Source organism: Miniopterus schreibersii (genome assembly GCF_964146895.1).
Source record: "Miniopterus schreibersii genome assembly, chromosome: 12".
NCBI classification, from domain to species: Eukaryota; Metazoa; Chordata; class Mammalia; order Chiroptera; family Miniopteridae; genus Miniopterus; species Miniopterus schreibersii.
In genome coordinates, this window is record NC_138112.1 from 6,630,536 (window position 1) to 6,681,300 (window position 50,765).

General features: G+C 41.1%; 1 protein-coding gene across 1 annotated transcript; it reads right to left on the reverse strand.

Moving 5' to 3' along the window:
* Nucleotides 1–7,239: 7,239 nt before the first annotated feature.
* REXO2 (RNA exonuclease 2) lies at nt 7,240–17,805 on the reverse strand. The gene is made up of 7 exons (XM_081154596.1): nt 17,533–17,805; nt 16,573–16,656; nt 13,443–13,520; nt 12,757–12,868; nt 11,147–11,255; nt 9,746–9,799; nt 7,240–7,649 (listed from the first exon to the last, which is right to left on the reverse strand). Exons 1-7 carry the CDS (start codon nt 17,677–17,679, stop codon nt 7,520–7,522), a joined length of 714 nt encoding a protein of 237 aa, XP_081010722.1. The 5' UTR covers nt 17,680–17,805; the 3' UTR covers nt 7,240–7,519.
* Between the last annotated feature and the right edge of the window lie 32,960 nt (nt 17,806–50,765).

Here is a 50,765-nt window from a genome sequence, read left to right on the forward strand (position 1 = left end):
AGGTCCTCCAACTACTGGTGACACAACCTCTCCATGGTCAGGTCCTGCAGAGGGGTCTACTGACTGCACCCCAGGGACCTTTGAGGTGCTTTCTCTGGAGAAATATGGTGGAGACTCAGTGATTGAACTGTGTAGCTTTGGAAGGGGACAATTCTTCCCACCTTCAGTGCACCGCTGGCGGTGACCCCCAAGTTATATCACCTGGCCTTCCCTTCCACTCCCTGTGGCCCCACCCTGCTGAGTTCAGGCCCGTGAATAGATCTGAGAGCTGCTTGGAGCTGGGATCTTTAGTGCGTGTCTCTTGTCCAGGAAGAGGAAGAAGTGCCCACCTCCCTCCTACAGGCTTACTGACACCACCCCCAACAGGAGACTGTCTGGATCTGTCCGTCCAAGTCCTGTTGGCCCCACCCTGCTGAGCTCAGCTCTGCCCCGGGAAGGGAGTGCTGCTCAGAGCTGGGACATTTGGAGTGTGTCTCCCTCAGAGGAGACAAAACAAAAGATACATACAAAACAGAAACTATGTCAAAAAAAGCGAGAAAGGAAGCCTTGTGAAACCAAACCAGTGAGCTGAAAGTACACATAAATCCTGTCCTATTCTAAACAGACAGAAAGCCTGGAGAGCACGTGTAACATTGGTTCTCTTCATCGTGGAGCAGGTATTTCAGCCAGCATCAACTTGACCCACACAGAATATTCCTCAAGACTTTCTCGATGGTACTTAAATTCACACAGTGGGCTTCTGATTACAAATGCATTTTCCCAGTGCCCTGATACTGGAAAAAGGATGCCCCATTCGGCACACATTAATGTGGTATTTTGTCATTAAAAAAAGCCTCCAATGGAAACTGATCCGCATCATAATTACACAACAATCCCCTGTGTGCTTGGTGCTTTAGCTCCTCCTTAAGGGATTGGTCTACTGTAGATGAAATAAAATGTCTGAGCCTGTAACGTGGAACCCAAAACGTGGGTGCCCAACTGAGATACCGCTCTCAAGTCTCTGAGTTGACCAGCTGATCGGCATCCCCTGTGATATCAACCTCACTCATTATTGCCTTCTTTTCTTCAATAAGAACTTTTAGTATGCAATAAGGATTTGCCCAAATTAAGGCTGTAAAAAGCTTAAACTCATTCATTAAGCAAAGGCTTACTAGGGCCCTGTTACAGAGCCTCGTGTCCCCTTCTCCCTTAGCTCAAGAAGCTCCATCCAAGGTGATCTCCTGACAGTTCCAAGTACACACTAAGTTCCTCACTGCCTCAAGGCCATAGTTCTCTGTGCCTCCTACAGCCCCCTTCCCATCTTTCTGGACTAGACTACAGTGTTACCTGGTCAAGGGGACCTGCTCTAGTCATTCTATTTAAATAGCCCTTCCTGCCCCGGCCGGTGTGGCTCAGCGATTACAGCATCATCCCCCACACCAAAGGGCTGTGGGTTCAACTCCTGGTCAAGGGTTGCAGGGTCGATCCCTGGCCCCATGCTGGAGGCAACCAATGTGTCTCCCTCACATCTCTCTCTCTCCCTCCCACTCTTCCTAAAAATCATTGGATGAAGGTTAACAAAAAATAAAAAAATAAAGTAGCCCTTCCTGCTCCCCAGCTGCCACCACCATTTGTCTTTCCCATAGCATCTTCTCATTCAACAGTGCAATTAGCTTTTTACTTCTGTATTGTCTGTCTTGCTCAACAGAGCACAAGCTATGTGAGATGCCTAACTCCTTGCTGAATCTCCAAGCTTTAAAACAGTACTCAACACAAATAGGAACCTTCAATAAATATTTTGAAATAGTAAGTGAAAGAATGAATCCTTAATTATATAATTGTTCTTTCCCCCCATCAACTAAATATCAAACTTAATTCTCCAGGTATGGATGTGTGCTATCACACTTAGTAGTTTAAGATGTATTTTTACAGGAGAAATTCCCAAAGAGAGGGTCATTCCACCATATAATTTTAGAACTGTTTTTATCAATGGTCTCTGACACTCCATTCCCAAGGTTCTTCTCAGTAACTCAATGTTTAAAAGTATCTGTCAGGCTTTTCTCAAAAACCAGTATTAACCAAGGAAACATCTATATTCTTCAAGCTTAAACTAGATTTAGGTTTTAATTAAAATAAAATTACTTTAAAATTTTTTCAGGTTGCCTGGCCAGCGCAGCTCAGCATTTGAGCATAAACTTAGGATCCAAGAGCCCGAGGTCCGATTCCCGGTCAGGGTACACGCCTGGGTCTCGGGCTCAGTCCCCAGTGGGGGGCATGCAGGAGGCAGCCGATCAATGATTCTCTCATCGTTGATGTTTCTCTCTCTCTCTCCCTTCCTCTCTCTGAAATCAATAAAGACATAAAAATAAAAATAAATTTTCTTCAGGCTCTACCTGAAACTCTAAAATAATTTCAAAACTCATAACTGTCCTCTCCTCCCACACATTCTCAGAGAGCAAATGTTTGCATATCAATACCTATACAGCTAAAGGTCACATGAAACCAATTTCAGGACGTCAAAACTGTAAACATCAAGGAATTCACAGCATTCCTGGAATCACATGGGAGGGCCATACAAGGTCAACAGTGTGTATAAAATACACGGACAAAGTGCCTTCCCCTGATGCTCTGACCACTAACATACCACACAGTTTATCTCAACTAGATCGAAAGGTCTGTGGATATCTTCCAAGTCTTCTCATTTAGTAACTTGGAGAAAAAAGAGTAAGTGCGTAGTATAAAATACAACTTCTCTCTTCCACTCCTCCAGGAGTGTTCTGGACTGAAGTCCCAGGAATAATACACCAGTAATTCCCAAACTCCGGTCTAGGGACTGATACCAGCCAAGAATGAAGTTGGTATGTTTTTTAATCTAAAGTGCAATGCAAAAAATGAGGACACAACTGGATTTTTCACAAAACTACATGTATTCAATTTAAAGTACCTTCCTTTATTCTGAACTTATGTCCCTTTATGTGTTTGAAAATGTCTCTTCTTTTATTAAACTGAAGTGATAGGAGACGGTATTTTTAACATCCTTACTTGGCAAAATAGAAGTTGGCAACCTCCATGGAGTATCCAAATAATGTAAACATTTTGCTATTTATAAAACCAAATACTGAGTCTGAGGAAGGAACAGGTTTCCTAGCAAGAGTTGGCCCTGGAGCATGCAATGCTAATCCCCACATTCTGGAAGCTTGTATTTTACATAAATAGTTCGAACAGAAGCAACCTTTGCTCCAGTTCCACTCTAGGGAGGGCTAGGACTTAAGTGTCCCTAACATCTGTCCTAGTTTTTAGTTTTCCTAAAATTGCTTCCTGCTGGTTGTTGAATATAAACATAAAATGACTGGGCTATCATGTCGACCTATTTCACAGAAGACTCTAGAGACAAAACAAGGTGGTGGAAGGATATAACAAGGTACTTTAGAACCCCTAGAATGGCAAAGACGGGAGTGTATATAAAAAAATTCATTAATAATTTGAACAAAGAGAGTATAAGCAAGATGAGTGAAAGTATAAAACTGTTAACAATGAATTAAGTCTATTGTTCAGTAAGTTGTGAGCTGGTGAGATGGAATGCAAAACGGGAGTTTTTTCACAGGAACAAAACAGGGCTGGGTTCCCGGGCAGTCTCCACGAGCCTATGCATCTAGCTTATCCAAGAAGTACCCCTAACTCAGAATTCAAAAACATCTCTGCCCCAACTCACATGGCTAAGTTTGGAAACGAGGAGGTTAGATGCTCCCAAAGGATATTAATTTGTTAAAGTTCCTTTGTAAACAAAACCAGCAATTCCTTACACCGCTTTGACGCTGACACAGCAGAGAGCTCGGCCTCAAATGGCCCACTTCCTGCCGGAACATACTGGGAAGTTACTCCTCTCAGGGGCCTAAGCGGGAGCCCCAGGGTTCGGCGCCCCAAGCCGAGTCCCATTACACGTTGGTCCTAAGACCGGATCATTCTGAAAATGGGTCATGGCAAACTACGTATTTTGTGAAAATGTACATAAAACAAAATGTACCATTTCTGACATTCTTAAGTGTACAGTTCAGTAGCATTAAGTACATTCACATGTTGTGCAAACCAAATTATGCAACTTACTCTGGATCCCCAAGGACTCTGAAGGCTGTTCACGGCATGTTTTCTTTGCACAAGAACATAGCTTTGCTTCCCACTCCCCAACCTTCCCGTTTTCTAGGGCGTATTCCTAATGAGAGACTTTTGTTTTCTGTATCACAGAACACCAGTGGTATTATAACCCAGGTGCAAGACTAAACGGATTAAATTATCCTGAAGACCAAGCTAAGTCTCACGTCCTATGCATCCAACTTGACAACTCAGTTATCAAAGCAACTATTACATCTGCCTGCATTCTAGCAGAATGAAGACTTCTAATCCCTTCTCCTTAGCAGTGTTTCAAACATACACGTTAACAACTTTATTGAGATATCTCTGACATACAGAAATATATTTAAGGTGCACAACTTGATATTTTTTATGTAAATGTATACACTGTGAAAAAAAAATCACCGTCAAGATAACTGATCCATCACCTCTACAGTTACCCGAGTGTGTGTGTGTGTGTGTGTGTGTTAAGATTTAAGATCTACCCTCATAGAAAATTCCTCTGTTTAACAGAAAATACTCAGTGAGGGAGGAACTTGTCATTCACATTACCAGCACGGCTATGTCTTATCAGGAGTAAAAAAAAAAAAAGAAGAAAAAACACCCACATACAATTAAAAGCTTTGCTCAAATAACTAAAATTGATTAACTTGCACAACAGAAACACAGTATCAATAGATAGTATAATAGCTTTTGCCTCATCAAGAGATATATAATAGTTTTTATTCTCATCAATCTGCTACAGATGTCTCATCCTAGCAACATCCCATTTTCTACTGTCCTTGCTGCTTATTAATTTTTTAAGATCTTAGGGCACTGGAGTGTACCTAGGACTTTCACGCACTGTCACAAAGCAATCAATGTGTCAAATTTTATTTAATGACAAAATTGAATGTGAACATTTTGACAAGCTCTTCGTTACTTTTCCTTCAAGGCTTGCACATACAGGAACTAGTTCTGCCAAAGGAAACTATCATTTTCCCCATGAATTTGGCAGCTGGTTTAATAATAAAGGAAACACGGTGTCTCGGGCTCCATTTCCATCTCCTATGGCTACGCCGCTGGAAAATGGGGTCTTTCCTGCCCAGTGGCTAGAGGACCACAGCCATCAAGGGGCTCTGACTGGGCGCCCTCGCCACAGGGGCTCCCTCCCCTCATGAGTTAAGGCGGGGACCGTACCTGGATGACCCTAAGAACATAGCTGCAGGGTAATTATGGCGCAGACAGGAGGAGCCACTGAATGAAGCGCCCCAGGGGCGCTGGAGTGGCAAGTTCCGCTAAACACACTGATCATTTTTAAGGCTGCAGTTATCTTTAAAGGAATTTGCAGTGCGTTTTACAGAAATTACTCCAGAGCTCCGGGAATCCCTGTGGAATTACACCAGCACTACAAATTCCTATTTCTTATTTGTAAGCAGACTATTAAATAATGAACTAACCGCTGACCCACCCTGTCTTCACACAGACTTGCATCAGACCCGGCTGGCTCCTCTCACAGGCTGCCAATTATGTCACTAAAAATTAACACCTGCTACATAATGAAGACACAGAACAAAACATGAAGTCAGTAAGCTGGCCATTCCCGTGACGCAAGATTTAAAACAGACACCAGGAGTTAAAACTCCGAAGAAAACTAAAGGGTGGGGCTCGGCTAACCCGGCGCGCGCAGGCCAGCTGTGCGGGGGGATCCTGCAGCTTCGGCAGCACTGTCTGCTCCGGATGGACTTCTTTCGCAAGCCCAGTGTTTTTATCTTTTCTTGCAATAGAATTTGTAACATTCCTGAGAGTCAACTAAGGACAAAGACTATCTTGTGAAATTTTAGTGAGAAGCACGCACCAGTCACGGCCGCACGGTCAGTGTGGCTGTAACAGTCCTCAGCATCCTAGGGTCACGGGCACCAAGTGAACCCTAAGACAGCGTCCCCGCCGCGCTCACCCGTCACGGCACCTTCCCCAGAGGCCGTGACCGAGTCCACCCGCGTCAGGACGCGTGGGCTTCCGCCACCGGTGCTCGCTGCACCGGGCGCTGGGCTCAGAACCGCGCTCCGTGAATGTTGACTTCGGACGGTTCTGAGTCAGGCGCCGTGATTCTCGCTTTGTAGGTGAGAAAAGCGAGGCTTAGAAAAGTGAACCTGGCAGGGAGCTCGGTGTGAACCCAGAGCCTGACTCAGAGCCCCGTTCCTGACGGTCGCACATCCTGTCTCCAGGACACTGAAGCTGGTACCGGGGCGAACGCCACGGCTCTTCCAGTGGCCAGACTTGTTTTCATCAATTCACACACACTCCACTCATGAATTTGAACCTTAAATTACACATTTGGGAAAAGTTATACTAAAGTCTCTCTCCACTCACTAGGCTGCCGTATAAGTAAAACAACTTAGGGAATGAAACTATGAGAAAACTGTGACCTACCTGGTGGTTTCTGTGCCTATAACTCTCACACGTTAGGGTCACACTGCTCTGTTCACACATGGCCACGCTCGAGTTCGGAATGTACCTGGCGGCCACTACAGAAGCCCGTCAGTCCCGTGGCCCTCGAGGAAGGACAGGTTCCTGTGGGCTCTCCCAATTCCCGTTTCTTAAGGAGGCCTGTCAGAACGAGGTGTGTTCCACAGACACGCGATGCTAACGTGCCCTCGGGCTGAGGATCACCTAGGTGCTGTGCTCTAGGCACATACACTTAGGAGTTAAGATGGTCAAACTGAATCCCTTCGCAAATACCTCCTGACCATCGGGCCTGGGGCAGCCACCGAGTCACGTTCCACAAACGCAGCCCAGTGACGGCCTCGCACACAGTATCTACTCAATAAACCTGAGCTATTGCTAGACTCCCTGTCGGGTGGCTGACCTGAATTTCTTGAATACAGTGAAGAGCAGCTATTCCAAGGTTGTTAATTCCATAACTATGACAACGAACCCAAACCTGCTTCTCTGACTCTATCTCAGGTTGTTCTACCCTTGACGTGTAAAGCAAAGCAGAACAAGTTCCCTTCCTGTTTCACGTAAGAAACTTAACCCATCCCCAGTGGCATTATGACAATCTCAACGTTAGCCATACCAATGAGAAAGAAAGGAAAGGCCATCATTCTACAATGATTAAACTACTAAAGAAGAGATGGTACGAAAAGGTTTGCATTTCAATAGAACTAGCTTTATTCTTTTTAAAAAAACAAAAGAAATGGTCTAAAAGCAAATGCAGATTTGTACCAAGGGATGGGCATGACTCGGCACTTACAAAGTTGCTGCTGTGTCATAAATGAAAACAGCGTGTTAGGGGAAAAGTAGTATTTCAGGTGCTGTCTGCTTGAGTAATCTGGAGGTGTGAGGTAACGGAGAGGGGGTGCCTGCCAAGCAATCGGCGTGAACAACACCACCAGAGCTGCTCCCAGAGACCTGAGTGGTGGCACCGGCGTCAGCTCACAGTCTTCCCGTTCTCCCCGTTTTCCATGATTTTCCTCTTCTTCTCGTCTGTTTTCTTCTTGAAGATGTTATTTCGGTAAAACTGAAGTTCTCTGATGCTTTCGCTAATGTCGTCCAGTGCCCTACAAGCAAACATATTGCACTGAACTGAAATGCCCCAGAACAGTGGCAATGACCCCTTTACAGAGCATAACTCGTATAAATAACTTCAGAACAGGCACTGGTGTAAATGCCACTATCTGACATCGAGAACTGGGACACTTCACCCCGGCCGGTGTGGCTCAGTTGGCTGGGCGTCCCCCCATGCACCAGAAGGCTGCCGGTTGGATCCCGGGCCAGGGCACACGCCCAGGTTGCAGGCTCAATTCCCGGTGGGGCTGTGCAGGAGGCAGCCGGCTGACTGATATTTCGCGCTCATATCGATGGTTCTCTCTCCCCCCCTTCCTCCCTCCCTAGGTATCAATAAAAAAATCTTTAAAAAAGAAATTTAAAAAGGGAGAACTGGAACATTTCAGTAAAGCAAATATAAGTGCTTTTTTAAATTGTTTTACCAAAAAAAAAAATTTTTCTAATATATGAGATTTAAAGTTTCCCAAAACAGTTCCATAAGATGGTGAGGTATTCCACAGAAAGAAAGAATTCCAGAGTCAAGGAAGTTTAGGGAAAGCTAGATTAAACATTTCTTTTCATTTCTTTTTTGAAGTCCTTCGCAAAGCATTTAATATACTGATGTGTACTGTGAACTGCCAAGAGGAGGTTGTACTATATACACAGTATTTCTAAAACTTAATGGGCCATATCTGTGGAAAAATTAACAGTTCAAGGAGCAGTCTGGGAAGCACTGAGCAATATTTAGTGACGTCCTTGCACAAAATATCCTGCCATCCTGGAACATAACCCGTGACTCAGCACAGCAAACATCAATTACCAGACACCACCTAACCATGAAAGAGGTCCACCCCCCGCCGTGACGGGCTGTGCTGTAATCAGGGGCGGCTGCCTCGAGCCGCTCCACCAGCTGCTGCTCATGGGCTGTCGTCTCGGATGTCAGGTAACCAAGACGACCAGACGGCGTGCGGGTGAGGCGGTGGGCTCGCAATGGCGGGCCAAGGGCCTCTTCTAGAGGCTGAGCTGCACCGACTTTAGTGTAGGAGTTTTACAACGGGTGCTTCTGTGGTTAAGGTAACATTTTGCTTTCTTCCCAGGTCCTGGATATGTATGGTGGAGCTGAAACTATCAAAAATACCGCCTCTGGCTAAATCAAGGGACACAACATCCTACCCACAATACTGAAATCCAAAAAAGACCTGAAAACCCACAGTACTTTTCTAACCCATAATGTGGTAAAACCTGACCAATACTGAGCTGAGGCAATGCCACTGAGTGTGATTATCTGTACATTTCACTGCAGAAATATCAATGTTTTTTATTATGGGGTGCTTCCTCAGCCCCTGTTATGGGTATTACATAATAATCACTAAAGCCTGAAAAATTCTGAAATCCAAAATACATCAAGCCCCAATTATTTCAGACAAGGTATTCTACCCATGTATTACTGTGCTATAGTCCATGCAAGTCCAATTTTAAAAAACTAATGTCAGACTCTTTAGAGCAGGGATTGGTCTTTTTATGTTTGCCTAAAACTGTCCCCAGCACATAGTGGGAGCACAGTAAATGGATGAACCAAATGCTGCCCTTGGGAGCCAGCTACTAATTCCCCCATCAAGTTTTATTTTCCTTCTGAAAGACAACAAAAATCAAAAAGTAAAAGAGGACGCTAAATACATAAGATCTTTAAATTCCTTGTATACTTGTTCCTAAAGTTGCAAACATAAAAGAAACATTCTGAAAAACTAAAAAGTGTCAGAGTTACATTCACTGTAACACACAATGGTGCACGAAGTGTTCTAATTTTAAATGGCTACGAGTTTATATTCTTGGTTGGAAAAAAATTAATAATGCTCATTACCAGAAAAATTAGTTCTACATACCTACAAACTCATTCATCTAAAAGTTTTAAAACTGCAGTGAAGACATAAAGCCCTACATACCTCAAAGGAACGCTAGAACCCTGACCAGAATTTCTGGCAGTCTTAGCAAGAGAAAGTCCTCTTTGTGCGAGTTGCCCTCTATTGCCCCCCAAGGAAAAGGGTAGGAATCTAGCAGGTCAGGAATCTGGCAGGTCAGACTGCCAAGCACTGGAAGGACCCAAACTCACCTGTGCGAAGCAGCCTTCTTTGGTGCAAATTCATATTCTTCCGGGTACCAGCGTCTATACACAGCAAAAACGGAACTCTCAAAGGCAAGTGTCTCAAATATGCTGAGTAACTTTGTAAGCAACTTATTAACGGAAAAAGGCATTCGGGTTGCGACTATCAAGCTGCCTCCTTGCCTGGGCCTCTCTACCTTCCACCCTCTCCTCTCCCCGGGCTATGTATTCTCTTTGGGCAAGCTCAACCATGCCGAGGATTCCGCAGTCTGTCACTCCAGCCCAGCCCTCTCCTGGGTCTGTCACGGACATCCAACTGACCGCTGGGGACAGCACCTGAAAACCCATCAGACACTTCTAATTCAACTATATAAACCACACCCGCTGTCCTCAACACCTCCCTTCCATCTACCGAATCTCTCTGGCTTTCCTCTTTCCCTCTGAACAGTTCCACCATCCACCTAACTGCCCAAACTAGAAACACTAGAACCCTTCATCTCCCTTCCCTTTCCCTGCTTCCCACCCAAGCATTCAACGCCAGCCCCACGACTTCTCTCAAATACTTTACCCCACACCCTCTACCACCCAGCTGCCATCTCCCCAGCTCACTCCTCTCTCCAAGACGGTGCAGAGTCGCCTTTCCTATCACCCTGCCTCTCTTCCTGCCACCTGCTAATAAGTAGGATCTAATCCTATCACTCCTCTATTTATTTACACTTCTCAAAGGAAGCCCACCCTTTAAGATTCAGCCTCCTCAGCATGGCATACAAGCCCTTCCTAACTGGGCCTCGCCTCCCCCTTTTTCCAACCTCACGCTTTGCACCCCGGCACTAATGAACTATCTGCAATCCCTTGAACTTGTTTTGTGTCTATCTTCCTGCTCCCTCACATCTTTACACCTCTTCCCGTTCTCCAGAATGCTCTCTTCTCACTTACTACGTGGAAAACTTCCACCCTTCTTTAAACCTCAACTTGAAAGTTACTTCCTCCGTGAACTTCTCCCAGTCCCCTCACGCCAGCACTCGGGTGCTCCTTCCCTCGCGCCTTCAGCACTCTGTACGCACATTCCCGTTACAGGGTCATCGACACCTTTCCACCCATTGAAGTCTAAGCTCCTTAAGGGCTTTCCATCTATATGGTCCCAGCACGCAGGCCAACACATGGCCCAGAATGGGTGCTCAGTAAATTTGCTGGGTTAATAAAATTCATATGGAAGATTTTTGACACTGTTCCCCCCAATTCTCACTAGTCCAGAATAAATTACGGCCCTGTCCAAGCAAGTATGTGATGAGGAAGTTATACGCCCACTTTGCGTCCAAATTCTACAGCTCTAGTCAATTGCTTTCCACAAATTCTCAATTAAAGCATGCTAAATGAGACAACTTAATGGTTCCTAAATATAGCCCTTACCTGCACAGTTCCTTAACAGTGCTCACATCAATTATTCTATAATGAAGATGTTTCATGAACTGGGGCATGTATTTGTCAAGAAACTTCTTATCTGCATGAACTGAATTTCCTAGAAAGACACGAAGTACACCGCAGCTATGTATCTCTAGTAGTATACAACAGGATATAAAAATTCTTAAACTACATATGTAACGGAGATAATTTTTTTAATTCAAACAAATCCTAAAAGCACCTCAGATGTGAGTGCGTCTGATTAGGTTACAAGTGCAGATTCTGAGTATATAGCTAGTCTAGTTCACAAATTTGTAAATGGTCTCTTTCTGGACAAAAAGATAAATCTATCATTCTACATACTTAAAACAATGCACAAATCTATCTGTTACTTTTTTATATCAACCAGACATGCAAATTTTCTCCCAATGTCACAAAATCCACACTAACACTAAAAATTTAACTTTTAATGAATCACATAAGTTGAAACCTTTATTTACATTCCAATTTTAACAAACCATATCACTCATGTTCCCGTACAGTAATTTATATTAAAAACACTAAATTTTAAATGAGAACTGCAAAACAGACACCAGCTACATTGGCAAGGGGGAAAATTTATACAATATGTGCTCTAATATTTAATGTCAAAACTTTTTATGAATGTTTAAGAAAAACGTTAGTTACTATATCAATTTACACATACAAATTCAAATACATCTCCATAGAACATTAGCTTCCCTGACAAGGCAGTGCTTTCAAAAACCTAGAACTGGCTTGGTTTCTTTAAAAAGTCAATGTCACGAGGGGAAAAACACAGGTGGACCTTTTAGAATAAGAGACTAGCAACATAATAACCAAGTGAAATGCATGAGCCTTGATTAAACCCTGGTTCAAAAACAATTAAACCTTTAGAATGTGGACCAGATATCAGCTGAAGTTACTAAATTATTTTTAATTATCTTAATGTAATAATGCTATTGTGGTTACATAAGAAAATGTCCTTACTCGTAGGAAACGTCTGATGAAGTACCATGGTGCCTGCAATTTACTTTTGAATGACCAACAAAAAATAGAGAGGTCAAACAAACGTGACTTACGTGAGGTTAACAATCACTAAATCCAACTTTTCTGTACATTTAAAAATTCTCCATAATAAAAATATGGGGGAAATGTTTATTGAGTTAGTCTGAGTACCCCAGACCTCATATCAGGTTTCAGGGCATTTTCCCATTATTCATGTATAAATTATACACAAAAGAAAGATGTATAATCCAAATCAGGGCAAGAGGCCTGGCTGGCGTGGCTCAGTGGTTGAGTGACCTATGAACCAGGAGGTCACAGTTCAATTCCCGCCAGGCACACGCCTGGGTTGTGGGCTCCATACCCCTGGATCCCCAGTAGGGGGCGTGCCGGAGGCAGCCAATCAATGACTCTCATCACTGATGTTTCTCTCTCTCCCCCTCCCCTCCTCTCTCTAAAATCAATAAAACATATTTTTTTTAAAAATCAGGGTGAGTGGAAGACATGATGGTCTTGGCTGATCTTTCTGGAACTGCAGTCTCTAAACCACTAAAACAGATGACTACCTACAAGGCACACATAGGGTTGAATTTTACCTGCAAGTGGACAGAGCCCCGGAGGAGTCTGCTGTCGTACAAAGGACAGAAATTCATATTCTGCCTGCTGCAGTGTCATTGTACTCTCCTTCACTGCTTTGGTTAGACCAGACTGCAAGAGAAAATCCCCAGCACCCACCAGAAACACATGAAGTCAGTTTCCAAAGGCATCAAAAATGAAACTTTACTTCTAAAATGAGCAAATATTTAGGCCATTTACAGAGCCCCAGTTTAAACTGAAACTGCCATCTTTGCACAGATTTTTTTTCTTAAGAATCCAAGTCAAATAAGCTCTGTTCCCGATTGTTAATAGCATTTCCAGTCAAAAGAGGTGGTACTTGAAGTCCAAGGATATAACCTCTGGGGAGAAACAGCTATTAACAGGAGAGCAGCTTTCCCACTTGTCTGAAAGTTGGTGTCTAACCTTATCCAAAAGACTGATCTGAGCAACACTTGACCATCCACAACGCGGGGGCGACAGACTGAATGCAGGAGAGGAAAAAGGAGGCCCTCCAGGAGATGATCTCGAAAGGTCCCAGAGATGAAAAATAAACACAAAAGCAGCTTCCCAGGCTCGCCAAGCAATCTTCCGCTACCCCGTTTTAAAATACCATCCAACAATGGTATAGGATTCAGACGCGGGTACTCATGCCCAGGGCGGGAATCCTGTCATTTGGTAGTGTTACCTTCCCATGATGTTCCTTGCACCAATCTGACATGCTGTCCAGGAGCTCATCCGGCTGTTTTATAATCAGGTTAGGGCCCTGCAGGTGGGAGAAGCCATTAGTCATCCAGAATCAACAGGGATCACCTTGGTTTCTGAGATCAAGTTTAAGCTGCTTTAAGGATTAAATAGACATACCAGAGAAAGTAAGAGGTGAGGGCACTTGATTAACTCAAAAAGTGGTCCTCATTCATTCTAGCACTGTTTCTAACAGCAAAATAGAATAAATGGGCACACACACATACACACACCATTGAAAACTAAAAAGCTTATTAGGAGAAGAAATAGGTATCAAGGGTCGGCAAACTATAGCCCAGCCTGTGGCTTTTTCTGCTTTACTGCCAGCAAGCGAAGAATGTTTACATTGGTACAGAGTTGTAAAACAAACAAATGTACAACAGGTATGCGACACTGCAAGCCTAAAATATTTACTAATTGGTCTTTTTAAGAAAAGTTTGCTGACCCAATTATGAGTTCATTTTGAAGTGTCTATATTGCCAACTGAAAAAATCAAATTGCAGACCAGTACATATATATATTTCACCTACATTTGCTCAAATATACATATGCGCATTAATATATGCATATGAAATACCAAGAAAATATATAAAGTCAGGGGAGCATTATGGGGCAGAAGAACACGGTGAAAAACCAATCGCTTACTACATACATCTTTTGGATAAAATTACACTGTTTAACTGTGTTTTCATATTAAAAAATTAAAAAGGTAATTTGGTGACAACTGAAAAATAAAAGTGGCCTTTGAATTCTCAGCTCCATTTCATAGAACATTCAACTGTGAGTCTCCTGGATGAGTCCCAGCAGTAACAGAAGCCCAGCTCTGTGGCACTACAGCAAGTCACCTTCGGCTCAGTTTCTTCTGTACAATGGATATAAACTGCCCCCTCCCATCAAAAGGACGTTTTATTAACGTCCTATAAGAAATTATAGATATGAAAGTTCTTTGAACTCTCTAAAAGAACAGTACTGTAAATCCCAGGTATTATTACTACTAAGGTGGTAAAAGCATTTTGCAGTCACTGAAACAAATGGCTAAAATTTTACTAAAAGATGCCTAGAACAAAAAAGGAGTTTTAACCTAACAAGAAAACTGGGAATGGCAATCTCCACGAAGCAGCAAAAAATTTGCTGATATATTTTTTAAAAAACCAAACCTCATATTGTAAAATACGGCTCTAACCCTAGCCAGTTTTGCTCAGTGGTCAGATCATCAGCCCGCCGGACTGACGGGTCCCAGGTCCGATTCCGGCCAAGGGCACAAACCTCAGTTGCAGGCTCGATCCCGGGCCCTGATGGGGGCTCATGAGGCAGGCAACCAATCGATGTCTCTTTCACATCAATGATTCTCTCTCCCTCTCCTCCCTTCTCTCTCTCCCCCTTCCGTTCTCTCTGAAAATGGAAAAAATATCCTCAAACAAGGATTAAAGAAAACAAACAAACGGCTCTAGCAAACTGATGAAAAAGTTAACTACTGTCAATCTAAGGCTAACTTAGTCTAGATCCCAGTAAGCCACCCCCACAGAAAAATTTTCGGAGTGTGATGTTTGTTCTCACCAGCATAAAACATTTTCCCTCAAACCCATAGACAAAAATGAAACCTATTTTCCACAGAGCTGACGCTGAAGTGCCCACAGCCCCTAAGCATTCTTTAGCACCCTTACCCTCATCTGACTCAGTCTGTTTACAAATGTCACACATCCACAGCTGGGGAGCAGAGCCAAATTTCCTCCAGGGTACACATCCTAACTGGTCCATTAAAATGTCGCTATTTCCCATGACATCAACAGTCTAAGGAAAAACCTCCTTGTCAGCCAAGGGTAAGCAGGGCTGGTAAACACAGACACTTCTCTTCACTATTCATCTCTAGTAAATTCCAAGTGACAGGATAAAACAGCCAAACCTAAAACTCAGGGCTTTGTTTATTTATTTAAATAAGTCTGTTTATTTAAAGCAGTTGTTTTTTTTAAAGCTAGTTGTTACAATGACAAATACAGTCTACTGATTCTCCTCCAGCTGATCTATCAGGAGGTACTCCAGGACGCATGCCCAGGGCTCCACGACAGAGTAATTCCTCTATAAATGCCTTCTCCCCTCTCTTACCTCCCCAGGAAAGTCAGTCTTAAGTATAGGTTTATGAAATTCATCCAGTGCCAGTAACACATCAATCGTACCCTCTGGGAACTTATTTTAACAAGACTGTCTTTCCCACAAATACACCTACTACGTTCCTACCTTAGTCTCCCACTGCCTCTGACCACAGCTGACGATTTGAACACAGTTCTTCCAGGCCAGGGGTTTCACCCCTACCAATCAGGTGCCGTCACACACTTAATTAAATGTTTCATGAGTGGCCCAAAGACAACAGGTGTGTTTTATTTGTTTTGTTTAATGTTTTAGTTAAAAGCAGCATGTTAAAACTTTAATCATGCCTAGTGTCAACAAGAAAGATTTTCTGATTCTGCATCAACAGATTTTCTAAAATCTTAATACAGATCTAGAAAAATCACATGCTAGTTGAAAAGGCAAAACCTGCATATATGGAGTCAAGTTAAATTTAAGGTTATGATAGAAAGATGTCATCTTTGGCATGAGTCGCCAATCCTGATGGGACTGTACAGCTGGTTGTCTTACTGGTTAGGGGCACTTTACTCAGCCTGCCTGGGTTAAACCCCTGGCTCCTGCAATAACTAGTCAGGCGGCTTTGGGTAAATTACCCAACATCTCTGCGCCCATATGTCCTCCTCTATAAAATGAGTGTAACAGTACCTACCTTATGGCCGTCGTTAGGATTAAGAGTGAATTCATGTAAAGCACTCAGAGCTGTGCCTGGCACACAGTAGGTGCTCAGTAAATGATAACATTTCTGTTTCCGTAATTTGGGGCACAGCTTATTGAAAAATAACTAGGCTGTGAGATGAATTACTTTGGTTCTAGTACCAACCCTACCACACATGACCTAGCACATTACTTTGTACCTTAATCTTATTTTTTAAACAAAGAGATAGGGAAAAACAATCCCTGGACCCCCAATACACTCTCAACAGTACAGGTTATTACAGGGCATCTCGTACTTCAGCCAAAATGTTGAGATCAGAGTCGGTTATCAGACAGGCCATCTCAATAATCTGGTCCTTCTCAATGTCCAATCCTGTCATCTGTAATAAAAAATAAATATATAATACGCACAAAACCATCTTTCTGGCCTATTTTACCCAAGTTTATTTAACAGGAATTCCCTTAAGCAAATTCAATTCCTATCCCACAGTAAAGACAGAAGAGATAATAATGCTCCTTGGGCAAGCCCTCAAAGCATTAAACATTAGTCATTTACTCCATAAACATTCGCCGAGAGCCTGCGGCAGGTCAGGCAGCCTGGCCCTGGGGCAGACGCCGAACGCGCCCGGCGCGGGAGCTCGCGTTTGGGGAGAGATAACTAGTATCGCCGCGTCTCTGCGAGTTCACAAAGTTTTCACGCTGCTGACACCACCTGACCTCCACCGCAATCCAACGCAGAAAGTACCGGCATCACCCCCATTCCAGACACGAGCGAGGGCACTGAGGGGGGGGGGGTCCCCGGCGGGGCGTGGGAACCCGACGGCAGCAGCGGCCCGGCGCGCGGCGCCCCAGCAGCGCGGCCCGAGGAGCGGCGCCCCCGCCTCAGTTTCCTGGTCTGTGGCTCCGAGGGCAAGGCTGAGTCATGTCCGGAGCCGGTGCCGCTCCAGCACCCAGCGTCCTGCCGGCTGGGGTGCCCCCGCACCCCTAACTCAAAGGGACCGGAGAGGCAGGAGGTCCCTATCCGGGCGGCGCTGGGAGGCGGGGGCAGCCATATGGTGGCGCCTCCTTTTTGAAGGGACCCCAGAGTCCAGCGGGGCCCCCAGCACCCGCAGAACCCCTGCCCCAGCCGTGCCCCGCGCCGCCCGCGCCCGGGAGGCGCTCACCGCCACGTCCCGCCGCAGACCCCGCTCCCGGAGGGGCGCACCCCGGCGCCCCACGCACCTCGCCGCCTCCCCTCACCCCACCGACCGACGCACCTCCAGGTCCACCCAGACCATCCGCTGGGCCATGCTCTCCCCGGCCGCCATGGCTGCGCCGCCTTCGAGGACACCCCGCGCCCCGAACTGCCCGCGGCCCCCACCCACACCTCGCAACAGCCCGGCGCGCAGGGAGCCGCCTAGCATCACCCGGCACGAGCCGCGGCCCCGCCGAGCCGGCGCTGGCGCAGGCGCGATGGTCGCTAAACGTCGCAAACCCGCGGGGAGGTGCAGGAGCCCGAACCACAAGTCCCAGCAGGCAGCGCGCCGGCTCGCGCTGGGCAGCCCGGCTTAACTGCCGAATAGGACGACGGGACTTAGAGTCTCGCCGGTGACCGCGACCGGTTGCTCCGCCCCGTTGCTCCGCCCCCGCCACGTGTTTTCGGATGTTATTGGACGCGCTTGTTTTTACGAACTAAGTTTATTCCTTTCAAAGAGTCATTTCCTGAGTTTAGATTAGTTGTATACTGCGTCGTTGTTAAACTACTTCCTTACTTTGTTTGGCCAAAAAAGACCCGGTTACCTATTTTGGAGTTTTTTGTTTGTTTTTTTAACTCTATCTTTGCTTTTCACCGCGGGCGCCGAGCCCCACCCGCCCCGCGGGTCACTACCTGCCGCCCCTCCGCACACTGGCACCGTCCGTCGGTGCGCGCTGGGTGCTGAAGCCCGTCCTCGCGTTGGCAGAGGCTGGTCCTTGGTCCTCGGGGAGGGGTGGCGTCTGTCTCGGTCCAGCTGCTGGGTGTCGGTGGTCAAGCCTCCTACTCCACCCTTAGTTCTCAAAGTTAAATCTAGTCCTTGTATAACGAATCCAGGCGGCAAATTAAATTAAAATGGACTAAAAACAGCTAAATCTGCTCTGTAATCTGCTTTGATTTTGTTTTCTTTCTTAAAAAGAGACAGAGATGGAGGGAGGGAGGGAGAGAAAAACATCATTGCCTTAGGCGCCGGACTGCCAGGGAGCCCGCAGCCTCGGCCTGTTGGGAGGATGCTCTAGACGGCTGAGCTACCAGGGCCGCGGCTGCTTTGGTTTTAATGAAAATGTATTTAACCCATCATTTCCCCAGGTAAAGACGGCCACCAACAGGACCTTTCAAGTCTCTTAAATCTTGGTTATTCAGTAACAAATTTCTTTGCAGAGTGCAACTTGTCACAGCATTGGTTTCACCCTGGAATTAATATGCTCTATATATTTTTCTGAAAGTCTTACTGCCAGTAATTACAGAGCTTGTGATCCGTCGTCTAGTCCTTTCTGCCCGGCGAGCTGGTTTTGTGAGAGAGAAACTTTGTTGCCTCATCAGACTAAGGACGGCGCGCGTTTCACCTTCACCTCCCTTGCTGTGCCCAACCCGCCACCAGCCCCGGCGCAGAGAAACCCTCTCTGAAGGGTCACCGAATTGTGCGCACAGATTGTGTACACACGGTACGGAGACTTTCATTATGCAGGATGTGGATATATTGTAGCCGCATTGCCCGATGAGTCACATTGTTCTGCTGTAGCTTCTTACTCATTTGTAGCCTACTTTATACGAAAAAGGCTACATTTCTGTCTTAGGTTTTTTCTTAGTTTTGAACTTCACCCATAGAAAGTAGATTCAGTTGAAGTATATAACCTTTTATCAATTGGGCTTTTCATCACCCTCCTAAAGTATTACTATTTCTTTAAATTTCCAAAGAACTTTTGTTTTCAAAGTTACTACTGGAACATTGGCCAGTTTTATTACAAATTACAACATGCTATTTACATTTAAGAATTTATATCCTGAAAATTTATTATCAGCCCTGGCCGGTGTGGGTCAGTTGGTCGGAGCTTAGTCCTGTATACCAGAAGGTTGTGGGTTCGATCCCTGATCAGGGCTCATGTGGATTGATGTTTCTCTGTCACATTGATGTTTCTCTCTCTTCTTTCCCCTCTCTCTCTCAAATCAATAAAAGCATATCCTCAAGTGAGGATTTTTAAAAAATTTATTGGGAGCCCAAGTCCTTCTGATCGAGATCCTCCCCCCAAAAATGCATTATCATAATTTTAAAATATTGGATAGTCAAAATTATTTTTATAGTGAAAGTAGATTACTATGAAAACTGAAGTTTCAAAAATGTCCACACATTTTAGGTGAATGGCGGTATAATGTAAGAAGATTTACAGCTTACTGGTTTTTGTATGTAATATCATTAGATCAGTAATCTTAAAGATTAATGTCCTAAAGCAGAACAAGGTTTGCACCAGATTAACAAATCAAAACCATGTAAATAAGAGAGAGGACAGAGTCAAGAAAGTGGAGCCCTAGAATCTGAAAGCAGCTTGTCGCACAGTGGACTCAGTCATTTCTTTCCCTTTTCCTTAACAGTTTATCTCAAAGCTACACCACCCTAAGAAACTTTGTTTTTCTCAAATCTGTTGTGAACCTTTAAAAACTGCTTTTGTTAATTAACATCAAGGGTATAGGACCAAGAATTCTTGCCCTTTAAAATCACAGACAATGAGAAATGTTGACATTTGATGTTCTTTGTGATAATAGAATATCTCTTAAAAAATCTGAGCCATTTAGGTCACTGTGACACAAGAGAAGCTGCCTGTTTCCAACCCGGGGGCAGAGATTCAGATAAAAGGTCTTCAGCCAGCATTCCTCATTTATCTTAACTTTGTATTTTCTAGGGAAACAAGGCCCCGAGTCAGCTTCTTGCACTGCTGGTAGTCAGACTATAATGTTTCTAACAGAATCTATGACAATGTTTCTAACAGGATAGGGCCAAGGCCACACAAACCCTCCCTAATAATAAGAGATAACTAGATCTTTTTTTTTTTTTACATTTTTTTTACTTTCAGTTTTTAATTGTGGCAAAATATACATAATATAAAATTTCCCATTTTAACCATTTTTAAGTGTGCAGTTTAGTGGCATTAAGTACATTCATATTGTTGTGCATCCAGAACCTTATCTTCCCAAACTGAAACCCCATCCCCATTAAATACTAGTTCCCCATTTCACCCAGCTGCTGTCTACCAACATTCTCTCTGTCCCCATTAATTTGACTACACAGGGTACCTCATATAAGTGAAACCATACAGTATTGGTCCTTTTGTGGTCTGGCTTATTTTACTTATCTTAATGTCCTCAAACTCATCCAAGTTGTAGCAGGTGTCAGAATTTCCTTCATTTTCATGGCTAAATAATATTTCATTGTATGTATGCAAATACCAGACCTTGTTTATCCATTCATCAGTGGATGGATACTTGGGTTGCTTCTGCCCTTTGGTTATGGTGAATATTTACACGGATTCTAATTTTATTTTTTTATTGCTGCTTTCTTACCGGGACTTCCCCAGCGCCGCTTTGTTCCTCCCACCCCTTGAAGAAAGATTACTGTGACGATCAATCCAGAGGTGATCTCAGTCCCCTTAATTCTTCCTTAGAATCATCCTAAACCCTATTTCTTCCATTGATTTTTAGAGAGTGTGAAAGGGAGGGAGGGAGGGAGGGAGGGAGGGAGGGAGGGAGGGAGGGAGGGAGGGAGGGAGGGAGGGAGGGAGGGAGGGAGGGAGGGAAACACTGACGTGAGAGAGACACATCGATTGGTTGCCTCCCACAGGAGCCCCAACTGGGGCCAGGGATTGAACCTGCAACCCAGGTACGTGCCCTTGACTGGGAATCGAACCCACGACCCTTCAGGCTAATGCTCTAACCACTGAACCACACCGGCCAGAGCATCCTAAACCCTGTTTTTTTAAAAATCCTTCTCTACTCCTCCTTAGGAGAGGTCTCCGGTGCCTCGTGTTAACTGTCACAGGGCTGGTAAACCTAATATTGTTACCGTTATGTTCCTAACGAGTTGTATCTGATATGCTCTATCACATTCCTACTAAACTCGACTTTAATTTCCAGACTATGTTTATTTTTACACTTTTATCGCACGAGCACAGAGCCATGCGGTAGTGGTAATAGCGCTGGTTGGTAGTCGCCACAGTAATGACACTATCTCACGACCGTAAACTGTCCCACAGGTTATAACGCATTTTCAAGCAGGCAGGAGGAACTCACGGAGATCTACTCGTTGATGATAATGTCTCTTCTTTTCCTCCTGCGTGGAACTTTCTCTTGAGAAATGTTGACATCTGGTTTACTCCAATACCTGATAACTGCTGTTTACATCCTTATAATGCTCTGGGGAGGAGTAAAAGATGACAAATCTCTTGCCTTCACCCTATATCACTAAAAAATGCGAGGTAAAAACATAAACCAAACATAATCTTCCAAATGCACCTTGTTCAAAACAGACATCCTAAAGGTTTTCATGAAATTTGAATGACATTTTATCTCAGTTCAGTTCAATAAACACAGAATACTTAGCTGTATCAAACACCTTGCTAGAATGCCAAAGTGAAAATACCTTTACTAAGCTGATACTACACCACACGCCGTAGGCATTTAAGATATTAATGATTCATTTTGGGTCTAGAGTTGTTTCTTTAGCAGATAAGGCAATAGCTTTAATTTTTCCATCTGTGAAATGGGTTGTAAGATGATTAAATAGAAACATGTAGAACATCTAATTTGTTACATAGTAGGTGCTCATGTACTTCTGTAAGCAAATCAGGGGATAGGTAATTTAATACAAAGAGATGGTGCCAATGCTTTAAAGAATTATAGAGCTCCATGGGAACACAGTGGGAAAGGATTCATTTTGACTAGAGATACAGGAGAACAGAGATTGAGTTAAATCCTGAAAGAAGAGAACTTTGACAACACACATTATGGGTAAGAATATCCCAGATGGAATATCTTGGACCTAAGCAACGGGGATGATTAGGCTTTAACGTAAAAGAGAAATCCAGTGGAGAGAACAAACTGCGGGAAGACCAGGTGAGGGTGGATGAGTTCAGTTTTGAAAAGGTCGAAGTTGTGCGTTAAGAGAGGTGACTCCGTAGAGATGTCCTGCAGGCAGCTAGGAAGAGGGCGGGGCTAGAGACCTTAATTTGGAACTCATACATAGGACAGCTGAAGTTATGGGACAGCGAGCTTGCAAGGTGTCTAAACCATATAGCCACAGGCCCATGACAACCTTGAGAATTTTATTTTTTGCAAATTTTTAAATCTAAGAAGCAGAGAAGATGCTCAGCTTGATTAGTACGTGTTGTCACATACTGAACAAACCGTCAAATGGGTTGTAAAATGATTAAATAAAAACATATAGAAGCCTCCCAGAAGTCTGTTTCTCGGAAGGAGTATCCTGAGTGAGAGCTCAGGAAGCAGCCAGAAGCAAAGAATACAGTCAACACAAAAGCTGACTGAATCGGAGGGAGAACAGGAATGACTCTCACAGCACAGCAACTATCACATAGCTTTGTCTCCTGGTTCAGTCCCTTCTGGACTCATATCTGAGTCCTGTGCAGAACAGAGAGGCTGCAGGTATTCAAAACGAGCCTTTCAATTAAAAGCACATGTGATAATGGTCTCACACAACACTGCTTGAGTTCTCCGCTAGCATAACAAAATTTTAAAAGACAAAACTTGCCCTGGCCGGTGTGGCTCAGTTGGTTGGACGTCGCCCTGTGCACCAAAAGGTCCCTGGTTCGATTCCCAGTCAGGGCACACGCCCAGGTTGAGGGTGCCTCTCCAGTCAGAGTGCATACGAGAGGCAACCGATTGATGTTTCTCTTTCACATCAGTGTTTCTCTCTCTCTCAAATCAATAAAAACATCTTTAAAAAAAAAAGACAAAACTTAAGCAGGGCAATAGCAGGGATGTGGAGCAAAGAGGACTGTTCTCATTGGTGATATTTCCTTCCACATGGAGGAAGCACCACTGGCATAACATCCTGATTTCTTGCACCTGGACCCTTATTTTGCCATAAAAATGTAAAGTAAATTTCAAGATTGGAGGCAATTTAGTCATCGGCAAGACAGCACCAAGACAGTGTTCTGGGGTTGGGATTGTTTAAAATCCCATCAATACTTGGGCAGGGGGTCCTGTGTTATTTAGGTGAAGAGCATTGCAGAGTTAAGTTTGTGTTTTGTCAGTGTGACCTCATTTGCACCCACACTCTGAGACTTAACCACCTGCCTGAACTACCAATTGACCTGGTAATCTCTAGGTGTCTTGATAAGAAGGTTGACTCGATTAGTAATTGTCACTGAAGTAAAATTTGAACAATTCTATAATTATGAATCCTCAAAGTAAATGCCACTGGCAATTATAACATCAAGCTAGATGTCATTAAACCAAAAAAAAAAAAAAAGTGAGCAGGAATATTCAGTGTGGTCCATGTATAATGAAAAAAGCAGTAGGCTTTGGAGACAAAATAGCGTGTCTGCAGTTGTGAATCACCTCTTGCCCCTCCCATTTTTTCCTTCCCTTGATTTTAAAAAAGGCTGAACTTTGGCTTGGTTAAAATGGAGTTGAGGAACCTCTAAAACCCCCATCACCTGGATTGGGCAACTTCTCAATCAATAAAGCTTTCCTTACTCCAAACTCTGATGTTTTGAATATTACCTTTTGAAGAATTAAGCACATAAACTTTGGACCAGTAACAAAAGTGACACTGCTCCACGAGCCAGAGCAGCGGTGACCCAGCCCCTCACAGGACAACCACTTGCTCCACCCTCCTGACTTCTGGTGGCCCCACCCTGCCTAGCTTGCACTCTGCAATATGATCAGCTGGCTCTGTCCAACCTGGTCCCACAGTGAAGAATTTTTTGGAAGATGCTCAAGGAAGTTCAGGTAGACTCTGGGAAAGACAGTTGTAGAGCTCTTGGAAGGGGGACCTTTTTTACCTCGCACACCCAACCAAGTCCACTGTTTCTGTGTAGAGCCCTCCCTTCACACAACCAAATATGAGTCTGTTTGGGCTTGATAAACACTGCTGGCCTCACCCTGACAACTCCCTGAGACCCCCACCCCACCACAAAGATCTACGGGCTCCCAGCAGATGGTGGGTGGTGGTGACTTTATTGTACCCTGAGACTGTTGCTTAGTGGCCTCAGAACCACCACTGGTGCTGATTTTGAATCTATATCAATCTAGTGAGCACCATTTGTCCCCTACCTAGTGACTCACTGAGAACCTACCTCACCCAACTTGCATACCACCAGAGGCTCTTTCACTGAATGAGCCTAACAGATAGCTAGCAAGCGGAGGTATATCTCCAGGAGCCTTGGGCCTTTGGCTGACCTTCCACCAGACTTGGTAGTAGTGGAAACCAGCCTTGGTGCACAGCTTGGCCCCTTCCATGCACATGCAGGCCCATGAGAGGAAGCCACAAACTGTGCATTGCTTTGTGGCTCCAAACAGGTAGCCCAGGGCCAATCACATGCAGGACCTAACAGTGACCTGCACTGGGGTCCCTCCTAAGAGAACCCAGAACTAACACACAAGGGGGCAGCATTCAGACCACACTAGAGCATGGTACAATTAGCTCCACAAGCAGCACACCAAGAGGGAGATCTGAGCAGGCACCAGAACCTGTTAAAGCAAATTCCACTTCATGGGGTCAGCCCACACACAGGAGCTCATACATTGCAATTGAGGTCAGTCCTCATAGTCAGCCAGCCAAGGGGCAGGCCAACAAAAATCAATACTCTACTACAACATGGAGGTTCACATAATCCACAAAAGGGACATTCCCCCATCACCTAGTTCAGATAATAAGGTGCACTGAGCCTCATAAGACACTTACTAGATAAGGCCACCATTCCAAGTCTGGAAGACATACCAGATCTACTTAACACAAAGAAACAAATACAGAGATGCAGCCAAAATGGGGACACAAACAAACATATCCTAAATGAAGGAAGGTGAAATCCTCAGAAAAAGTACAAAATGAAATGGAGGCAAGCAAGCTACCAGATAGAGTTTAAAAAACAAAACAAAAAAAATGGTTACAAGGATGCTAAACAAATTTAGGGGGGAAAAAATGAATGAAATCAGTGAGAACTTAAACAAAGAGAGAGTAAACATAAAAAGGAACATAGAAAGCATAAAAGCAAACCAGTCAGAAATAAAGAACACAGTATCTCAAATGGAAAAAACACTAGAAGGAATCAACAGCAGGCTAAATAAAGCAGAGGACTGAATCAGTAATTTGTAAGACAAGGTAGCAGAAAACACCCACTCAGAGGAGCAAAAAGAAAAAAAGAATTTTAAAAAATGATAATCTAAAGGACCTCTGGGACAACATGAAGCATAACAACATCCACATCATAGGAGTTCCAGAAGGACAAGAGATAGAGCAAGGGATTGAGAGCTCCTATGAAGAGATAATGGCTGAAAGCCAGGCCAGCATGGCTCAGCAGTTGAGCATCAACCTATGATCCAGGAGTTTGCTGTTCGATTGCCAGTCAGTGCACATGCCCAGGTTATGGTCTTGATCCCCAGTAGGGGGTGTGCAGGAGGCAGCCGATCAAAGACTCTTTCATCATTGATGTTTCTATCTTTCTCTCTCCTTCTCCCTTCCTCTCTCTGAAATTAACAAGGACATATTTTAAAAAAGAAAAGAAAGAATGGCTGAAAAATTCCCTAACCTGGTGAGGGAAAAAGACACAAAGGTCCAGGAAATTCAGAAAGTCTCAAACAAGATGTACCCAAAGAGGCCCACTCCAAGACACATCATAATTAAAATGACAAAGGTTAAAGACACACAATTTTTAAAGCATTGAGAGAAAGATGCTTAGGTACCTACAAGGGAACTCCCATAAGACAGTCAGCTGATTTCTCAACAGAAATATTTCAGACAAAAAAAATTAGCACAAAATATTCAACATGATGAAAAGGAAGCACCTACAACCAAGACTACTCTACTCAGATAGGTTATCGTTTTAAATTGAAGGAGAAATAAAGAGTTTCTGGACAAGAAAAAGCTGGAGGAATTCATTACCACAAAACCAGCATTACAAGAAATATTAAACGGTCTTCTTTAAGAAGAAGAAAAAGGGGAACATAGTTATAAAAAATAAAATGGCAAGGAATAAATACCTATCAATAAGAAAGTTAAACATAATTGACTTAAATGCTGCAATCAAAAGACATAGGGTAGATGAATGAATAGGAAAAGAAGGCTCCAGGATATTAAAGATGGCAGCAGACTGAGTGGATGCTACACTGACACTCTCCCAGGACCAAACAGGAATTACAACTAAAATATAGAAAAACCTTCCTGAATAATCAACTGCAACTGAAGAAGAGCTGGAGAGCACCCTCATAACCAAGGAGGAAAAGTGGAGACCACATAGAGACTAGAAGAAAGTGCAGAGGCACAAGAGGGCTGGCTGGGCTCCCACAGGCAGCAGCTGAAGGTCCAGAGGGAGATCTCAGCTCTGGGGGTTCCCACTGAGGACTCTGGGGCCTAAACACCAGGCTGGGCTTCCCAGCCCAGAGCACCAAAACTGAGAAAGGTGCCCACATAACATCTGGCTGTGAAAAGCAGCGGGGTTTCTGTCTGCCAGGAAGAGATGGCTGGAACTGTAGGCACCCTCTTAAAGAGCCAAAGCACAAAGTTTCATGTGCAGCCACTCACCTTGGGCTCCCGCAGAGGGAAGGCAGAGTGGACTGGAGCTATGTGAGGAGAATCTAGGGTTATGGGCTCTGGAATAGAGCTCAGAGGGCACGCTTCTGGACTCCTGTGCCGAGTCATTCCCCCAAACTGCAGAGGACATCTTTCTCAGGCAGACATTTACCTTCCAAGCAACTTTTGCCTGAGGGGGAAGCAGTTGTCCCACCCTACTGGAAGACCTCTCACTGTACCCTGTGGTATTTCTGCAGCCTGAGGCTCGTTAAGAGAATCAGATTACTTAGCCTGCAGGCAGAGGCAGATTTCGGAGTGCTTTGAGACTTTGCCTGATCTGCTTCTAGACCGGAGCCTTGGAAAAGCAAACTATGGTGAGCATATTGGTCCTGTCCAAAAGCACCCAACCCCAACAGTGGGGAAGTCAAGCCATGGGTTGTTGATAGCTCCAAACAGGGTACTCAAGGCAAGTCACAAAGAGCATCTGACATTGGCCTGGACCAGAGATCTTCCAAAAAGACTGAGTCTTAGCAGTCTTACCTAATACATAGAAACAAACCCAAACAGGCAGCCAAAATAAGGAGGCAAAAAACAAGCCCTAAATGAAAGAACAAGAGAAGTCTCCAGAAAAAGAGCTAAATGAAATGGAGATAAGAAATCCATCAGACAGAGTTCAGAATACTGATTGTAAGGATGCTCAACAGCATGAAAATAGATATGGAAACTGAAAAATGACCAGACAGAAATGAAGAATGACATAGCAGAAATAAAGAATGCATTGGAAAAAATAAACAGTAGATTGGAGGTAGCTGAGGAACAGATCAGTGAATTAGAAGACAGAGTACAAAAAAAATCACTCAATCAGAAATCCAAAAAGATAAAACAATTATAAAACAGGAGGACAGTCTAAGGGAGCTGCGGGACAACATGAAATGTAACTATTAGCATCATAGGAGTGCCAGAAGAGGGCGAAAGTAAGCAAGGGATAGAGAACCTGTTTGAAGAAATCCTGGCAGAAAGCTTCCCTAACCTGGTCAAGGAAAAAGCCATACAAGTTCAGAAGGCACAGAGAGTCCCAAGCAAGAAGAACCCAAAGAGGCCCACATCCGGACAAATCATAATTAAAATGCCAAAAATTCAATACAAAGAGAGAATCTTAGAGGAAGCAAGAGAAAAGCAATCTGTTACCTACAAAGGAGCTCCCATAAGGCTGACAGATGACTTCTCATCAGAAGCTCTACAGGCCAGAGGGGAAAGGCATGAAGTATTCAAGGTAATGCAAAACAAGGTTCTGAAACCGAGACTACTCTATACAACAAGGTTATCATTCAAAATAGATGATGAAATAAAGAGCTCCCCAGACAAAAAAGACTAAAGGAGTTTATCTCCACCAAACCACCATTGTAGGAAATGTTAAAGGGACTGTTGTAATTAGAAGTAGAAATAAAGAAAGAAAAAATAACATAGGCATAAAGAATTAAAATAAGCCTGGCCAGGAGTGGCTCAACAGTTGAGCATCAACCTAGGATCCAGAAGATTGGGGTTCAATTCCCAGTCAGGGCACATTCTCAGGTTGCGGGCTCACTCCCTAGCCGGGGATGTGCAGGAGGCAGCCGATCAATGATGACTCTCTCATCATTGATGTTTCTATCTCTCTCCCTCTCCCTTCTTCTCTTTGAAATCAATAAAGATAATTTTTTTTTTAAAAAAAGTCACCACATAATATTGAAGGGATCAATCCAACAAGAGGATATAACCCTGATAAACATATATGCACCCAATATAGGAGCACCTAAATTTATTTTTAAAAAAACTTCTGGAGGACTTTAAGGGAGAGATTGAAAGCAGTACAGTCATAGTAGAGGACTTTAACACCCCACTGACTTCACTGGATAGATCTTCCAGACAAAAAATCAACAAGGAAACAGTGAACCTAAATGACACTCTAGATCAGATGGATTTAACTGACATTTACAGAACATTCCACCCCAAAGCTACAGAATACGCACTCTCCTCAAGTGCACATGAGACATTCTTGAAGATAAACCAGATGTTAGGACACAAAACAAGTCTCTACAAGTTCAAGAAGACTGAAATCATATCAAGCATCTTCTTGGATCACAATGGCATAAAATTCAAAATCAACTGCAGTAAAAACACTAAAAACATTTAAACACATGGAGGCTAAATAGAATACTATTAAACAATGAGTGGGTTACAAAAGAGATCAAGAAAGAAATAAAAAACTTCCTGGAAATAAGTGTGAATAAACTCAAAACAACCTCAAATGTATGAGACACAATGAAACTCCAAATGGGACACAGTCCTGAGAGGGAAGTTTATAGCACTACAATCCTACCTCAAAAAACAAGAAAAACTTCTAATAGACTCTCTAACTCTACAACATAAATACTTAGAAGGAGGGCAACAAGAAAAGCCCAGAGTAAGTAGAAAGAAGGAAATAATAAAGATCAGAGCAGAAATAAATGACATAGAGACTAAAAAATAATACAAAAGATCAATGAAACCAAGAGCTGGTTCTTTGAAAAGATAAACAAGATTGATGAACCCTTAGCCAGACTCATCAAGAAACAAAGAGAGAGGACCCAAATAAAGAAAATCAGAAATGAAAGAGGTGAAATAACAACTAACCAAACAGAAATACAAAGGATTGTAAGAAAATACTATACACAACTCAACTATATGCCAACAAGCTGGACAACCTAGATGAAATAGACAAACTCTTAAAAAAATACAACCTTCCAAAACTCAACCAGGAAGAGTCAGAAAACCTAAATAGGCTGATAGCTGCTAATGAAGTTGAAGCAGTAATAAAAAACTCCCAGCACACAAAAGCCATGGTCCAGACAGCTTCACTGGGGAGTTTTACCAAACATTCAAAGAAGAACTAACACCTATCCTCCTCAAACTATTCCAAAAAATCCAATAGGAAGAAACACTTCCAAGCTCTTTGTACGAAGATAGCATTAGCCTAATTCCAAAACCAGAAAATGACATTACAAAGAGAGAATTACAGGCCAATATCCATGATGAATATAGATGCTAAAATCCTCAACAAAGTATTAGCAAATCGAATCCAGAAACATATTAAAAAAATCATACACCATGACCAAGTAGGATTTATTCCAGGGAGGCAAGGCTGTTATAATATTCACAAATCAATAAACGTGATACATCACATAATCAAACTGAAAGACAAAAATAACATGATCATATCAATAGATGCAGAAAAAGCATTTGACAAAATTCAACACCCATTTTTGATAAAAACTCTCAGCAAAGTGGGGATAGAAGGATCACAGCTCAACATAATACAGGCCATATATGAAAACCTATAGCCAACATCATACTCAATGGGCAAAAACTAAAACCATTTCCCCTAAGAACAGGAACAAGACAGGGATGTCCACTTTCACCACTCTTATTCAACTTAGTACTGGAAATCCTAGCCACAGTGGTCAGACAAGAAGAAAACATAAAAGGCATCCAAATTGGAAAGGAGGAAACAAAACTGTCATTATTTGCAGATGACATGATATTGTACATAGCAAATCCTAAGGACTCTGCCAAAAAACTACTAGGTTTAATAAATGAATTCAGCAAGGTAGCAGGATAAAAACTAACACCCAGAAATCGATGGCATTTTTTTTCTTATTTTTAAAATACATCTTTATTGATTTCAGAGAGAGGAAGGGAGAGGGAGAGAAAGATAGAAACATCAATGATGAGAGAGTCATTGATTGGCTGCCTCCTGCACGTCTCCAACTGGGAATTGAGCCCACAACCCAGGCATGTGCCCTGACCAGAAATTGAACCCGGATCTCCTGGATCTTAGGTTGATGCTTACACACAGCTGTGCATGACGGCATTTTTATACACCAGTAGCATACTCTCAGAAAGAGAAACTAAAAAAAATCCATTTATAATTGCAACAAAAAAATTAAGATACTTAGGAATAAACTTAACCAAGGAGGTAAAGACCTGCACTCAGAAAACTACAGTACACTGCAAAAAGACATAGAGGAAGATATAAACAAGTGGAAGAATATACCATGTTCATGGATTGGAAGATTCAACATCCCAAAACCAATCTATAAATTCAATGCTATCTCTATTAAAATACCAACAGCATATTTCACAGATCTAGAACAAACACTTCGAAAATTTATATGGAACCAAAAAAGACCCCAAATAGCCACAGCAATCTTCAGAAGGAAGAACAATGTTGGTGGGATCACAATACCAGATATCAAGTTATTCTACAAAGCCACTGTAATCAAAAGAGCCTGGTATTGGCACAAGAACAGAAATATAGATCAGAGGAACAGAACAGAGAACCCAGAAATCAACCCAGGACATTACACTCAATTAATATTTGACAGAGGAGGCAAGAGCATACAATGGAGTAAAAAGAGAGCCTCTTCAATAAGTGGTGTTGAGAAAATAGGACAGGTACATGCAAAAACATGAAGCTAGGCCACCAACTTACACCACACACAAGAATAAACTCTAAGTGGATAAAAGACTTAAATGTAAGACGTGAAACCATAAAAATCCTAGGAGAAAACATAGGCAGCAAAATCTCAGACATCTCTCGTAGCAATATGTTTGCCGATACATCTCCTAGGGCAAGAGAAACAAAGGAGAAAATAAACAAATGGGACTACATCAAAATAAAAAGCTTCTGCACAGCAAAAGAAACCATCAACAAAACAAAAAGGAGCCCACTGTATGAGAGAACATATTTGCCAATGACACATCTGATAAAGGGTTAATATGCAAAATATATAAGGAACTCATACAACTTAACAAAAGGAAGACAAACAATCCAATTAAAAAACGGGCAAAGGACCTAGACAGACACTTATCCAAAGAGAACATACAGATGGCCAAGAGACATATGAAAAAATGCTCAACATCACTAATTATAGGAGAAATGCAAATTAAAACCACAATGAGGTATCACTTCACACCTGTAGGAATGGCTCCATCAACAAATCCAAAAACAACAAGTGCTGGCAAGGGTGTGGAGAAAAGGGAACCTTAGTATACTGCTGGTGGGAATGCAGACTGGTGCAGCCACTATGGAAAACAGTATAGAGTTTCCTCAAAAAATTAAAAATTGACCTGCCATTTGACCCACTGATCCCACTTCTAGGAATATATCCTAAGAAACCCAAAACACCAATCAGAAAGAACTTATGCACCCCTGTGTTCATAGCAGCACAATTTACAATAGCTAAGATCTGGAAACAGCCCAAGTGTCCATCAGTAGATGAGTGGATAAAAAAGCTGTGGGACATTTACACCATGGAATACTATGCAGCTATAAAAAAGAAGGATCTCTTACCCTTTGGGACAGCATGGATGGAACTGGAGAGTATTGTGCTAAGCAAAATAAGCCAGTCAGAGAAAGACAAGTACCACATGATCTCACTCATATGTTGAATATAATAAACAAAATAAACTGATGAACAAAATAGATCCAAAGACAGAAGCATGGAACAGACTGAGAGATCTCAAAGGGAAGGCGGGAGTGGGGGAGTGGGTGGGGAGAGATTAATCAAAGAATGTATATGCTTATATGCATAACCTATGAACACAGACATTGGTATGAGGAAGGCCTGGTATGTGGGGTGTAGGGGATAAATGGAGGAAAGGGGAGACATCTGTAATATTTTCAACAATAAAGATAATTTTTTTAAAAAAGAAAAGCCCGGCTGAGCGTGGCTCAGCAGTTGAGTATCGACCTAGGATCCATGTGATCGGGGTTCGATTCCCGGTCAAGGCACATGCCCGGGTTGTGGGCTCGATCAATGACTTTCATCATTGATGTTTCTATCTCTCTCTCTCCCTCTCCTTTCCTCTCTCTGAAATCAATAAAGATATATTAAAAAAGAAAAAGAAAAGAAGACTCATGTGTATGTTGTCTAAAACAGACGCATCTCAGAACAAAAGATGCACACAGACTGAAAGTAAGAGGATGAAAAAAGATATTTCATGTAAATGGAAAATATAAAAAGCTGGGGTAGCAATAGTTATATCAGAAAAAATAGATGTTGAAACAAAGGCTATAATAAGAGACAAAAAAGACATTACACAGTGATAAAGGGATCAATCCAACAAGAGGATATAACCCTTTTAAACATTTATGCAGTCAACATAGGAGCACCTAAATATATAAAACAAACCTTGATGGATATAAATGGAGAGATTGATAGTAATAGAGTCAGAGGAGTGGACTGTAACACCCCATTCACATCAATGGATAGATATTCGAGACAATTAATCAAAAGGAAACAAACAGCATTAAATGACACACTAGATCAGATGGATTTAATTTATATTTCCAGAGCATTTCACCCTAAAGCAGCAGATTATACATTCTTTTCACATGGAATATTTTCCAGGATACACCACGTGTCAGGCAACAAAACAAGTCTCAAAAAATATAAAAGACTGAAATCACATCAAATATCTTCTTTGACCACAATGTTATAGAAATCAATGACAAGAAAAAACTAAAAAACACACAGACACATGGAGGCTAAATAACATGTTACTAAACAATGAATGGGTTAACAGCAGATCAAGGAGGAACTTGCCCTGGCCAGTTTGGCTCAGTGTTTAGAGTGTCAGCCTGTGGACCAAGGGGTTACAGATTCAATTCCCAGTCAAGGACACATAACTGGGTTTCAGGATCCCCCCCAAGTCAGGGAAAGTGTGGGAGGCAGTGGATCGATGTGTATCTCTCACATTGATGTTTCTCTCTCTCTCTTCCCCTCCCTCCCTAACACTCTCTCTAAAAATCAGCGAGGAAAAAATATCCTCCAGTGAGGATTAACAAATCAGAAAGAAAAAAAAAAATAGATCAAGGAGGAAATAAAAAGAAAACCTTGAGAAAAATGAAAATAAAAACACAACAACACAAAATCTATGGAGCAGGGCAAAAGCAGTCCTAAGAGGAAAATTCATAGCAATACAGGCCCACCACAAGAAGCAAGAAAAATCTCAATTATACAATCTAAACTTACACCTAAAGGAACTAGAGAAAGATCAACAAACAAAATCCAAAATAAGTAGAAAAACGGATATAGTAAAGATCAGAGTGGAAATAAATGAAATAGAGTCTAAAAATTATAATGAAATCAATAAAACCAAGATCTGGTTCTTTGAAAAGATAAACAACATTGACAAACCTTTAACTAGACTCATTAAGAAAAAAAGAGAGAGACCCCAAATAAAATCACAAATATGAATAACTATATGCCAACAAGTTGGACAATCTGGAAGAAATGAATAGATTGCTAGAAACATACAGTCTTCCAAAACTAAATCCAAAAGAACCATAAAATCTGAACAGACTAATTACAACCAATGGAATTGAAGCAGCCATAAAAAAACTCCTCACAAACAAAAGTCCTACACCAGATGGCTTCACAGGTGAATTTTACCAAACATTCAAAGAAGAAGTAACACCTGTCCTTCTCTAACTATTCCAGAAAATTCAAAAGGAGGAAAGACTCCTGAGCTCATTTTACTCTATTTCATTTATTTCCACTCTGATCTTTACTATATCCTTTTTTCTACTTACTTTGGATTTTGTTTGTTGATCTAATTCCAAAACCAGATAAAGACACTACAAAGAAAGAAAATTACAGGCCACTATCCCCCATGAACATAGATGCTAAAATCCTCAACAAAATATTAGCAAACGGATTCCAGCAATATATTAAAAAGACCATATGCCATATTCAAGCGGGATTTATTCCTGGGATGCAAGGCTGGTGCAATATCCACAAGTCAATTAACACGACAAACCACACAAACAAAATGAAGAATAAAAATCATAGGACCATACCAATAGTTATTGAAAAAGCATTTGACAAAACCCAGAACCCATTTATGATAAAAACGCTCAGCAAAGTGTAAATAAAGGTCATATGTGACAAACCCATTGCTAACATCATACTCAATGTGGAAAAACTAAAAGCATTTTCCTTAAAATCAGGAACAAGACTAAGGTGTCTGTTTTCACCACTCCTATCCAAAATGGAAGTCCTGGTTACAGCAATCAGACAAGAAGAAATAAAAACCATCCAAATTGGAAAGGAGGGAGTAAAACTGTCATTATTTGCAATGACATGATACTGTATATAGGGGACACTAATAGTTCCACCAAAAAGCTACTAGAACTGATAAAGAAATTCAGTAAAGTAGCAGGATACAACATTAGTATCCAGAAATCAATAGCATTTAAAATATATATATTTTTATTGATTTCAGAGAAAGGGAGAGGGAGAGAAACATCAATGATGAGTCATTGATCAGCTGCCTCCTGCATGCACCCTACTGGGGATCGAGCCAGGAACCCGGGCATGTGCCCTGACTGGGAATCGAACTGTGACCTCCTAGATCATAGATCGATGCTCAGCCACACCAGCTAGGCAGTCAGTTGTATTTTTATACACCAATAATGAACTATCAGAAAGGGAAACTAAAAAAAATCTTATTTAAAATTACATCGAAAAAGAAATAAAATACCTAGGAATAAATTTCACCAAGGAGGTAAGAGACCTGTACTCAGAAAATTATCAGACACTGAAGAAAGAAACTGAAGAAGATACAATAAATGGAAGCACATGTCGCGCTCCTGATGGGAAGAGTTAACATTCTTAAAATGTCCATACCACCCAAAGCAATCTATAGGTTCAATGCAATTGCTATCAAGATACCAAGGGCGTATTTCACAGAACTAGAACAAATATTCCAAAAATGTATATGGAACCACAAAAGACTCCAAATAACCACAGTGATCTTGAGAAAGAAGAAAAAGTTGGAGGAATCATGCTACCTGATGTTGGCTACAGATGGCCATAGACGTATGAAAAAATGCTCAATGTCACTAATCATCAGAGATTAAAACCACAATGAGATATCACCTCACACCTGTCAGAATGGCTGCCATCAATGAATCTACAGACAATAAGTGTAGGCGAGTATGTGTGGCAAAGGGAACCCTGGGCACTGCTGGTGAGAATGCAGACTGGTGCAGCCACTCTGGGGAACAGTACAGAGTTACCTCAAAAAAAATTTTTTTAATTAAAAATGGAACTGCCTTATGACGCAGCAATTCCACTTCTGGGAATATATTTGAAGAAACCTGAAACACTAATTCAAAAGGATATATGCACCCCTATCTTCATTGCAGCGTTATTCACAACAGCCAAGATTTAGAAGCAGCTCAAATGTCCATCAGTAGACGAGTGGATAAAAAAGCTGTGGGGCATTTACACAGGGGAATACTACTGGGCTGTAAAAGAGAAGGAAACCTTACCTTTTTCAACAGCATGGACGGACCTGGAGAGTATTATGCTAAGTGAAATAAGCCAGCCAGAGAAAAACAAGTACCATATGATTCTACTTACATGTGGAATCTAAAGAACAAAATAAAACAGCCTCATAGAGACAGAGAACAGAATGGTGGCTGCCAGAGGGGAGTAGGGTTGGGAGACTATGTAAAAGAAGTGAAGGAATTAAGATGTACAAATTGGTAGTTACAAAATTGTCACAACTATGTAAAGTTCAGCATAGGGAACATAGTCAATAATGTTGCAATGACTATATATGGTGCCGAGTGGGTGCTGGAAATATCAGGGGAACACTTGGAGTGTATGGTTGTCTGGCCGCTGTGCTGTACGCCTGGGACTAATACAAAGCAATGTTGAAAGTGAACTGTAATTGAAAAGTAAATTTTTTACAAAAAATCACACTGCTAAATGAAAGCATTGATTTAAATGCAAGCTCTACAGACTCCTCAGTACTATTTCACTCTTGGAATTTATTCCTACTAAAATATTCCTATAAGAAAAACAATAAGAAATATGTGAAGGGATTAAGAAGTACAAAGTGGTAGTTATAAGGTAGTCACAGGGATGTGAAGTACAGCATAGGGGATATAATTAATAATATTGTAATAATTATGTATGGTGCCAGGTAGATATAGACTTATTGAGGGGAATACTTTATAAATTATATGAATATCTAACCATTATGCTATACACCTAAACCTAATGTAAAATAATATTGAATGTCAACTGTATTCAGAGGGAAGGAGGGCTTGGGGGGGAGAGATTAACCAAAGAACTGATATGCATATATGCATAACCCATGGACACAGACAATAGTGTGGGGAAGGCCTGGGGAGGGAGAGTGGGGGTGGGGGGTGGCCAATGGGGGGGAAAGGGGACCAAGGGAACACCTGTAATACTTTCAACAATAAAGATAAATTTTTAAAAATAAAATAAAAAAGAAGAAAACGTATTTCTCAATGGTAGGATTATGGTGAGATCTAGTAATAAAAATGAAAAAGAAATGTACTTCACGTTAGAGAACACTTTACCTACCCCAACTCCTCAAGCGGGAAGGCGTCTTCCGTTTCCACCTTGTAACCGCACTGCTGTCAAAGTGCTCTTTGAATTCCGTTCTAAAGGGAAAGGGTGGAGACAAAAAATTAGACGTAAAAATTAATAAATTATTTTCACATTTTTTCTACATCTAAACAGTTGTTTCCCAAGCAAAATATGTCATGGGGTGGGGTGGGTAGGGGGAGGCAATGTGTGGCCCTGCAGTAGTTAAGAGTGTGGACAGGAAAGACCTGCATTCAAATTCTGACTCTGCCACTCACTTGCCTGTGTGACCCTGATCTAGTAATGAAACCTATATCTTTTTCTTCATTCATAAAATAAAAGTAACAACTACCTTCTAATTTTTAGAGTTACTGTAAAGATTAAATCAGCTCATGTACTTGCCACATCATAAACCTTCAATAAATGAAAACTACTTATTATTAACAATTTTTATATTATCTATCTATAAATATTTATTATATTTTCTATTTCCTTCTTCCTAAGGAAGATATTTTGACAGCTATTTGAGGATGGTTAATAGAAACTATTTTATTCCTTTTAGGTTCTTCTTAAAATTCCCCAAGCACATAGCAAACAGAGAACAGGGCTTTATACACAGAACGACTGCCTTCCCATTTCTTTGTTTGCTTTATTTCCAGAAAAGTCATTTTAGTGAGACTGGAAACAGAACTATACCTAGATTCGATGAGCTTCTTGGCACTAGGCTTCTCCCACTAACCTAAGTTTATTTTTTTTAAAGGTTATTTGATTTTAAGGGCTTCTCAAAAACTAATCACCTACTTATTTCTTTAGGGGGAAAAAACGTGGGAGCTTTGGGGATACACGATAAATTGTCGGTTAAAATAGAACTATTCTGTCCACAATTGCTGAAAGGTGAAAGCAACCTAGGTATCCATCAACAGATGATGGATGGATGGATGGATGGATGGATGGATGGATGGATGGATGGATGGATGGACAAAATGTGGTATATACGTACAAGAGCATAATACTTGGCCATAAAGAGAAATGAAGCTGTTAGGCACGTTTCAATATAGATGACCCTTGAAAACATTATGCTAAGTGAAATAAACCATACACATAAAAGGGCAGATATGACATGATATCATTTACAAGAAATACCTAGAACAGGCAGATTCATAGACACAGAAAATAGATGAGGGAGCATAGATTGGGATATTATTGCTTAATGAGTACAGAGTTTTTGGGGGTGATGAAAAAATTTTGGAGATACATAGGATGTTGGCTGCACAACATTATGAATGTACTAAATGCCACCAAACTGCACTCTTTAAAATGGCAAAATTTGTTATATATATTTTACCACAATAAGAAACTTTTAATAGAATTATTTCCTTATGAATGGGAATTATAAATTTTAATTTAAAACTTAAAGATCATCAAACTTGGGAAGGGCCACCTTGTCCTTAGAATATAAACTAGAGGACTTAAGCTTGTGACTTGATGTACTTACACTAGCAGCAGGTCACTTCAAGTAAAGCTGCAGAAAGCCAATTCTTCCTGTATTGGTCACAGGCTCACACAACCAGAGTCACAATCATAACTGGATGCTTTTCTTCAAGCTTAAAAGATAGTGTTTTTTAAAAACAAAAAAAGTATTTTTAATCATATTTTTAATTCTGAGAAATAGTTAAATAAATGCATTTTGTTTAATAGTGTTGGGAAATTGACTAGAAAAATAACTAGTTCAATCAGAACTTCATACTATAATAAAATAAATTCTAAATGGATTAAAAAGCTAAACATAAAAACAAAGTCATTTTAATATCCTGAAAAAATATGACTGTTTTATTTACTTTGGGGTAGGGAAAGAATGTATAAATCTCAAAATAGCATAAGAAACACATAAGAAAAGATGGTTAGCTTTTACTTCCCCTACGCATGCATGTGCGTGCACAGACACACACACACATTTACTATTTATTTCAAAACTTAAAAAAACCTCAGAAGCAAAATTAACTAATTGAGGAAATCACTTACAAGACACATTTCAAACAAAGCTCTGGTATTCTTAACTACAAAGAATATTTCCTAATAGGAAATAAGCAAAGGATATGAACAGACAGTTCATAAAGAAATATAACTGGCCGATACAAAGAAGCAAAAATACCCAATCTCATTAATAATAAGTCATTTCAAAACCAATAATTACTATTTTAATGGAAATACCAATAGGCTGGTTTAAAACCAGACAAGATGATTATAAAGTTTACATAGAAAATTAAGCATAAAAGAATTACCCAGCACATTCTGAAAAAGAGAAATGGTGATGTGGATGTGGGAGAAACCAGTTCTGCAGTAGTTAGGTTCTAAGGAATGAATGGCCAGACGTTTAAATAAAAAGTCCAGAAATAGGCTCAATGCATTGGGGGAATTTAAAATATAGTAATGGCACTATTTTATATAAGTGGGGGAAAAGTGGATTAATAATAAATATTGTTAGCAACTAGGTAGCTATCTGGAAAAAAAATAAGTTTGGGTTCTGATTTTACAATTTGCACCAAAATAAAATCTAAATGGATTAAGCATTTAAGTGGGAAAAGTTAAAAATAAAATTTCTACAAGAAACAACAATAGTTGTTTTCAGTGATATTGTTTGAAGAATTTAGGTTCTGAAACAATGATGTGGCAGATTGAATTTTAGAAAGATGGTTGCACCAATAGCTCCTGACACACTTGAAACTCCTCTTAATGATCAGTGGGTTCTGTGCCCCCTCTCCTTGAACTTGGGCAGATCATTGTGACTACTATGACCAACAGACTGTATTTATTACAAAACTGATTTCTCAAGCTAGATCATAAAATGTCTGTACTTCCACTTTGCTTTCTTCATATGCTCACTCTTGGAATCCAGCCACCATGGTGAAAGGAAGCCCAAGCAGCCCTCATGGAGGGGAACCGAGCACCCAGCTCACAGCCCAGGCTGAGCGCCCCGCAGTAGCCAGCACCACTTACAGCTGTATGAATAAGCCATCTTCAAAGCAGACCTTCCAGCCCCCATGTGAGTCACCTCAAATGGTAAGTGAAGCAAAGAAGAGCCATCTCTGTTGAGTCCTGGCCAAGTGATTATTTTTTCAGTCACTGAGTTTTGCGATGCTTTGTTAGGCAGCAATACATAATTGGAACAAATGGAATACGTGCATTTTTACCTTCACCATTAGGAACTGGCCAGCCTCTTGTTTCTTGGATAAAGAAATATTAATGTATCTGAGAAACACCATACTTATTATTTGTTTTAAAAAGAAATTATATTATACACTGATGTTGAAATAAAGCAAGGTAATAATAAAGGCACACAAAATGACAATAATTCTGCAAATTTGCTGAAGGATGTTCTTTACCAGACACATAAAAATTGCAAATCAGATAATCACAAATTAAGATCTCCAGGTTATATTTAAGTGCAAAAAGCAACACATCAAATAACAGAGGGAAAATGAAAATATATTTGCATAAGGAAATGATTGAAGGGTGCTTACCAAACTAATAAAGTGGTTACTTTTTGGTATCTGGTAGTTAATAAAGTGAAAGGGACAGGAGCAAGGTGCAAGACTTTTCAACATAAGCCTTTTAATACAGCCACGGGCCACTCAGTGACATAAATACATTCTTAGAAATGCATCATTAGGCATTTTGTCATTGCGCAAAATCACAGAATGGACTTACTAGATAGTATAGCCTACCACACACCTAGGCTGTGTGGAATAGCCTACCGCTCCGAGGCTACACACCTGTACTGCATGTCACTGCACTGAATTCTACAGGCAATTGTAACACAATGGTAAGTATTTGTGTATCTAAACATAGAAAAAGCACAGTAAAAATGCAGTATGAGAGATGAAAAATGGCACTCCTATATAGTCGCTTACCATGACCGGAGCTTGGAGCACTGGGAACTGCTCTGGCTGAGTCGGTGAGTGAATGTGAAGGCCTAGCGCATCACAGTAACACAGCTGACTGTTCTACAGCTAACTTTTTTTTATAAGTAGAAAAAGTACACTCTAAAATAACAATAAAAAGTATACATAAGCCAGTCACATAGTTGTTTATTATCAAGTACTGCATCCTGTACATAATTGTATGGGCTATGTTTTTATATGACTGGTAGTACAGGTGTGTTTACAAGAGCATCACCACAGATATGTCAGTAATGTGTTACACTACCACGTTAGTATGACTACATCATTAGGTGATAGGAGTTTTTCAGCTTCATTATAATCTCATTAGACCACTGTCATATATAAGGGTGGGCTAAAGTAGGTTTACAGTTGTGAGTACACAAAAGAGTTTATTCTTCTATCATTATTTATTCTTGTATTATATATTTTTCCATACGAACAACTGTAAACCTACTTTTGCCCACCCCTGTATTGTTGACCAAGAGAACATTATGTGGCAAACAACTGTATAGTTTTAAGTTGTTTTTGTTTGTTTATTTTAGAGCTTTTTAGAGGCTGTTTTGTTTTTGTTTTGAACCATGTGAATTTATTATCTATTCCAAGAAATAAAAAAATTTAAACTACACTAATAAACATTTTTAAATGGAATACCAATAGATCTTTCAAAAACCAACATTAAGATAAATATAATAAAGTTTTTATCTAATTTGGCTTTTCATTTATTAGGAACAAAAACTATCTACAATTATAATTGGAGCAGAAGTAGTTATACACCTGGCATCTTTTTTATTATCATTTACAGAGGGGATAATATATGAAAATTATAAAAATAATGTATTTCTAGCACAAAATTAAAAAATTCCAAACATCAGGCCATAATAGCAATTTAGTCCACCTTTGATGCTGTCACACATAATTAAAATAACATAATAATTAAGAGCTTGATTGCTGGAATCAGACTAATGGATATGAGTCAAGTTTCTACCCTTGTATAATATTGGGAAAGTTATCTAAATTCTATAAGTCTCAACTTTCTCTTATGTAAATCAGTCAAAAGTGGCTTAAAACAATCCTTAGTACATAGCAAATACTCAGTAAATGTTAGCCATTAGAAAAAAGTTATTTTCATCTACATTTTAATATACCAAACCAAATGTTATATATATTATTTTAAATTTCTCAAGTAATCTTAGTTTCTCCTTAAGTGTGAAAATTAAAAATCAAATATATTAATAGTATAATAAATAACTTTATAGTTATAAAATTATAATATAGTATAATAAATGAGTTAAGAAATATCTTCTTAGAAAGAAAATGAATATTTTAATATATTAATAGCATTCTGCAACTAAAGTCCAGGTGACTGTGATAGACCATTGGAAGTGATCTGTATGCTTGTGGTGGGAGAGGGATCGTAAGGAAAGTGAAATATGCTAAAGGGATTTTCTTTGCAGGTTACAGGGAAGTCAAATATAATGCTGATGTGGTGGTTTCCTACTGTGTCATCTTAGCTAAGATGAAACTATGGTTCCCAGAATTCTCTTCCCTGTTTAATTCCCATTTAGAGTTGGAGTTGTATAGTAAATAATTTGACTGGCCTTTGTTCTTGGTTCCTGGGAGGGAACCTCTAAATTCTTGGAATTTCCCAAGAGATAGCAGTGTCTTTGTTATTCATGGCTTGGCCCCTGGTTAGTTTCAGGATGGAGGCTGCGGTGCTGGAAAGACTGTGTGACTAGAGGATTGGGGCTTTGGGCAATGTGATATCAGTCCAACTGATACCATTATAATTAGCTAGTTATTAATAATAGAAAAGGAGCAAAAGGGAAGGCCAAACATTATAGGCATGTCATTTGGGCAGCTTCACCAGGAAGCTGCAACTTTGCACTCCTCCAGGGAACCACCAATCTATTCCCTGCAAAACACTAGGGGAAGGGATCCAACAAAGGGAAGATAGATACATACCCAGTAAAATTGGAGTGACATAGGAAGGTACTTGCCTGTTAGTCACACCTGAGAACAAAGGTCATTGGCCAGAATTGGCGTGGCCATTGAAAATTTAGGAATACATAATCTCCTAAACAAAGGAGTTCTCTCTTATGCTCTTGGCTCACTCTTGGCTTCCTTGCATTCACCCGTGTATCCTCCACAGCTATGTGGCCCACATGCAAAGGACTGATGGACTGCAGTGGGAAACACAAATTAAGCTAGCCTGATGCTGTATTGGACTGTGCAGACATGAAAAGGAAATTCTGACACTGACTCTAATTTTAGCCCTGCTAAAGGCAAAGTGGGACTTCTTTCTTGGTGGAACTGAGGGAAATAAAACTTTGAAAATTTAGGGGTTTAATTCCACAGAAATAAAGCTTTCTATGATATCACATCCTCCCATGAGTCTCAAAAAGTTCTTCTCAGAATATCATAAGAAATCCATCCCCACTAGCAACCTGGGGAGACAAGGACCTCTCCCCTCCATTAGCACAACTGCTTGGGAAGAAAAAAGGGCTGGAGATTGAGTTCAATCACATGGCCAAAGATTCAAGCAAGCATGCCTTTGTAATCAAACCACAATAAAAACTCTGGACACGAGGCCTGGATAAGGCTCCTGGCTGGCAATGCATATTGATGTGCCAGGTGGATGATGCATCCTGACTCAACTGTGAGAAGACACAGAAGCTTCCATTTGAGACACTCCCAGATCCAGCTTTTGTGTCTCATCTTTTGTCTGTCTTTGGTTTGTATCTTTTTGCTATAATAAACTGTAACCATAAGTATAGCTGTTTCCTGAATTCTATGAACCATTCTAGGGAAATTATCAAATCTGAGAGGGTAGTGGGAACCCCCAAATTTGTAGCCAATTGGTCATAAGTATGGATGGCCTGGACATTCTTGAGGTTGCAGCTGGTGTCTGAAGTGAGGGCAGTCTCACTTAGTGAGACCATATTATAACTAAGGCCTTAACCTGTGAAGTTTGACCTAACTCCAAGTAGTTAATGTCAGAATTGCAATGCTGTTGCCACAAGAGAAATTTGCTTTACATTTGGAAGACATAAGGAAGCAGGAGCCATATTATTGATATTCTGGAAGAATGATGGAGGGTGCCAGGCACTGTGGTACTTCATGCACACTGTTGCTGATCTTCTGGCTCACTTTGTTGGTGTGAAGCAGCACTCAAACCACAGCTCCTCAGGTCCTGTCACATTTCCCCCAACTTCTCTGAGTCCTGGGCCAAAGATATGTGCAGTTCTAGAATCAAGGGTGCAGCTACACTTGCAGGTTTCAGTCATCTAAGGGAGAGGAATGAGAGAAGCAGACTCTTTCCACCACCACCCCACCACCCCCCAGCAGTTTGCAGTTTGTTCCTACTCCTGTTCTTACTCAGCTTCTTTCTTGCTGCTGGTCTGGCTAACTTATAATGGCTTCAGGCCCAACACCAGATGCAGGGCAACAGATTGTTCCACCAGCAATCACAACTGCATAAGACTGAATCCCTAGAGCAAGTCCCTTAGTCTCTATCACTTTTGATTCTGTCTCTCTGACTTCACCTTGATTGCTGCAACTGTTGCATTCTATCCCTTGATCAAAAATTATAAATTTAAATTAGATTGTTGAGAATAGAAACAGTAAGACACTAGGCTTTTCTATCCTGACTTCATATTATAATCTTTTAAAGAATGCTAATATCATTCTCCTCCCCTGAGATTCTGGGGTAAAGTTTAGGCATTAAATTATTTTTTGAAAGGTTTCTAGGTGATTCTAGTATGCATCCAGGGCTATGAAATGCTGCACTAGAAGAAAAAGGATAGAGCAGAGGGAACCACAAGCTGTGGAGTGGGGAAAACTTCAAACAGGGTAATCAAAGCCAGTCACAAACAGAATCTGACATTTGCCTGCACCAGAGACCATCCAAAAGACTGGGAGTCCTAGGAGATCTACCTAATATATAGAAACAAATCCAAACAGGCAGTCAAATGGAGAGACAGAAAAAGAGTCTCAAATGAAAGAACAAAAGAATTCTCCAGAAGAAGAGCTAAATGAAATGGAGATAAGCAATCTATCAGATATAGAGTTCAGAATACTGACTGTAAGGATGATGAGAAAGATATGGAAACTATGAAGAAAATCAAGAATGATATAGCAGAAATAAAAAATACATTGGAAGGGACAAAGAGCAGATTAGAATCAGGTCAGCAAATTAGAAGACAGGGTAGGAAAAAAATCACTCAATCAGAGATCCAAAAAGATAACACAATTAAAAAACAGGAGGAAAGTCTAAGGGAGCTATGGGACAACATGAATGTAACAATATTCGCATTATAGGAATACTAGAAGATGTAGAAAGTAAGCAAGGGTTAGAAAACCTGTTTGAAGAAATAATGGCAGAAAACTTCCCTAACTTGGTGAAGGAAAAAATCACACAAGTTCAGGAGGCACAGAAAGTCCCAAGAAAGAAGAACCCCAAAGAGGCCCACACCCAGACACATCATAATTAAAATACCAAGAATTCAAGACAAAGAGAGAATTTTAGTGGCAGCAAGAGAAAAGCAATCTGTTACCTCCAAGAGCTCCCATAAGGCTGTCAGCTGACGTCTTATCAGAAACTCTACAGGCCAGAAGGGAAAGGCATGAAGTATTCAGGGTAATGGGAAACAAGGATCTGAAACCAAGACGACTCTATCCAGCAAGGCTATCATTCAAGATAGATAGTGAAATAAAGAGCTTCCCAGACAAAAAAAAAGGTTCAAGGAGTTTATCACCACCAAATGAGCATTGTAAGAAATGTTAAAGGGACTGCTGTAATTAGAAATTGAAATAGAAAGAATGAGAAACATAGGCATGAAGTAATAAAATCACAGTAGATAAGTACCTACCAATAATAACCTTAACATAAGTGGACTAAGCACTGCAATCAAATGACATAGGGTAGTTGACTGGATAAGAAAACAAGATCCAAATACATGCTGTGTACAAGACCCACCTCAGAACTAAATACTCACACAGTCTGCAGGGGGGAAAAACAAAACTTCTGAAGGACTTTAAAGGACAGATTGACAACAATACAGCCACAGTAGGGGACTGTAACACCCCACTGACTTTACTGGATAGATCTTCCAGACAAAAAATCAACAAGGAAACAGTGACTCTAAATGACACACTAGGTCAAATGGATTCAATTGACATTTACAGAACATTCCACCCCAAAGCTGCAGAATAGGCATTCTCCTCAAGCACACATGGGACATTCTCAAAGCTACACTGCATCTTAGTACACAAAACAAGTCTCTACAAGTTCAAGAAGATTGAAATCATATCAAACATCTTCTCAGACATTTACCCCACGGAATACAATGTGGCTGTAAAAAAGAAGGATCCCTTACCCCTGGAGACAGCATGGTGAAGACATGCAGAGTATTATGCTAAGTGAAATAAGCCAGTCAGAGAAAGACAAGTGTCACATGATCTTACTCATATGTGAATCTAATGAACAAAATAAACTGATGAACAAAATAGATCCAGAGACATAGAAGCATTGAACAGACTGATGAATATTGGAGGGAAGGGGGGGGGTGAGGAGAGAATAACTTAGGAACTTATATGCATATGTGCATAACCCATGGACACAGAAAATAGTGTGGTGAAGGCCTGGGGGGAGTGGTGCAGGGGGAGGGGATCAATGGGGGGAAAGGGGGGGACATAATACTTTCAACAATAAAGAAAAATTTTTTTAAAAAAATTAAAGAGTGATCAATCTCATAAAGATACACACAGAAGGAAGTATAGCTGGAATAAACCAAAACATACCTTAAATGAGGAACTCCTAAAATCAAGTGACATAGAAGTATTAAAAATTAACAAGACAGCCCTGCTGGTGTGCTCAGTGGTTGAGCATCAGCCCATGCACCAAGAGGCCACCAGGTTCGATTTCCGGTCATGCCCGGGTTTCAGGCTCTATCCCCAGTAGAGGGTGTGCAGGAGGCAGCTAACTGATGTTTCTCTCTCACATTGATGTTTCTATCTCTCTATCCTTCTCTCTAAAATCAATAAAAACATATTTAAAAATAAAATTAAGACAGACATAGCAGGCAAATATTTTTTTTTAAAGTTGTGACAATAGTAATATGAAACAAAATAGAATTCAAAGTTAATTTCATGAAAATGTGTCAAGGATACATATATATATATATATATATATATATTTAAATATATCTTTATTGATTTCAGAAAAAGGAGAGGAGAGAGATAGAAACATCAATGATGAGAGTCATTGATTGGCTGCCTCCTGCATGCCCCTTACTGAGGATCGAGCCCGCAACCCCTGGCATGTGCCCTGACCGGGAATCGAACCCCGATCTCCTGGATCCTAGGTCGATGGTCAACCGCTGAGCCACACCTGGCCAGGTGAAGGATAGTTATATTAATAAAAGTTATAGTATGCTGTGAAGAAATGTCATACTTTTTGCATCTATCATAGCTTGAGGATATATAAAGCAAAAACAGAGATGCATACTCAGAGAAAATGACAAACTAAAATCATCTCTTTCAGAATTAAGAGATCACATAGAGCCCGGCCAGGCATGGCCCTGGGGTTGAGCATCGACCTAGGATCCAGGCGATCGGAGTTTGATTCCCGGTCAGGGCACATGCCAGGGTTGCGGGCTCGATCCCCAGTCGGGGGCGTGCAGGAGGCAGCCGATCAATGACTCTCTCATCATTGATATTTCTATCTCTCTCTCCCTCTCCCTTCCTCTCTCTGGAATCAATAAAGATATGTTTAAAAAAAAAAAAAAGATATCACATAGAGGAAAAATAGATAAGATTTGAAAAATATAATTAACAGGCCTTATCTACTACATTACCAGCACATTTAACTTCTTTAACCCCACGCAACTGATATATTGGACTAATTGACCTTTTCTATTTTTCCTGTAATAGATGTCAAAATCCTTGACACGCTGAAAGCTTGAGGCTAGTAAGCCACTCATATGTTCACACACTCTTGCTCTTGCCAGTTTAGTTATCCCAGTCCTGCTTATGCTAGTTCTTATTAATATAAGTTCTTAATTTATTATGTGAACCAATAAAATATGAATGTTAAAAATAGCAGTTGTTTCTAGAAAACTGTTCGAATACTCTGTAAAGATTAAGGATAAATCATGATAAAAACCTGCTGTCAGATCAAGTGTGAGCAAAACAACTGTAAAAATTTGAATGCAAATCCTAGAAAACTTGAATACTCCACAAGTTTCTCTACATCTGTATTCCACTCTAAAGAAACCCAAAATGGAAATCCTGGGCAATGCAGCCTGGTAGTGGTTAATATAAGAAAGCCCACTGAACTCCAATCAGTGTACCTAGACTGAAGGAAAAGGCCTTGGCCCTGCATCAAAAGATTGGCAAATAAATCTATATTTATGTGTATTAAAGTAAAATAAAATAAAATGCATATCTTTTTCAATTACAGTTGGCGTTCAATATTATTCTATATTAGTTTCAGATATATAGCATAGAGGTTAGACATTTACATAATTTATTAAGTGATCCCCATAAGTCTAGTACCCACCTGGCCCTATACAGTTATTACAATATTGTTGACTATAGTCCCTATGCTGTACTTTGCATCCCTGTGACTATTTTGTAACTGTCAATGTATACTTCTTAATCCCTTCCCTTTTTCACTCAGCCCTCCAACCCCTTTCCCATCTGGCAACCATCAGTTCTCTGTATCTATGAGTCTGCTTTGTTTATTTTATTAAGATTACACATATAAGTGAAATCATATGGTATTTTAATTTCTCTGATTTATTTCACTTAGTGTAATACCCTCTAGGTTCATCCTATGTTGTTACAAATGGTAGGATTTCATTCTTTTTTATGGCCAAGCAATATTCCATTATATATATGTACCACCGCTTTTTAATATACTCATCTACTGATGGGCACTTGGGTTGCTTCCATATCTTGGCTATTGTAAATGACACTGCAATGAACACAGGGGTGCATATATCTTTTCAAATTAGTGTTTTGGATTTCTTTGAATATATACCCAGAAGTGGAACTGCTGTCATAAGGTAGTTCTATTTTTAATGTTTTGAGGACCCTCCATACTGTTTTCCACAGAGGCTGCACCAATTTGTATTCCCACCAGCAGTGCATGAGGGCTCCCTTTTCTCCACAGCCTCGCCAAAACACTTGCTGTTTGCAGATTTATTGATGATAGCCATTTTGGCAGGTGTGAGGTGATATTTCACTGTGGTTTAAATTTGTATTTCTCTGATGACTAGTGACATTGAGCATCTTTTCACATGTCTATTGGCCACCTGTGTGTGCTCTTTGGAGAAATGTCAATTCAGGTCCTCTGCCCATTTTTCAATTGGATTATTTGGTTTTTTGGTGTTAAATTGTGTAAGTTCCTTAAAATGCAAACATCCATGGAACTGTTGTAAAAGTTGGGAAAAGAAACCCTCAGGCCAACACCATGCAGACATCACACAGTGCAGGCTGGAACTCACAGGAGGAGGGCCAGCCAAGGAGGATGGATGTGGTTCCAAATTTCCTCACAAACTTCCACAGAGGTGTGCTTGGGCCTGGGGCAAGCCCTGCCGGCTCAATGCCAGGCAACCTAGAAAAATCCTGTGACCATCCACTTACTGATGTGGTTTATCTCTCTACAACTGTTTGTCACATAGGCCACATTCGCAACACGGCAATCAAATTAAGTCACAACTGCAGAATGAAAAGTAATTTAAAAATAAAAAGAATCTAAATAACTCATTAAGAGGAAGTAAGCAAACCTAAAAATATAGACCATTTAATATGAAGAATGGCAACTGCACTACATTCCGAAACCAAGGATTAACTTCCACATACGGTCAAGATGGAATATTGGGGGTTAGATTTACCCTCCTGGCTGAGACAATCAATACGGACACAACATGAAGCAAGAGAATGGAAGGTACAGAGGACAGTGATCCCTGAGAAACAGGAAACAAATGAGGTGAGCCCTATGATTGCCTCCTTAAGGGAATTTTCAGGCTGCAGCGTGTGTGTTGTGGGGGATGGGGGGTGTCTGTGAAGGGCCGACAGAGCCTGGTAAACTCTGAGTTCAGGAGATGTAACTGAAACTTCAGGGAAACCAAGACAGCCAGAATTTCCAGTACACAGTACTGACCAGAGATCTGCAGGTTTCCTCCAGTTGTTGTGTGTGTGTGTTTTAATATATTTTTTTATTGATTTCAGAGATGGGGAGAGAGAGAGAGACAGAGACAGAGAGAGAGACAGAGAGACAGAGAGAGAGAGAAAGAAACACCAATGATGAGAGAGTCATTGACCAGCTGCCTCCTACACTCCCCCCACCTCCTGAATCATAGGG

Bases quoted from the DNA above. Each gene is read 5' to 3' on its own strand.
- REXO2 (XM_081154596.1), bottom strand. From the start codon at position 17,679: ATGCTAGGCGGCTCCCTGCGCGCCGGGCTGTTGCGAGGTGTGGGTGGG. The intron at 16,657-17,532 runs GTGCGTCGGTCG...TTTTTATTACAG, and splicing joins TGGTCTGGGTGGACCTGGAG to ATGACAGGATTGGACATTGA. The intron at 9,800-11,146 runs GTAAGGGCTATA...TGCTGTGTATAG, and splicing joins ACTGTTAAGGAACTGTGCAG to ACGCTGGTACCCGGAAGAAT.